General features: G+C 51.5%; 4 protein-coding genes across 5 annotated transcripts; 3 read left to right on the forward strand and 1 right to left on the reverse strand.

Moving 5' to 3' along the window:
• Positions 1–9570: 9570 nt before the first annotated feature.
• On the reverse strand, positions 9571–12542 carry LOC144276334 (C-C motif chemokine 1-like). Its single transcript, XM_077836312.1, has 3 exons — positions 12470–12542; positions 11158–11275; positions 9571–9819 (listed from the first exon to the last, which is right to left on the reverse strand). Exons 1-3 carry the CDS (start codon positions 12540–12542, stop codon positions 9675–9677), a joined length of 336 nt encoding a protein of 111 aa, XP_077692438.1. The 3' UTR covers positions 9571–9674.
• Positions 12543–21662: 9120 nt separating this feature from the next.
• LOC144276650 (C-C motif chemokine 1-like) lies at positions 21663–24919 on the forward strand. 2 transcript variants are annotated; one of them, XM_077836903.1, is made up of 3 exons: positions 21663–21977; positions 23172–23289; positions 24628–24919. In XM_077836903.1, the coding sequence occupies exons 1-3, from the start codon at positions 21905–21907 to the stop codon at positions 24770–24772; spliced, it is 336 nt and encodes a 111-aa protein (XP_077693029.1). In that variant the 5' UTR covers positions 21663–21904; the 3' UTR covers positions 24773–24919. The 2 variants fall into 2 exon arrangements, 1 of the variants encoding a protein (XP_077693029.1); XR_013348299.1 differs by lacking the exon at positions 23172–23289 and having other exon boundaries at positions 21889–21977; positions 24628–24756.
• A 9015-nt stretch (positions 24920–33934) lies between these two features.
• LOC144276361 (C-C motif chemokine 13-like) lies at positions 33935–36139 on the forward strand. Its single transcript, XM_077836357.1, has 3 exons — positions 33935–34007; positions 34953–35067; positions 36034–36139. The coding sequence occupies exons 1-3, from the start codon at positions 33935–33937 to the stop codon at positions 36137–36139; spliced, it is 294 nt and encodes a 97-aa protein (XP_077692483.1).
• A 6874-nt stretch (positions 36140–43013) lies between these two features.
• On the forward strand, positions 43014–45912 carry LOC144276558 (C-C motif chemokine 5-like). Its single transcript, XM_077836734.1, has 3 exons — positions 43014–43086; positions 44323–44440; positions 45801–45912. The coding sequence occupies exons 1-3, from the start codon at positions 43014–43016 to the stop codon at positions 45910–45912; spliced, it is 303 nt and encodes a 100-aa protein (XP_077692860.1).
• The last annotated feature ends 23623 nt before the right edge of the window (positions 45913–69535 follow it).

Below are 69535 nucleotides of genomic sequence, written 5' to 3' on the forward strand. Positions count from 1 at the left end.
TGCATTCTTCCAGCCAGAAGGCTGAGAGCATACCCCTGAAACCCAGCACTGAGAAAGGATCCTCAGAGACTCCCTGGGTGCACAGCTGTCCCTGGGGTGTGACAGCGAGCATAGCTTCCCCAGGGCTGTTGGCTGTTGGGGGATAGAGTGAACCACGGGTTGGAATGACCAGGGCGGGGCAGGCAGGGGGGTAGGATCCTGGAGCACCATTACGGCCTGGCCTTCCTCCCCGATGCTAGTGCTTTAAGGAGCATGCGGCACTGTGCCTGAAGGCAGCTTCTTCTTCTGCAGGGGCTGGGTGAGTTGGGGGGCCTGCGATCCCTCCAGAGGATCACATGGCTTCCCTGCAGCTCGCAGGCATGAAGCTCTGGAGAAAGCTTCTGGTGCCAGAAAATCTTCCTCGTAAACAGGGGCATTTAAGGCTTTGGTGCTGTGTGAGCCAAACAGGTGGGGAGAGTGAAGGGTTTAGGTGTCAAGACAGGTGGTTTCCCCCTGTGGGCTTGTTGACGTCATTCACGGCAATGATGGAGCCTCTCTAAGCTCTCTGAGAGCTCCCATCTCGCTGGCAAGGCCCAGTAGCCCTTGCCTCCCCTTAACCACTACTCCCAGACCAGCAAGATATTTCTCCCTAGGCTTATTGATGAACATAAGAACAGCCAGGCTGGGTCAGAGCAACGGTCCATCTAGCCCAGGGTCCTGTCTTCCGAATGGCTAACAGGCCAGATGCTTCAGAGGGAATGAACAGAACAAGCAATCATGGCGTGATCCATCCCCTGAGGTCTGCTCCCAGCTTCTGGCAAACAGAGGCTAGGGACACTCAGAGCATAACATCATAATGCTTCTGGGGGGCATTATGATATTTTCTGTCTTATTATCTATCCCTTTCCTAATGGTTCCTAATGTTCTGTTTGCTCTTTTGACAGCTGCTGCACACTGAGTGGCTGTTTTCAGAGAACTATCCATAGTGACTCCAAGAACTTTCTTGAGTGGTAACAGCTAATTTAGACCCCATCATTTTATATGTGTAGTTGGGATTATCTTTTCCAATGTGCATTACTTTGCATTTATCAACACTGAATTTCATCTGCCATTTTGTCGTCCAGTGACCCACTTTTGTGAGTTCCCTTTGTAACTCTTTATAACAGCTTTGGACCTAACTAGCTTGAGTAAATTTGTATTATCAGTAACATTGCCACCTGTCTGTTTGCCCCTTTTTCCAGATCATTTATGAATATGTTGAACAGCACAGGCCACGGTTCAGACCCTGGAGGACCCTGGTAGTAACCTGTCTCCATTGTGAAAACTGACCATTTATTCCTACCCTTTGTTTCCTGTCTTTTAACTAATTACTGATCCACGAAAGGACCTTCCCTTGTATCCCATGACAGCTTACTTTGCTTAAGAACCTTTGGGTTGGACCTTGTCAAAGGCTTTCCGTAAGTCTAAGTACACTATATCAACTGGATCACTCTTGCCCACGTGCTTGTTGTCCCCCTCAAAGAATTCTAATAGATTGGGTGAGGCATGATTTCCCTTTACAAAAGCCGTGTTGACTCTTCCCCAACAAATCGTGTTCATCTATGTGTTGGATACTTCTGGTCTTTACTATAGTTTCAACCAATTTTACTGGTACTGAAGTTAGGCTTACTGGCCAGTAATTGCCAGAATCACCTCTGGAGTCTTTTTCAAAAATCTGGGTTACGTTAGCTGTCCTCCAGTCGTCCAGTATGGAGGCTGATTTAAGCAATAGGTTACATACTACAGTTAGCAATTTTTCAGTTTCACATTTGAGTTCCTTAAGACCTTTTGTGTGAACACCAGCTGGACCTAGTGACTCATTACCGTTTAATTTATCAATTTGTTCCAAAACCTCCTCTAATGACACCCCAGTCAGGGACAGTTCCTGCGATTTGTCATCTGAAAAGAATGGCTCAGATGTGGAAATCTCCATCGCATCCTCTGCAGTGAAGATCAGTGCAAATAATTTGTTAAGCTTTTCCGCAGCAGCCTTTTCTTCTTTGAGTTCTCTGTTAGCACCTCAATAGTCCAGTGGTCCTCCTGACTGACAGACTTCCTGCTTCTGATGTGCTGAAAAAACATTGGTGTAAGTTTTTGTATATGTTGCTAGTTGCTTTCAAATTCTTTTTCAGCCTGGTTTGTCAGATTTTATGCTCCTTTCTAATTTCCTCACTAGGATTTGTCTTCCAATTTTTAAAAGAAGTCTTTTTTTCTCTAACTACCTCTTTGACTCTGTTATTTAGCCATGGTGAATTTTTTTTTTTTTTTTTTTTGGTCCTGTGTGCTGTTTTTTGGAGGTATATGTTTAGTTTGAGCCTCTAGTATGCTGTTTTTAAATACTTCCAAAGCAGTTTGCAGGCATGTCACTCCTGTGACTGTTCCTTTTAGTTTCCACTTAACTGGCCTCCTCGTTTTTGTGTAGTTCTCCTTTTTGAAGTTAAATGCTACTGGGGTGGGTTTCTTTGGTATTTTCCCCTGTACAATCATGTTAAATTTAATTACATTATGGTAGCCATTACCAAGAGGTCCAGTTATATTCACCCCGTGGACCAGATCCTGTTCTCCACTTTGGACTAAATCAAGAATTGCCCCTCCCCTTGTGGGTTCCAGGTCCCGCTGCTCCAAGAAGCAGTCGTTAATGGTGTCTAAAAATTTTATCTCTGCTTCCTGTCCTGAGGTGAAGTGTACCCAGTCAATGTGGGGATAATTGAAGTCCTCTATTATTACTGAATCTTCTGGTTTTGTAGCCTCTCTTGTCTCCCTGAGCATTTTACAATCACCGTCACCATCCTGGTCAGTATTTCCTTACTGCTATACTCTTTATTATTCAAGCATGCAATTTCTATCCATACAGATTCCATGATACCATTTGTTTCATTTAAGATTTTTACTATATTTGACTCTCTGCTTTCTTTCACGTATTGGGCCACCCCGCACCAGCGTGACCTACTCTGTCATTCTGATATATTTTGTACCTTCGTATTACTGTGTCCTGTTATCATCGTTCCACCAAGTTTCTGAGAGGCCTATTATATCAATATCCTCATTTAATATGAGGCACTCTAGTTCACCCATCTCATTATTTAGACTTCTAGCATTTATATATAAGCACTTTAAAAACTTGTCACTTTTTAGCGGTCTGCCATTACATGATGTAATTGAATGGAACTCTTTTTCATTTGACTGTTTCTCATCAGATCCTACCTGTATTTTATCATCTTCCATCCTCTCCTCCTTACTAGGACATAGAGAATCCCCATTAATAGATCCTCCCCTAAGGGATGCCTCTGTCTGAATTGTATGCTCCCCTGCACCTGTCGGCTGTCTCCCAGCCCTGATTTTAAAAACTCCTCTCTATACCTTTTTAATTTTACACACCAGCAATCTGGTTCTGTTTTGGGTTAGGTGGAGCCCATCCTTCCTCTAAAGATTCCTCTTTTCCCAGAAGGTACCCCAGTTCCTAATAACTCTAAACCCCTCTTCCCCACACCATGGTCTCATCCCCACATTGAGACCCTGCAGTTCTACCTCTCTAACCAGCTCTGCACATGGACCTGGAGGCATTTCAGAGAATGCCACCATGGAGGTCCTGGATCTCTTACCTAGCAGCCTAAATTCGGCCTCCAGGACCTCTCTCCTATCTTTCCCTATGTCACTTGTACCTACACATACCAGGACAATCAGCCCCTCCCCAGCACTGCACATAAGTCTATCTAGATGTCTTGAGAGGTCCACAACCTTGGCACCCGGCAGTCAAGTCACCATGCGGTTCTCCCAGTTATTACAAATCCAGCTATCTATATTTCTAATAATCAAATCCCCCATGTCTATTAACTGTCTTTTCCTAATTACTAGGGTCCCCTCCCCCTGGAAGGGTATCCTCAGGGCCAGAGGACACCATGACATCATCTGGAAGGAGGGTCCCACCTATGGGATTGTTTCCCTCCATTCCAGCGTGATGTTCTCCTTCCCTGAGACTTTCATCATCCTCAACAGCACAGAGGCTGTCAGACTGGGGTGGGATCTGCTCTACTTTGCCCTGGAAAGTCTCATCTATGTACCTGTCTGTCTCCCTTCGCCCCTCCTGTTCAGCCACCCTGGTCTCAACAGCCCATGCTCGATCTCTGAGGGCCAGGAGCTGCTTGCACCAAATGAACACATACAACTCCTGCCCACGAGGCAGGTAATCAGATATGCTGCATTCAGTGCGATAAACTGGACAGCCCCAACTCTGCTGCTGGACTTCTGCCTGCATTAGTTTTACTCTTGCAAGGTTTGTTTGTTTGGGGAGTGGGTGGCTATTGGCCTAAGTTTAGCATATCTTTATTAGGTGTATCTGGCTCTTCCTCTCCCTTGCAAAACTCCCCTGTTTACTGCTCCTGTTCATTACCCCCTCTGGTCACTTAGGAGCTGGCTTTTTAAATCCCTGTTCACCCCAAGATAGCCCCATCCCGTTGTCTAGCCCCCAATCCTAAAGGGATGAGGGATCCCAGGATGGCAGGCTAGACCCTCAGTAGGAAGACCTCAGCCTAGCCCAGCAGGCACTAGGCTCAGCACACAGCCCCCAACAGGGCCAGCCTTAGGGGTGGATGATGTGGGTGACCACCCAGGGCACCATGGTCAGGGGTCAGAGTAACAGCCGTGTTAGTCTGTATTTGCAAAAAGAAAAGGAGTACTTGTGGCACCTTAGAGACTAACCAATTTATTTGAGCATGAGCTTTCGTGAGCTACAGCTCACTTCATCGGATGCATACCGTGGAAACTGCAGCAGACTTTATATATACACAGAGAATATGAAACAATACCTCCTCCCACCCCACTGTCCTGCTGGTAATAGCTTATCTAAAGTAATCTTCAGGTTAGGCCATTTCCAGCACAAATCCAGGTGTCAGGGGGGCACCATCCCAGTGCCACAAGCTGGTGGGCCTGGACTGCCGGAGTGGGGGTGAGTGTGGGCGAGCCCAGGGCTGCAGCCTGGCCATTTATTCTAGTTCAAACAAGCAAGTGACTCATGCCCCAGGTTGCAGAGGAAGGCAAAAAAAAAACCCCTCAAGGTCTCTGCCAGTCTGACCTGGGGGGAAATTCCTTCCCAACCCCAAATATGGTGATCAGTTAGACCCTGAGCATGTGGGTGAGACTCACCAGCCAGACATCTGGGAAAGAGTCCTCTGTAGTAACTCAGAGCCCTCTCCATCTAGTGTCGCATCACCGGACATTGGAGATATTTGCTGGTAGCAGTCACGGATTGGCTACACGCCATTGTAGGACATCTCATCATCCCATCCCCTCCGTAAACTTATCATGCTCAGTCATTAGCACTTGACTCAGTATGCTGGTAGACTTCTATTGTAAGACACACACTACTCAATAGTCCTGGAAGGAGAGAAGTGTCTCCCATCTCCTGTCTCAAGACACGCTATCGTTGTGGGACCTGCCTCTAATGACAAGAACATAATTGGTGGCATATATACACAAGTCCTCACACATTTTCATAAGAACATAAGAATGGTCCTACTGGGTCAGACCAAAGGTCTATCTAGCCCAGTGTCCTGTCTTCTGACAGTGGCCAATGTCAGGTGCCCCAGAGGGAATGAAAAGAATAGGTCATCATCACGTGAGCCATTCCCTGTCACTCATTCCCAGCTTCTGGCAAATAGAGGCTAGGGACACCATTTCTGCCCATCCTGGCTAATAGCAATTGATGGATCTATCCACCATGAATTTATCTCAATCGTTTTTTAACCCTGTTTATGGTCTTGGCCTTCACAACATCCTAGGGTGACCAGATGTCCCGACTTTATTGGGACAGTCCCGATTTTGGGGTCTTTTTCTTATATGGGCTCCTATTACCCACCACCCCCGTCCCGATTTTTCACACTTGCTGTCTGGTCTCCCTACAACATCCTCTGGCAAGGAGTTCCACAGGTTGACTGTGCGTTGTGTGAAGAAGCTTTAACAAAGCTTTTGATACAGTCTCCCACAGTATTCTTGCCAGCAAGTTAAAGAAGTGTAGGCTGGATGAATGGACTATAAGGTGGATAGAAAGCTGGCTAGATTGTCGGGCTCAATGGGTAGTGATCAATGGCTCCATGTCTAGTTGACAGCCGGTATCAAGCGGAGTGCCCCAAGGGTCAATCCTGGGGCCAGTTTTGCTCAATATCTTCATTAATGATCTGGAGGATGGCATGGATTGCACCCTCAGCAAGTTTGCAGATGACACTAAACTGGGAGGAGAGGTAGATACGCTGGAGGGTAGGGATAGGATACAGAGGGACCTAGACAAATTGGAGGATTGGGTCAAAAGAAATCTGATGAGGTTCAACAAGGACAAGTGCAGAGTCCTGCACTTAGGACAGAAGAATCTCATGCACCGCTACAGACTAGGGACCGAGTGGCTAGGCAAAGTTCTGCAGAAAAGGACGTAGAGGTTACAGTGGACGAGAAGCTGGATAGGAGTCAACAGTGTGCCCTTGATGCCAAGAAGGCTAACAGCATTTTGGGCTGTATAAGTAGGAGCATTGCCAGCAGATCGAAGGACGTGATCATTCCCCTCTATTCGGCATTGGTGAGGCCTCATCTGGAGTACTGTGTCCAGTTTTGGGGCCCCCACTACAGAAGGGATGTGGACAAATTGGAAAGAGTCCAGTGGAGGGCAATGAAAATGATCAGGGGGCTGGAGCACATAACTTATGAGGAGAGGCTGAGGGAACTGGGATTGTTTAGTCTGCGGAAGAGAAGAATGAGGGGGGATTTGATAGCTGCTTTCAACTACCTGAAAGGGGGTTCCAAAGAGGATGGATCTAGACTGTTCTCAGTGTTGGCTGATGACAGAACGAGGAGTAGTGGTCTCAAGTTGCAGTGGGGGAGGTTCAGGTTGGATATTAGGAAAAACTTTTCACTAGGAGGGTGGTGAAGCACTGGAATGGGTTCCCTAGGGAGGTTGTGGAATCTCCTTCCTTAGAAGTTTTTAAGGTCAGGCTTGACAAAGCCCTGGCTGGGATGATTTAGTTGGGGTTGGTCCTGCTTTGAGCAGGGGGTTGGACTAGATGACCTCCTGAGGTCCCTTCCAACCCTGATATTCTATGATTCTATGAAGAAATACTTCCTTTTATTTGTTTTAAACCTGCTGCCTATTCATTTCATTGGGTGACCCCTAGTTCTTGTGTTATGAGAAGTAGTAAACAACACTTCCTTATCTACTTTCTCTGCACCAGTCATGGTTTTATAGACCTCAATCATATCTCCCCTTAGCCGTCTCTTATATCCGTGCATATATTTCACAATAATTATGGTTAAGACTAAGATTTTGTCATGGTTATTTTTAGCAAAAGTCAAGGACAGGTCACGGGCAATAAACAAAAATTCACAGGAGCCATGACCTGTCCATGACTTTTACTAAACATAATGCGGGGTGAGAGGGCTGCAGGGGGCAGGGGCAGGAATGAGAGCTGGAGCCTCATAGGTGGCACTGTCGGCCCCAGCCCAACCATCATGGGGGCAACAAAGCCCTAGCTCAAGCCCCTACTGCAGTCATGGGGGGGCGGGGGAGCGGGCACACAGCCCAGGCTCCAGCACCAGCAGAAGCCACGGGAGTGGGAGGGGAGGCGCACAGCCCAGGCTCTAGCTGCAGCCACAGAGAGCAAGGGGTCCTGGATCCGGCCCTGAGTGAAGCCGCAGGAGGAGTGGGAGGTGCACAGCCCCGACTCCAGCCACAGCCACAGGTTGGGGACGCACAGCCCCCGGCTCTGCCCCTGATGCTGACAGCTGAAGCCAAAGTCATGGAGGGCCAGTAAAGACTTCCATCACATCGGTGACTAAATGGTGCCCTTAATTATGGTCACGTGACACAGACGTTCATTAGAGACCTTATATGACAGTTCATTTTTTGGTGAGCCCCGGAGATCCCTGTGTCTATCTACATCCCTGAATTTTAAAAATTGAAAATTGATCAACATTCAAAAGTTATCGCAGTGCAGATGGCCAGACAAGGCGAGAAATACTCAGTGTTGGGTCTCGCTTTGCCACGCCAACAGAGAAGACATTTACCAGGCAATATGGAAGGACCCAGGGAAGCCCCGTAGACAAGAGAAGATCTTAGTGTGAAGAACAAGGGTGAGTGTGCGTTAGTGTGTGTGTAGGGGGCAGGGTGTGAACAGAGGAACAAGCTCAGGGAAATCTACAAGTCCAGAGGCTACGACAGTTTGTCCCATTGCTGGGAGTGGGGCGGGGCCCCTATGAGCTCCATGGATCCTGGGATGTTCCTGGGGCTGCGAATAGGGGTTCATGGATTTTTTCTAGTTGCCCTGGGAGGCCAGAGAAACAATCGCATGAGAGATCATAAAGGAGAGAGCTAAATGCTGAAGCTGCCCTGGCTAGGGGGAGGTGGGAGCTTGAGGGTCTGGAGGAGTTGGCTGGCAGGAATGGCATCAGAGAGTGAGAGCTTGGAGTGTTTAAGGGTCTGTCTACAGAGCAATCGGGAGGGGCGATCGCAGCACGTCTAGACGTACCTGAGCTAGCCTCGAATGAGCTGGCATGCCAAACGCCGCAGCCCTAGCTAGCCACGTACAATCCTGCTGGGGATCTTCGGTACTCCCTTGGGCGGCCAGCCCCTGCCACTGCTGGGGTATCTGTAGATCCACAGCACAGACCTCTACCTCTTCAGCTAATGGAGTGACTGGTAGCAGTAGAAGACTGTTATCTTCCATGGGGGCCTGGTGCTAGAGTGCGATGGAGACACACACTTTGCCAGAGGGTTTCACAGCTATTTGCTGAGTGCAGAGGGATGGTGTGATGCAGGACTTCTGGGTTCAATTACAGGTTCTGCAAAGGAGAGTCTGATTCTTCTGCTCCTGCCACACAGCCTGTCCCTGAAACTTTCTACTCTGATCCCTGTCACCCCAGCTTCTGCTCCTCTCCCCTCCTACCTATGGCATCTCACGGCAGGCCACTGAACCTCTGGCAGAGGGGAGCTGGGCTTGTTCACTGACAGATGGCACCAGACATTTCAGCCTTCCCAGTCCTGCCCCAGAGCCGCCTCCCAAATCTGAGATGTTCTTTTCCTTCCTCTGCCAGGGCCGCCTCTGGCAAGAGCAGGAAGGCTGGGTGCGGGGCTCAGAGCTGGGAAGGGAGAACTCACCCCACATCAGTTCTATGACTGGGATCCTATTCCAGCTTCAGCCAAACATAAGTGGGGGGAATTCTTTCTGGAGACACACCATGGTGGCATGGCCCATCCTTGGTCTCCATAGTTACACTATGGCAATATGTCCCATCCTTGGTCTCCACAGTGACACCATAGTCACCTGGCTCACCTGTGGGTCTCCATAGTGACACCAGGGCGACCTGGCCCATCTGTGGGTCTCCATAGTGACAACATACTGACATGGCCATTCCTTGTCCAGGAAATGGGGGCATTTCCTACTCACAGAAGCAGAAGCAATGGGTCACGTTGGAAAACACTGGACTTTATTGTATCGGCAAAGAATGACAGTGGTGTTGGCAGGGGGTCGCTTCCCCATCACACAGTCACTGGGGGACAAAGGACACAGAAGGGATGGAGAAGTGGGAGGGGTTCTCCTTAAATAAACAGGGCTAGAAAAATAGCTTCTCTAAACCGTGCACTGATGCACATCAGTCCATGTCAATAATGTGGAACATCACACGGAGTTCTTGTCCAGCTGCTTCTGTCTCAGTTGTGCAGCTTGGGTGTCTTTACGTGGTTTTTCTTGCTTTCCTTGACATGTGGCCAGCGATATCTTACTGGGATCAACACAGACTTCCTTCCCCTGTGTGAGTGTCACTCTGTGAGGAGAAAGAGAGAGAGAGAGAGATGAGCCCGGCTCCCTTACCAAATGCAAGGTGACGCCCAGACTGATGCCAGCTCCCACGGCAGGGCAGTGACTGGGAGAGCTCTGGGAACCAAGGCACTTGTCCCTGAAGCGGTCTGGTTCCGGAGTGAAATCGGTTCTCTTGAACGCAGGAGGCTGACAGAGCTGCCTGGGCCCAGGCCCGGTGCTGTGGGGCTGCTGCTGTGGGCACTTGCCTCCCCCAGCAACAACACAGCTCAGTCGGACCTGCAACAGCTTGTGCTGTTGCAATCGGTGCCCCCCACGCAGACCGGTCAATACACCGGGACCGTGGGCTGCCACCCTGCCCGCTTGGAATAGGAGCCCCACCAGCTTGGTCAACGCACTGCTGCCCTCGGCTGCCTATCCCCCGCCAGCCCAATTCCACCCCCCACCCCCAGCTCTGCCAACACCTTTCGCTCCTGAGCTACAGCCCCCACCCTGCTCCTGGAACCAGAGCCCCCACAGGCCTCGGCTTGTGCAGCTTGAGCCTGCTGAGCTGGGCTCCCAGCTAGCCCAGAGCGGGGGAAGCACACGCAGTCCTTCTAGTGCGTCTCTGACTCCTACAGCCCCCAACCTCAGTTAGCCAGGCTGTGTCATCTGCCAGCAGCGCTGCCTGGTGACACCCGCCCCTTAGCAACGGTGCGATTGCCCCTTTCCACTTTCCTTTTGTAACTGAGCCCCAGTGAGTCAGGCTGACGGCCCTGAGAACCCCCTGTTTGTTTACTTGATCATTTGCAACACAGGCCGTTCAGGCGCACCATAAAAAGACAAAGACATCCCGTCCCACAAGGCACTTTGTTCCTGTCGGGAGACAGTTGGTCACCTACAGTTCCTGACTCCATGTCTGTAAAAGTGCCACCGAATAGTGACAGGTTTCAGAGGAGCAGCCGCGTTAGTCTGTAGCCGCAAAAGGAACAGGAGGACTTGTGGCACCTTAGAGACTGACCAGACCAGTAGAGCACAAGCTCTCGTGTGCTACAGACCACTTCAGCGGATGTGATGAGGGTGCCACAAGGCCCACGAGTTGCCACAAGTCCTCCTTTTCTTCTTGCAGAATATATCGGACCGAGGTTTCAGCATTAGAGGACGTCGTTACAGCGGCTGAGACTGGATCTCGGCTACAGAGTAGCGAGGCGGTAAAGACCAGGGAGTGGGAGAGGAAATTACTGGGGTTGCATATCAAAGGTAAAAGCACGTGGCGGCATTTTATTTGCCTGTATTTGGCAGCACTACGGCCCCAGGATGAGACAAACACGGCGAGCCCGTGTGTGGGACGCCCCGGGGTACTCACATCACGGCCTGGCGGGAGCAGTTAGGACCTGTGGGTCTGCAACTTCTGATGTGTTTTGGAGAAATTCTTCTGGGAACAAAATTATCTTTCATGCAGCATGTGTTGCTCTGGCTGACGACTGGGCAGAAGAAGGGAAAGGGAATTAGTTCTCCTTCCCTCAGGAACAAGGAGTTATGAGGACAGGCTGAGGGAACTGGGATTGTTTAATCTGCAGAAGAGAAGAATGAGGGGGGATTTGATAGCTGCTTTCAACTACCTGAGAGGTGGTTCCAGAGAGGATGGTTCTAGACTATTCTCAGTGGTGGAAGAGGACAGGACAAGGAGTAATGGTCTCAAGTTGCAGTGGGGGAGGTTCAGGTTGGATATTAGGAAAAACTTTTTCACTAGGAGGGTGGTGAAACACTGGAATGCGTTGCCTAGGGAGGTGGTGGAATCTCCTTCCTTAGACATTTTTAAGGTCAGGCTTGACAAAGCCCTGGCTGGGATGATTTAATTGGGGATGGGTCCTGCTTTTGAGCAGGGGGTTGGACTAGATGACCTCCTGAGGTCCCTTCCAACCCTGATATTCTATGATTCTATGATTCTAAGGAAGCGCTGACTGGAGAGAATTTCTTACACTGACTAGTTCTGTTCTCATTAACAGCCACCCCCCCTTTCTGGAGGCAGGTGGGAATTCTTGGATGCTCCCCCGGCTCCCCCGCAATCGGGTTAATGGTTGTTGTTGTTCTGCCCTCCACTGGCACAAGAAACGGACGATTCTCCATTCTGCCACTGAGTGATCTGGGTTGTCCCTTTGCTGCTCTGTGCCTCGGTTTCCCTGCCAGCAGCATGGGGGTAAGGGTACTGACACTCCCACTGGGGGCTGGCGAGGGTTAATTCAGTGATGCTGGTGAATGCCTTTCAGAGCCTGGGATAAAGGGCTATCGATATCTGAGCTCTGGAGCAGGCAGCTCTCGGCCTCCAGATCACAAAGCCTTATCCCCATTTCACAGATGGAACCTGAGGCCCAGGAAGAGTCCGGCTCAGATTTCCAAAGCTTCCTAGGGGATTTTGGTGCAATTGCCGTGGGATTTCGGCAGCCAAACCCCTCAGGCAGCTTTGGAAATCCAGCCTCAGTGGCGGATACTGGACTCGTACCCACATCTCCTGAGTCCCAGCGCAGGGCCCACCCACACCCCTTCCTTCCTCTGCTTCACCCAAAGCCCTTCCAAAGCTCCCGGGCCCTAACGCCGGTGCTGGAAATGGCTGGGCTGGAGGCGTCTGGCAAGGCAGGGCTCTGTAGAGTAAGGACAGGGGTGGATCCGCTACTTACAGGAATCGCAGTGGGCTTCAGTCCAGAGAGCGGCAAGGAGCAGCGTTGTCAGGGCTAAGGAGGTGACCTTCATTTCCAGGCAGGTTCTCTCGGCTCCCGCTGCAGCAGAGGCAGGTTCCTCCACAGTGGGGTGGCCGAGAAGGGTCTGGCTTCCCCCTCGCCTGCCTCTGTATTTTATAGCCCTCAGCAGGGATTTCCATGGCTGCGGTGGCGAGTGCGTGGAGGTGGGGAAGGGGATGGAAGGGAATAGTTATTAATAAATGATAACGAAGGAATGGAATCTACCTCTCCCCCACGCATGTACCAGTGGCCAGAGGGGACAGAAGAGGAGCTGGAAAGTCTCTTGCTGATTTACAGATAAGGAGCCAGCCCTGCACATGCTCATGGGGGAGGGGTGGGCTGCGGATTTTAAGTTTAAATTTAGTCATTTGCAAACCACACAGGATGACACACGATTCTCTGCCCCTGTGTTTGCTGAAGTCCTGCACTGAGTCTCTTTCAAACCCAGCCAGTGACACCAGCTGGCGAGCCCTGGAAAGGAGACAAGATCAGGCCCATCTCGTGCAGATGGGACGGTGGGGTTGGATGGGCTTCAGTGGAGGTTAAACCCTCCCCGCACATTTTGTGTGCTTTGCTACGCAGGAATCAACGGTAATAGCAGAGTGCCCCAGTCCTGGGTGGGCCTCCTCCATGCGGCTCCCCTTGCAGATGGCAGCGCTGTCCTGCTTTCACACCTGGGGAACTGCAGCACCAGAGACCCTGGGGGACTTGTCCAAGCTCTGGTGGGAAGGCTTTGGCTGAGCTGGGAGTAGGATCTGACCCCTTGAGTCACACCCCAGTGCCTTCCCCCTTTGCCATCCTTTCCCCCCAAGCTGCTCCCCACTCATCATGCGCCCCAAGAGCTGGGCTTGTGATGCAGTTGAGCAACCCCCCTAAACCAACCCATTTCAGGGGGAATCCCACCCTGATGAGAAGGTTTCTCCATGTACCGTAGTACCCGGGTAGCAACGTGCCCATTGCACAGCGAGTGACATTCAAGGCCTTAGGGGCTGATTTCCAGCCTGTGGCCCATTAGCAGCAGGACTAGGATTAGTGGTGCAGGTAGGGATCATTGAATAATTTCACACATTGTAAGGCCAGAAGGGACCATATGATAATCTAGTCTGACCTCCTGTACAACACAGGCTGGAGAATTTCATCCATTTCCCCCTGTATGGAGCCTAACAGCTTGTGTTTGGCTAAAGCATCTCTGTCAGACAGGTCTCTGGGCTTGGTCTGAAAACACCCAGGGATGGAGATTCCATCACATCCCTTGGGATTTTGTTCTAATTGTTGATCACCCTCCCTGTGGAAAATGTGGCCCTGATTTCTTACTGGGATTTGTCTGGTTTCAGCCTGCAGCCGTTGGTCATCGTTCTGCCTTTCTCCACTGGTTTAAAGAGCACTTTATTGCCCGGTATATTCTCCCCACAAAGGTGCCGGTCCCCAAGTCACCCCTTGCTCTTCTCTCTGAGAAGCTAACTAGACTGAGTTCTTTCAGTCACTCTTTGAAAGGTATTTTTTCCAGCCCTTGACTGATTCTTGCGGCTCTTCCCTTCACGTGCTCCAGTTTTTCCCACATCCCTTTTGAAATGCAGATACCAGACCTGGGTGCATCTGTCAATACGTGGAAAACCTTAAGCAGAAGCCGGACCTGGGCAAGGCCTTCGAGTTGCCATGCAAGTGGGATGCCAGCAACCACTTCCTCCCCGGGGGCAGCTTCACCCGATCTGCCTACTGGAGGTTCATCCACAAGGCCCGGCTCAACTGCGTCCCGCTGAATGGAGCCATCCACACAGAATCAGGACAAGTGATGGAGGAAGTGCGGCTATGCCAGTGAGACACTACCCCACTTCCAGTGTAGCTGCAAACCCCATTCCAGAGTCTGGCAGCCGAGACACAATACCACAATACCACAATATCATCTAGTCCAACCCCCTGCTCAAAGCAGGACCAACACCAACTAAATCATCCCAGCCAGGGCTTTGTCAAGCCGGGCCTTAAAAACCTCTAAGGAAGGAGATTCCACCACCTCCCTAGGAACCCATTCCAGTGCTTCACCACCCTCCTAGTGAAATAGTGTTTCCTAATATCCAACCTAGACCTCCCCCACTGCAACTTGAGACCATTGCTCCTGGTTCTGTCATCTGCTACCCCTGAGAACAGCCGAGCTCCATCCTCTTTGGAATCCCTGCTTCAGGTAGTTGAAGGCTGCTATCAAATCCACCTCACTCTTCTTTTCTGCAGACTAAATAACCCCAGTTTCCTTAGCCTCTCCTCATAAGTCATATGCCCCAGCCCCTTAATAATTTTCATTGCCCTCCGCTGGACTCTCTCCAATTTGTCCACTTCCTTTCTGTAGTGGGCGGGGGGTGTGTGTGAACTGGACACAATACTCCAGATGTGGCCTCCCCAGTGCCGAATAGAGGTGAATAATCACTTCCCTCGATCTGCTGGCAATGCTCCTACTAATGCAGCCCAATATGCCGTTAGCCTTCTTGGAAACAAGGGCACACTGCTGACTCATATCACGTTTCTCATTCACTGTAATCCCCAGGTCCTTTTCTGCAGAACTGCCGCTTAGCGAGTCAGTCCCCAGCCTGTAGCAGTACATGGGATTCTTCCATCCTGAGTGCAGGATTCTGCACTTGTCCGTGTTGAATCTCATTAGATTTCTTTTGGCCCAAACCTCCAATTTGTCTAGGTCACTCTGGACCCCAACCCAACCCTCCAGTGTATCTACCTCTCCCCCAAGCTTAGTGTCATCCACGAACTTGCTGAAGGTGCAATTCATCCCATCATCCAGATCATTAATGAAGATGTTGAACAAAACTGGTCCCAGGACCGACCCCTGAGGGACTCCACTTGATACTGGCTGCCAACTAGACATGGAGCCATTGATCACTATCCGTTGAGCCCGATGATCTAGCCAGCTTTCTATCCACCTTATTATCCATTCATCCAGCCCATACTTCTTTAACTTGCTGGCAAGGTTCATCAATCTCAAAAGACCTGACAGATCTTGCCCAATAATCGCACTGATGCCAATTCTTTAGTAACTAAAACTAAAGATTTAATAATAAAAGGAAAAGAGAAGAGAGTTGCAAATGGTTAAAAGATCAATATACATACCAATGAGTTCCAGTGTTCATAATTCAGGATTGCAGCAGTGGTGGATTAAATTGCTGGCTTGTAAAAGTCTCTCTGGAATCATCCCAAGAGGTCAGAATCCAAAGGCAGCTTAAATCGAAAGTCTGTTAAAGTTTTTCCATGCCTTTTCCAGGTTACAGGCAGTCCTCGGACTTACGGCACAAGGGGTTCCTGGAAATCACGTCTTAAGTCAAAACATCATAACTCAGAACCGATTTTCCCATAGGAACCAATGTTATATCTGGGTGACTGGTTCCTGAACCAAGGCCCAATACACTATTTTCACCAAAATAACCCATATTTTTGTACTCAGTCAATTATAGAGGAATAATATAGCTACATTAATGTATTTATATTGTAAATAGCGATCATGTTGACATAAACAAATCACATAATAAGATAACGATACATGAAGAGCTATAGTCCTTCGGCTTAGGACACCTTCTTCTGAGTCATGGGTAGGTCTAATTGAGTGGGGTTTTCAGGGGTTTTTGAGGTGATTTGGAAGGACCTAAACAAAGTATGCAAGGAAGTTTGGACAGATGTTCTCCTCTTTTCCTTGTAAATTTCTCTGGAGCAGCTGTACATGTTGGATATGCCCCTATTCACAGATGCACGGCGTTCAATATTGGCGTCATGTTCCTCAAACAGGGACACGGCAGCTTCCATACGTTGAAATGCCTCAGCCAACACTTTTGTTGTCAAGACTTTACGAGGAGGAGTCTCTTCAACAGTTGGTGCATCTTCTTCTTCTTCTGCCCCTTTTTGCTGTTCCAAAGCAATGAGGTCCTCATTAGTTAATTCTTCAGAATGTGAGGCCAGCAACTCATCAACATCCTCTAGTGCAACATTTAAATTGAATTCTTTGCCCAATTCAACAACAGCTTTGGTCACCTCCTCAACAGTGTCTGTAAAGCCTTGGAAGTCAGACACAATATCAGGACACAATTCTCTCCAAACAGTATTCAAATTTGATTGTTTGACTTCATTCCGTGACTCACCAATATTCTTAACTGCATGGTAAATGTTGAAGACCTTCCAGAATTCCTTCAGGGTTGGTCCACCTTCCTTCTCGGTTGCCCTGATGGCCTGGGCAAACATGCTCCTAAGATAGTAGGCCTTGAAGGATGCAAATATCCCCGGTCCATGGGTTGCAACAGTGAGGTGGTATTGGGGGGCAGAAACACCACTTTGACGTCAGGACACATGTCGTCTAGGATGGTTGGATGACCAGGAGCATTGTCAAGGATTAACAATGCTTTAAATGCAAGACTATTTTTGCTGCAATAATCCCTGACACTTGGCACAAAATAATGATTAAACCAATCCTCAAAAATGTTCCTGTTGACCCGTGCCTTAGGACTGGATTCCATATCACTGGGAGAAATGCCTTGGAATATCTCTTGGAAGCCCTGGTGTTTTCTGAACAAGCAAAAGTTTAAGTTTAAAGTCACCTGCAGCATTTGCACCGAGCGAAAGAGTGAGCCTATCTTTAGCAGCTTTGTGCCCTGGCACGGATTTCTCCTCTTTGGGAATGTCAGTTCTTGACGGCATATTTTCCCCCAAAAGAGCCCAGTTTCATCAACATTCAAATCATGCTGAGCACAATCCCCTCCCACCCCCCACCCCCAATGATCTCAGCCAATGTCTCAGGAAAAACACGAGCTGCCTCTTCATCAGCACTGGCCGCTTCACCAGAAATCTTGATGTTATGCAAATTGGCCCTGGCTTTAAAATGCATCAACCAGCCCCTACTGGCATTAAAAGGCTCAGCATTGGAACTCTCCCCTGCGGTATGTTTAGATCATCATAAAGACTCCCGGCCTTCTCCTGAATTCTGCCTAAACTCACAGGAGCATGGTGTCGATTTTGATCCTCCAGCCAAACAATGAACAGTTTCTGAACCTGGGCAATAAGTCCAACACACTGATTAGTTTTCACAGTGGCTTGCATAGGAGCTGAGCCCTTAACATGTTCCTGAAGTCGTACCTTGCCTTTCAGGATGGTCACAATGGTCGTTTGGGGGATATCCAAAGCTCTACAGATTTCAGTCGGTGTCTAACCTTTTCCGGACCTCTTAATTATTTCCATTTTTGTTTCCATAGTCATTGTTCTACTTTTCTTAGAAAAGAAACATCACTTGCATCAGATTTATGCTTTTCTGCCGTTATTATTAAATTTTAAATCAATTTTAAAAACAGTTCGGAAGCACAAAGATTCAGCACGTAAAAATGGTGTTGGAACAGCAATTGAGATCTTGAGTCAGGGAGACGGGCGGCGCAGAATGTCGATGCGCACATCTGAACCTGTTCACTGGCGTGGCGTTGCGTCAGCTTGAGCACCGTAAAGTCGAAATCGACGTTGGAAAGTCAAAATGTCAATTTTGACTGGGTGTCAATTTATAAATGGTGTAAGTGCCGTTCGTCATAAGGCGAACGTCGTGAAGTCGAGGACTGCCTGTATTCCAAATAATTATTTGGAAGATCTCCATCTTATGACTTATACTTTCCTTGTTCAAAATTTAAGCAGACTAGAGATGAAAGGATCCGGCCCAAAGCTTTCCTTTATAATTCTTCTGGCCAGCTGACAAGCCTCCTCACAGAAATTGTCATAGCAGGGCTTTCCTGGGAAGATGAATAGGCAATGTGGACCTTTGCTTTGAAAGGTTTCAGAGTAACAGCCCTGTTAGTCTGTATTTGCAAAAAGAAAAGGAGTACTTGTGGCACCTTAGAGACTAACCAATTTATTTGAGCATAAGCTTTCGTGAGCTACAGCTCACTTCACTTTCATGCTTTGAAACTAATCTGTTTCCTCTGCATACACAGGTAGCTAGTTACACTCATTCACATAAGGCAATTAGACGATCCTCCATTATAACTGAGATAGTTAAGATGAAGACAATATAGATAACATTATTAGTTTCCTGCAGTATCTCACATCTTTGATCTTAAGGTTACTTGGACACAGTCACACACATAATTAAGTCAATTAACTAATGCAAGGGAATTAACAGCTACAAGCTAATCTGGTTACACTGTTAAACTTTTAACAAGATATAGGTAAACACAGACAAATACATTAAGCATCTACCCTTTGATTCTTATCAATACAGAGTAAATGAGTTGAGGATTGATAGCTTAATTAACATTTCTTTGACATCCATACATAAGTGAAAAGAAAAGGAGTACTTGTGGCACCTTAGAGACTAACCAATTTATTTGAGCATGAGCTTTCTGAGCTGTAGCTCACGAAAGCTCATGCTCAAATAAATTGGTTAGTCTCTAAGGTGCCACAAGTACTCCTTTTCTTTTTGCGAATACAGACTAACACGGCTGTTACTCTGAAACCATACATAAGTGAGTCATCTTGATTACAATTGTTATGCTTCCTGTTAAGGTACAATGGGTACACACTGGTTGGCTGATCTGTCAGTGTCACAGCATCATCTAACTCTTTGTTTTTTGATAACAGAAATATTGTTGTTTTCACTAGACAGTATATTGATCTGTCAGGCTTTTCAAACTGGGGATCACGACTCCTCAGTGGGTTATTACGTGGCCAGCCAGGCAGGGGATGGGTGATGCTGCCTGGAGCTGCAGGCAGCCGAATGTGCCCTTGCAGAGCCAGAAGGCCAGACCCTGCGTCCCCCCTTCCTGTGGGCATGGTGGCCAGGGGCTGTATGGCCAGAGGAATCCCAAAGGCTCAGAAACTCCCCCCGTGCAGCCTGACTTGGGTGGCCGGCGTGCGGAGTCAACAGTGTGCCCTTGTTTCCAAGAAGGCTAACGGCATATTGGGCTGCATTAGTAGGAGCACTGCCAGCAGATCGAGGGAAGTGATTATTCACCTCTATTCGGCACTGGGGAGGCCACATCTGGAGTATTGTGTCCAGTTCACCCCCCCCCCCCGCCCACTACAGAAAGGAAGTGGACAAATTGGAGAGAGTCCAGCGGAGGTCAATGAAAATTATTAAGGGGCTGGGGCACATGACTTACGAGGAGAGGCTAAGGAAACTGGGGTTATTTAGTCTGCAGAAGAGAAGAGTGAGGGGGGGATTTGATAGCAGCCTTCAACTACCTGAAGCAGGGATTCCAAAGAGGATGGAGCTCGGCTGTTCTCAGTGGTAGCAGATGAAAGAACCAGGAGTAATGGTCTCAAGTTGCAGTGGGGGAGGTCTAGGTTGGATATTAGGAAACACTGTTTCACTAGGAGGGTGGTGAAGCACTGGAATGGGTTCCTAGGGAGGTGGTGGAATCTCCTTCCTTAGAGGTTTTTAAGGCCCGGCTTGACAAAGCCCTGGCTGGGATGATTTAGTTGGTGTTGGTCCTGCTTTGAGCAGGGGGTTGGACTAGATGATATTGTGGTATTGTGGTATTGTGTCTCGGCTGCCAGACTCTGGAATGGGGTTTGCAGCTACACTGGAAGTGGGGTAGTGTCTCACTGGCATAGCCGCACTTCCTCCATCACTTGTCCTGATTCTGTGTGGATGGCTCCATTCAGCGGGACGCAGTTGAGCCGGGCCTTGTGGATGAACCTCCAGTAGGCAACTCGGGTGAAGCTGCCCCCGGGAGGAAGTGGTTGCTGGCATCCCACTTGCATGGCAACTCGAAGGCCTTGCCCAGGTCCGGCTTCCGCTTAAGGTTTTCCACGTATTGACAGATGCACCCAGGTCTGGTATCTGCATTTCAAAAGGGATGTGGGAAAAACTGGAGCACGTGAAGGGAAGAGCCGCAAGAATCAGTCAAGGGCTGGAAAAAATACCTTTCAAAGAGTGACTGAAAGAACTCAGTCTAGTTAGCTTCTCAGAGAGAAGAGCAAGGGGTGACTTGGGAACCGGGTACCAGCACCTTTGTGGGGAGAATATACCGGGCAATAAAGTGCTCTTTAAGCCAGTGGAGAAAGGCAGAACGATGACCAACGGCTGCAGGCTGAAACCAGACAAATCCCAGTAAGAAATCAGGGCCACATTTTCCACAGGGAGGGTGATCAACCATTAGAACAAAATCCCAAGGGACGTGATGGAATCTCCATCCCTGGGTGTTTTCAGACCAAGCCCAGAGACCTGTCTGACAGAGATGCTTTAGCCAAACACAAGCTGTTAGGCTCCATACAGGGGGAAATGGATGAAATTCTCCAGCCTGTGTAGTACAGGAGGTCAGACTAGATTATCATATGGTCCCTTCTGGCCTTACAATGTGTGAAATTATTCAATGATCCCTACCTGCACCACTAATCCTAGTCCTGCTGCTAATGGGCCACAGGCTGGAAATCAGCCCCTAAGGCCTTGAATGTCACTCGCTGTGCAATGGGCACGTTGCTACCCGGGTACTACGGTACATGGAGAAACCTTCTCATCAGGGTGGGATTCCCCCTGAAATGGGTTGGTTTAGGGGGGTTGCTCAACTGCATCACAAGCCCAGCTCTTGGGGCGCATGATGAGCGGGGAGCAGCTTGGGGGGAAAGGATGGCAAAGGGGGAAGGCACTGGGGTGTGACTCAAGGGGTCAGATCCTACTCCCAGCTCAGCCAAAGCCTCCCCACCAGAGCTTGGACAAGTCCCCCAGGGTCTCTGGTGCTGCAGTTCCCCAGGTGTGAAAGCAGGACAGCGCTGCCATCTGCAAGGGGAACCGCATGGAGGAGGCCCACCCAGGACTGGGGCACTCTGCTATTACCGTTGATTCCTGCGTAGCAAAGCACACAAAATGTGCGGGGAGGGTTTAACCTCCACTGAAGCCCATCCAACCCCACCGTCCCATCTGCACGAGATGGGCCTGATCTTGTCTCCTTTCCAGGGCTCGCCGGCTGGTGTCACTGGCTGGGTTTGAAAGAGACTCAGTGCAGGACTTCAGCAAACACAGGGGCAGAGAATCGTGTGTCATCCTGTGTGGTTTGCAAATGACTAAATTTAAACTTAAAATCCGCAGCCCACCCCTCCCCCATGAGCATGTGCAGGGCTGGCTCCTTATCTGTAAATCAGCAAGAGACTTTCCAGCTCCTGTTCTGTCCCCTCTGGCCACTGGTACATGCGTGGGGGAGAGGTAGATTCCATTCCTTCGTTATCATTTATTAATAACTATTCCCTTCCATCCCCTTCCCCACCTCCACGCACTCGCCACCGCAGCCATGGAAATCCCTGCTGAGGGCTATAAAATACAGAGGCAGGCGAGGGGGAAGCCAGACCCTTCTCGGCCACCCCACTGTGGAGCAACCTGCCTCTGCTGCAGCGGGAGCCGAGAGAACCTGCCTGGAAATGAAGGTCACCTCCTTAGCCCTGACAACGCTGCTCCTTGCCGCTCTCTGGACTGAAGCCCACTGCGATTCCTGTAAGTAGCGGATCCACCCCTGTCCTTACTCTACAGAGCCCTGCCTTGCCAGACGCCTCCAGCCCAGCCATTTCCAGCACCGGCGTTAGGGCCCGGAAGCTTTGGAAGGGCTTTGGGTGAAGCAGAGGAAGGAAGGGGTGTGGGTGGGCCCTGCGCTGGGACTCAGGAGATGTGGGTACGAGTCCAGTCTCCGTCACTGAGGCTGGATTTCCAAAGCTGCCTGAGGGGTTTGGCTGCCGAAATCCCACGGCAATTGCACCAAAATCCCCTAGGAAGCTTTGGAAATCTGAGCCGGACTCTTCCTGGGCCTCAGGTTCCATCTGTGAAATGGGGATAAGGCTTTGTGATCTGGAGGCCGAGAGCTGCCTGCTCCAGAGCTCAGATATCGATAGCCCTTTATCCCAGGCTCTGAAAGGCATTCACCAGCATCACTGAATTAACCCTCGCCAGCCCCCAGTGGGAGTGTCAGTACCCTTACCCCCATGCTGCTGGCAGAGAAACCGAGGCACAGAGCAGCAAAGGGACAACCCAGATCACTCAGTGGCAGAATGGAGAATCGTCCTTTTCTTGTGCCAGTGGAGGGCAGAACAACAACAACCATTAACCCGATTGCGGGGGAGCCGGGGGAGCATCCAAGAATTCCCACCTGCCTCCAGAAAGGGGGGGTGGCTGTTAATGAGAACAGAACTAGTCAGTGTAAGAAATTCTCTCCAGTCAGCGCTTTCTTAGAATCATAGAATCATAGAATATCAGGGTTGGAAGGGACCTCAGGAGGTCATCTAGTCCAACCCCCTGCTCAAAAGCAGGACCCATCCCCAATTAAATCATCCCAGCCAGGGCTTTGTCAAGCCTGACCTTAAAAATGTCTAAGGAAGGAGATTCCTCCACCTCCCTAGGCAACGCATTCCAGTGTTTCACCACCCTCCTAGTGAAAAAGTTTTTCCTAATATCCAACCTGAACCTCCCCCACTGCAACTTGAGACCATTGCTCCTTGTCCTGTCCTCTTCCACCACTGAGAATAGTCTAGAACCATCCTCTTTGGAACCCCTTTTCAGGTAGTTGAAAGCAGCTATCAAATCCCCCCTCATTCTTCTCTTCTGCAGACTAAACAATCCCAGTTCCCTCAGCCTGTCCTCATAACTCCTTGTTCCTGAGGGAAGGAGAACTAATTCCCTTTCCCTTCTTCTCCCCAGTCGTCAGCCAGAGCAACACATGCTGCATGAAAGATAATTTTGTTCCCAGAAGAATTTCTCCAAAACACATCAGAAGTTGCAGACCCACAGGTCCTAACTGCTCCCGCCAGGCCGTGATGTGAGTACCCCGGGGCGTCCCACACACGGGCACGCCGTGTTTGTCTCATCCTGGGGCCGTAGCGCTGCCAAATACAGGCAAATAAAATGCCGCCACGTGCTTTTACCTTTGATATGCAACCCCAGTAATTTCCTCTCCCACTCCCTGGTCTTTACCGCCTCGCTACTCTGTAGCCGAGATCCAGTCTCAGCCGCTGTAATGACGTCCTCTAATGCTGAAACCTCGGTCCGAAATATTCTGCAAGAAGAAAAGGAGGACTTGTGGCAACTCGTGGGCCTTGTGGCACCCCCATCACATCCGCTGAAGTGGTCTGTAGCACACGAGAGCTTGTGCTCTACTGGTCTGGTCAGTCTCTAAGGTGCCACAAGTCCTCCTGTTCCTTTTGCGGCTACAGACTAACGCGGCTGCTCCTCTGAAACCTGTCACTATTCGGTGGCACTTTTACAGACATGGAGTCAGGAACTGTAGGTGACCAACTGTCTCCCGACAGGAACAAAGTGCCTTGTGGGACGGGATGTCTTTGTCTTTTTATGGTGCGCCTGAACGGCCTGTGTTGCAAATGATCAAGTAAACAAACAGGGGGTTCTCAGGGCCGTCAGCCTGACTCACTGGGGCTCAGTTACAAAAGGAAAGTGGAAAGGGGCAATCGCACCGTTGCTAAGGGGCGGGTGTCACCAGGCAGCGCTGCTGGCAGATGACACAGCCTGGCTAACTGAGGTTGGGGGCTGTAGGAGTCAGAGACGCACTAGAAGGACTGCGTGTGCTTCCCCCGCTCTGGGCTAGCCGGGAGCCCAGCTCAGCAGGCTCAAGCTGCACAAGCCGAGGCCTGTGGGGGCTCTGGTTCCAGGAGCAGGGTGGGGGCTGTAGCTCAGGAGCGAAAGGTGTTGGCAGAGCTGGGGGTGGGGGGTGGAATTGGGCTGGCAGGGGATAGGCAGCCGAGGGCAGCAGTGCGTTGACCAAGCTGGTGGGGCTCCTATTCCAAGCTGGCAGCGCGGCAGCCCACGGTCCCGGTGTATTGACCGGTCTGCGTGGGGGGCACCGATTGCAACAGCACAAGCTGTTGCAGGTCCGACTGAGCTGTGTTGTTGCTGGGGGAGGCAAGTGCCCACAGCAGCAGCCCCACAGCACCGGGCCTGGGCCCAGGCAGCTCTGTCAGCCTCCTGCGTTCAAGAGAACTGATTTCACTCCGGAACCAGACCGCTTCAGGGACAAGTGCCTTGGTTCCCAGAGCTCTCCCAGTCACTGCCCTGCCGTGGGAGCTGGCATCAGTCTGGGCGTCACCTTGCATTTGGTAAGGGAGCCGGGCTCATCTCTCTCTCTCTCTCTTTCTTCTCACAGAGTGACGCTCACACAGGGGAAGGAAGTCTGTGTTGATCCCAGTAAGATATCGCTGGCCACATGTCAAGGAAAGCAAGAAAAACCACGTAAAGACACCCAAGCTGCACAGCTGAGACAGAAGCAGCTGGACAAGAACTCCGTGTGATGCTCCACATTATTGACATGGACTGATGTGCATCAGTGCACGGTTTAGAGAAGCTATTTTTCTAGCTCTGTTTATTTAAGGAGAACCCTTCCCACTCCTCCATCCCTTCTGTGTCCTTTGTCCCCCAGTGACTGTGTGATGGGGAAGCGACCCCCTGCCAACACCACTGTCATTCTTTGCAGATACAATAAAGTCCAGTGTTTTCCAACGTGACCCATTGCTTCTGCTTCTGTGAGTAGAAAATGTCCCCATTTCCTGGATAAGGAATGGCCATGTCAGTATGTTGTCACTATGGAGACCCACAGATGGGCCAGGTCGCCATGGTGTCACTATGGAGACCCACAGGTGAGCCAGGTGACTATGGTGTCACTGTGGAGACCAAGGATGGGACATATTGCCATAGTGTAACTATGGAGACCAAGGATGGGCCATGCCACCATGGTGTGTCTCCAGAAAGAATTCCCCCCACTTACGTTTGGCTGAAGCTGGAATAGGATCCCAGTCATAGAACTGATGTGGGGTGAGTTCTCCCTTCCCAGCTCTGAGCCCCGCACCCAGCCTTCCTGCTCTTGCCAGAGGCGGCCCTGGCAGAGGAAGGAAAAGAACATCTCAGATTTGGGAGGCGGCTCTGGGGCAGGACTGGGAAGGCTGAAATGTCTGGTGCCATCTGTCAGTGAACAAGCCCAGCTCCCCTCTGCCAGAGGTTCAGTGGCCTGCCGTGAGATGCTGTGACGAAGTGGGACTGTTCTTAATGTTTCCTCCGAATATTGTGGGGGTGCCTCAGTTTCCCCTATGCAGTTCTTAAGTATCTAGGGGGTGGGGTAAGGGTGTATGATCATTGCAGAGCCCTACAGGGCCGGTGTGTGCAGGGGTCTGGACACAGAGAATGGCCGACACCCTGTTTCCTGGCAACTGATGGCCTGGGCCCATCCCCCCTGCAAGGTGAGAGCTGAAGGGTTGGAGAACAAAGGAATCAGGTGACCTCCTGGCCAGCGAAAGGAACAAAGCCCAGAGGAGGAGGGGCTGGAGGGAGTTTCAGTTTGGGGCTGGCTGGGACATGTGCACCATCCCTCTGCACTCAGCAAATAGCTGTGAAACCCTCTGGCAAAGTGTGTGTCTCCATCCCACTCTAGCACCAGGCCCTCATGGAAGATAACAGTCTTCTACTGCTACCAGTCACTCCATTAGCTGAAGAGGTAGAGGTCTGTGCTGTGGATCTACAGATACCCCAGCAGTGGCAGGGGCTGGCCGCCCAAGGGAGTACCGAAGATCCCCAGCAGGATTGTACGTGGCTGGCTAGGGCTGCGGCGTTTGGCATGCCAGCTCATTCGAGGCTAGCTCAGGTACGTCTAGACGTGCTGCGATCGCCCCTCCCGATTGCTCTGTAGACAGACCCTTAAACACTCCAAGCTCTCACTCTCTGATGCCATTCCTGCCAGCCAACTCCTCCAGACCCTCAAGCTCCCACCTCCCCCTAGCCAGGGCAGCTTCAGCATTTAGCTCTCTCCTTTATGATCTCTCATGCGATTGTTTCTCTGGCCTCCCAGGGCAACTAGCAAAAATCCATGAACCGCCATTCGCAGCCCCAGGAACATCCCCCCAGGATCCATGGAGCTCATAGGGGCCCCGCCCCACTCCCAGCAATGGACAAATTGCGTAGCCCCTGGACTTCGGGATTTCCCTGAGCTTGTTCCTCTGTTCACACCCTGCCCCCTACACACACACTAATGCACACTCACCCTTGTTCTTCACACTAAGATCTTCTCTTGTCTACGGGGCTTCCCTGGGGTCCTTCCACGTTGCCTGGTAAATGTCTTCTCTGTTGGCGTAGCAAAGCGAGACCCAACACTGAGTATTTCTTACCTTGCCTGGCCGTCTGCACTGCGATAACTTTTGAACACTGATCAATTTCCAATTTCAAAATTCAGTGGAGAGTGATGAGCGGGTGGGGAGCCCAGTTCCTCCCGTTTACTCATCGGCCTGCTCCCCAGGGCCCCGGGCCCGGCTGGATTGAAAGTGCTGCTGCTGAGTCAGACAGTGGAGCTCTGCACGTGATCACAGATGGTTTGTTCCACAGGACCCTGCCTCATTCAGTGCACAGTTTGGACACACAGGGGACCTGTGTCCCAAGGTCCTCTGAAGGCCAAGTGGCAGAGGGCTCAGGGGTGTAGAGAGACACAGGGATCTGCTGGGTTCACCAGTCAGCTGAAATGCCATGTAAGGAAAGCCTGTCACATGACCATAATCATTGTGAAATGTATGTATGGAAAATGTGTGAGGAGTTGTATATATATGTCAGCAATTATATTCTTGTCGTTAGAGGCAGGCCTCACAACGATAGCGAGTCTTGAGACAGGAGACAGGAGACATTCTCTGGACTATTGAGTGGTGTGTGTCTTACAGTCGAAGTCTACTAGTGCTAATGGCTGAGCATGATAAGTTTATGGAAGGGATGCTATGTTGAGATTGCCTGCAATGGCATCTGGCCCATCTGCGACTGCTAGTAGCAAATTCTTCCAACAGGCAGAGATGGGACACTAGGTGGGGAGGGCTCTGAGTTACTACAGAGAATTATTTCCCAGGTGTCTGGCTGGTGGGACTCGCCCACATGATCGGGGTCTAACTGATCACCATATTTGGGGTTGGGAAGGAATTTTCCCCAGGTCAGATTGACAGAGACCTTGGCAGTTTTTTTCCTTCCTCTGCAGCACAGGACATGGGTCACTTGCTGGTTTAAACTAGTGAAAATGGTGGATTCCCTGTATCTTGTAGTCTTTAAATCACAATTTGAGGACTTCAGTAACTCAGCCAGAGGTTAGGGAGTGCGTGGGTGAGGTTCTGTGGCTTGTGATGTGCAGACGGTCAGACTAAATGATCATGATGGTCCCTTCTGGCCTTGAAATCTATGAGTGTATGAGTTTGTGGCGATTTCAAAAGGAAACTAACAGGAAGAGGTAAACAGTGGGGAGGTGAACCCTATTTTGAGATGAAAGAGAATGGGAACATTCCCATCCTTCCCGAACCAGAGCCAGCTCATTCCCCCTGCATGCCACCCTTTCCGTATGCAAACCAGTATCATCATGCAGCCCACCAGGAGGGCCTTTGGGGGCCCAACCCACTGGCCAGCTCCCTCAGGGCTCTCCGCATCTCCTTAGGGCCAGGGGCTGGCTGTGTCTGTGCCCTTCTGACGGCTTCATCCTGCTGCCAGGCCCTGGCTTGGGGTCTGTTCGGGGGCCCCCTGCCTTTCTCTCCCCTGGGCACAACCCTGGCTATGGGGGCTTGCTAGCTCCCAGTGGGTAGGGCATAGGGCTCTGTCGTGGGCACTGACTGAATGTGCCTGGTGGGACACGGAGCTCTCAGCACTCACTCAGCCAGCTCCCAGGGTTAAAGCACATGGACTTGAGTCTCCTTTGTGGGGGAGAGATTGATTGACAAGGGCACAGGCGAGAGGGGGCTCAGGCCCCGAAAACGAGACTCAGAGAGAGGGAGCAGAGCCGGGATGGAGACAGAGACATGGATGGGGAGGCAGCAAACCAGTACTAGACAGAGGGGGAAAGGGTTAATGAGGAGGACACAGGGAAGGAAATGATCCAAGCAGCTGGAGCCAGGCCCTGCCGATGCAGCTACACTGACAACTGGCTTCTTCCAAGCTTCAGTCATGTCCCCGATCTGAAACCCCCTGGACTTTCCGCTGCTCCTCCACGGCCTCACAGGCCAGGGAGGATGATGTATCAAACACAAGTTTGAGGGCATGCCACATCGTGGCAAAGCTGGTTTGATACATCAAAGGTGTTAACATGACCCAATCACTATCCAGCATGAAACAGTGCTAAACAAAGGTCAGGGCATGGTCTACAGAGACATCAGCCTGCTTAATACCATGGCAAACATGCCATTAAAAATCGTTTTAACCCTTTGTTAAGATACAGAAAAGAAGGAAAAACAATTAAAGCATTTGAAATGTAAAGTATTGAATAAGGTTTTTGTTTTAACAACATCCCCGGTCCCTTTCCCTTTCACTGGTGAGAGTGATTAGAAGGAAAACCTCCCTTATCTGACAGTCCCTTAGCTAGATCAAAGATGGTCATAACTGTTCTGTTGGGGGACATGAGAAGTTGGTTGAGCTGGGCTGCAGCTGTTGCCCCATTTCCTAAGAGAGAAAACGAGAAACACGCAAAAGAGGAAGAGGAAAGAACAGCAATGATAGAAACTGCGGCCTCTGTGTCTGGTTTAGCTGAAATCTCACTGCGGGAAAAGCACAGGCATGGTGATTGATCTTATCAGCCAGTCCAAGACCTGGCAAACCCGTACGAGCATCGGGCTGCTTAGGACATTGCTTTTATCTGCCTCGCTGCTCAGAGGCTTACAGCAGTGTTCAGAATATACTGTCTTGGCCGGCTAAGCCAGACTCATATTAGACAGGAGGAAAAAACGGGGAGGGATAGAGAAGAAAAGAAAAGATGGGGAAGAAAAAGGACCCCTGAAAGGGTGGTACGTAACAAAGCCTCATGTCCCAGTGGGTGTTCAGGATACAGCCGAAGCTGGTGGAGGTGGGGATGTCCTCTGCATCTCTCTTTCTGGCGCAGTCTGTTCAAGACATCTGTCAGTGTCAGGGCAACCAAGGCCCAATAGAGTTACCGTAAAACCCGGGGTCCCAGGAGATGGTGGGGGTGGCAGTCCTGATGGTGAATCATGCTCCTTCCCCTTCTTTCCATCAGCAATTGTTGTGTTCCTTTTCCCTGTTGATATATTACAGAGTCTGTTGTTTGAACACACTTTGGTTCATTATGGAATATAGCCAGAGTCAATCAGGTCTATGAGTATGGTACAGGAAGAAGGTTCTATATGATGCCAATCTCCGAAGAGCTGCCCATGCAGTGATGTTACAGTAACTTTACGCAGAAGTTGTGCTCCCCAAGTTACACATTTCAGCTGGGATTATTTATATGATCTCGCACATTACACATGACTTTACACATCATTCAAATCCAACCTATCAGTTTGTCCCAGGTCCCAAACTGGTTCCATTCCTGCATTATCTTTGTTCATCCTTGAGGGCTCTTCCCAAGCTTGTACTAAGACATAAAATGAATGTATCCTGATTTTGACAATTTCCTATCTGCTTGTGCCAAATGCTTGCTTCAGCAAATGCAGGGTGTTCTGGGATACTTGGCATAAGTGAATAGGATTATGGGCTAGGCCAGTTTACGCTATATCACTGTTATAATATTTATGTTTAAAGTTATTGGTGCTTAAGGCATATGAATATAATATATGGTGTGGATAATAGATATTATTAATATGATATAGATTTATATGCTAGCCAGCATATGTTAGTCAACACCCCTTAGCTAATTTTCCTCTTTAATTCTCTTTTATTAAGGACCCCAAAAGCAAGTGATGGGTGGAATAGCCCATCCCTCATTATTTTGTTCACCAGTTAGGCCTAATGTCTGACACACCAATTTTGGTTCATTGATTCCTTTTCCCACACTTCTCTTGTATATCAGGCATCATCTTAACACAGTCACTGAGCTCCATCAGGAGGCCTTTTATCTGGACTAATTCAATCTGTCTGTCTCCCTGTTCTACCTTTTCCCATCAGCGTTTGTTATTACAGGTTATTGTGCCATTTTCTGAACTTTTACTCCCTTTTTGCAGTTGAGCTCACAATTAGGGTAAATTTCTAGGCCCAGTTATCACAACAGCACTCATAGGTGATGCCCGAGTGCTAGACTCGTGCCTAGAATATGCTCTTAGCTTGGCAGGAGCTTTGCATGTCCCTTGCATTAAACCTTGAATAAGGGCTTGGTCCTTGCAGTTTTGCTAATATGGCACCCATCATGTCAGTTTGAGCCTCGCTGGGTTGACTATGGAACCAAAGAGGGTCTCTCCCCCGACCCCGACATACAGAACCCCCCCACCCCACCCTATCCAGACCCCACAAGCATGAACTGCAAAATCATTAGCAAAACCCCCCACAAAACTGAGACAAAGAAATTATGCAATTCACCATGTTTATATTGAAAGAGCTGATCAGGCATTTTCAAGGGTCCTGCTGAGGTCACAGAAATGTTCTAAGAATGGTTTTCTGACGGAAGAAAATGTCCATAAATGGACCAGGCACAGATTTGATCCAGATGGTTCATTCTGACGGAATGAGTTTGTCACTACAGCTGGTAAGGGAATGGAGTTCTGTTCTGTGATAAATGAAGGGGGAGGTAGCTCCCTTTTATGGACACCCAGCCAGCCAGTTAGCTATAGAGTCCCTCTTGGTGGCTGTTCTCTGCTTGCTTTACCTGGAAAGGGTTAAAAAAAGTCCCCCAAGTAAAGGAAAGGGAGTGGGCACCTGACCAAAAGATGCTAGAACTTTTTAAAATGGGGAAAAAAAGCTTTCCCTTTGTCTCTCTGTTGTTCTTTCTTGGCTGAAGAGACAGGGGCAGCAGGAATGCTGTGTAAAGTTTGGACCAGGCATGAAAAATCATCTTCCATACCTCGAAGGATTCACTGGGACAGAGACTGTTTAGATAGACACAATCAGGTTTAATTCTTTATTTTGGTTTGCGGATCTCCTCTGTGCTAAGCTCAGGTATTTTTGTTTCCTTTTGTACCGTTAAGCTGGACCCCAGGGAGCCATTCCTGGTTTAACCCCTTTCCAGTTGCTCTATAAAATCTAGCAATAGCCGGATTTTCCAGATGAGTTTCCTTCTTTTTTTTTAATAAAAAATTCTTTTTTAAGAATCTGATTGGTTTTGTGTCTCAGAAGGTCTGTGCGTATGTTTTTCAATTAGCTGGTGGCAACAGCTGTGTTTCCTTTTTGTTTGTTTTCTTTCTTAGCTTCTCTGAGGGAGGGGTGGAAAAGCCAAGGGGCCTCAGGGAAAACTTTCCAAGTGAGTTTTCCAGGATTTGCAAGAGGCAGTTTTTCACTTGGGTGGTGGCAGCGTTTACCAAGCCAAGGTCAGAGAAAAGCTGCAACCTCGGGAGTTTAATACAAGCCTGGAGTAGCCAGTTTTCATTTTTAGAATCCAGGGGGAGCTGGCCCTGGCCCTGGCTAGGCAGAGAAAGGAGGGTGTTTTATGGGAGCCAGCTAGTGCCAATCAATATCACCATCATGGCTGCTGCCACCATGGCCAGGCCCCAGAATTCACCATCACCGCCGCGGCCTTTCTTAGCCAGACACTGAGCAAACAAGAAATGGGAACCAGACCCATGGCTGAGCCATCAACTCCCGGAGTGTGAGCTTTCCAGTCCCGTCTTCTCTTGCCCCACAGGGCACGTCCTCCCCATTCCGTTCGCTCTCTTTCCTGACCTTCCGGGCTTCTGTCGGAACAATGCTGAAACCAGGGGCCCTCTGCACTGTGGAAATGCCCCCCCACACACACACACACCTTCTGTAAAGTAAAGAGCAAAGCACCCCTGCCCCCTATATGCCCCACCCAGACCCCTGAATGCCCCTCCCAGGTTACACGTACCCCTTCCCACGTGACCCCAGAATGCCCCTTTCTCCCCACCCCAGACCCAGACCCCCAAAGGCCCCTCCCACCCCACACATACCCCACCAACCCTCCACCAACCCCACTTGTCCTGACCAGCCCCCATGTACCCCAGCCGCCCTGACATAGAGCCCACTCGAGGCCACCCTCAACGCCTCAACCCCACTGGCCATAACCCCTCACCCCACTGCCCCCAAGTGCTCCCCACTCACCCCAGAGCCCACCACCAGCTCATCCCCAGGCCCCTCATGTGCCACTCTGGGACTTTCCTGGCCCTTCCCCCCTGGCTTATTGCTTTGGCCCCATCCTGGGCTAAAGCGACTCCTCCTGACCCCAGCCACCCAGCTCCACCGCCTGCGCACTCCCGTGGCCCCACGCCGCTCAGGTTTGGCGTAGCCACCCCTGACCTGCCCCTTGTCACGCCCCGGGGTGGCCGGCCAAACTGGAGCAAGGAGTGGTGCAGCACCGTGCAGTTGTCTGTTTTCCTGGTGGTTGGGGGCCCCCCGAGATGAGGGCCCTGTGCAAGTGCCCCAGTCGTGCCCTGGTTAACCCACGCCTGGCCCAAGCAGCCACCACAACACAGCATGGCGGGCTCAGAGGGCACGAGCAGCCCGGGCCCAGTGCTGCTGAGAGGCGGCTGGAAACCTCCAGGTGTCACCCGAGGCGCATCAGGTGGGCCAGAGTGGATCTGTCTGAGGCTGATCTGCCTTCACCTGAGATGTTCCTGCAGGTGAACAGCAAGAATCCGGCCCAGCTGGTGCAAGTCAAGGGCGTGGGGTCCTGAGACTCTTTACTGCCAGGGTCGGGGCTTCTCCTCACTCTTGGCCGTCCTTGAGCCCAGGCCTAGCCCTTGCTCACACTCCCGCTGGATCGAGGTCACAATCATCCACGTGGTAACAAGCGCTGCTACATGGACAGGTCCATGGTTCTCCACACTGCCCACGTGGCTCAGGGGGTTGTGACATTTACAGCTAGATGTGACAAGGCGTCAGAAGTCATAGAGGTGGGATCATTGTGTTTCTCTCGGTGTGCTTTGCTGCGGTGACTCAAGGGTTAATGAGTTGGGGAGCACAGGCACCTGTCCTAAGCTATGTGCCTTCCTTTTGCAGACATCCTGTGAGGTCCCTTCCGCCCAGGGGATCTGGAGAGGGCCTAAGCTACAAGGACGCTGCATAGAGATGCAGAGCCATTCTCCTGACTCACACTGACCATCAGACCAGTTGGATCCTCTTAGCTCAAAGTCCAGAGCACAAAATAGCATGAGGCTAGGGGAAGGGGCAGAGGGGGCCTGCAGGGAGAAACCCTAGGAACAGCGAAGCTCAGGCAGAGGATAAGGTTTGCGGTTACAGTTTAAGCTGACAATAACAAGGCGAGCTCCTGGCTGTGGGACAGTTTGGAGGGTCTCCAGCACTAAAAGCAGAGGGAACATATCACTTCCTCACTGGGATTATTTGGGAAAGAAAGAAAATCCGCATTTCTCTGTGGACTGAGAAATGGATATTGGCTGGTTCCTCCCCATCCACGCATGCAGCTGAAGCCAAATCCCTTCCTATCCGCCCACAGCAGACCACCCCGATAAAAGCTGCCCAGGGAGGCAGATCCAGCCAGAGGGGTCCTCTGGAGCTGAATCCTGCTCACCAGCCCCAGCAGGACCGTCCTCCATCTCACCATGGCAAAGGCAGCCGGGCTTGTCTGCGCGCTTCTCCTGCTGGCTTCCTTCTGCTGCCAGAGCCTGGCTCAGAGTGAGTACCGGTGACCCCTGCATGGAGAGACGGGAGTTGGGTCAGGGAGCACCACGGGATCTCAGTGCAGGGTCAAGATGGGGAGAGGTGTCAGGGCATGGCTGGGATATGGGGGCAGGACACAGGGGTCCCAGACTGCCCCTCGCCAGATGGTCCCACGCTCTGTACCCTGCACATGTAGAGTGACTCTGTGACACAGTGGGGAGCTGGGTCCCTCTTGGGGACTCCAGTTCAAACAGGCTCATTTGATGGGGACGAACTGCCCTGAGCTGCAGACTCTGCCTGGACTCTGCAAATGCAGGAGCTGCTGACAGCTGCCCCAGAGCGAGGACCCCGCCAGGAGAGCCGAGCTGGCAGGCGTGCGGCTGAGGCAGAGCAGAGCCCGCCGCAGTGCTCACTAGGGCAAACTTCTTCTGGCCGCTGGGGTCAATAGGGCAGGCGCTGATTTACATGGCTGGGAACGTGCTAACTCAGCAGGGGTATCTGCGGGTGAGCTGAGTGAGGGGAGAATCGGACCCAAGCTCCCGTGACCTAGGGCCACAACTAGCCAGCCAGGCAGGAACAGCTCGCGCGGATGCTCTAGGCCAAATCCAGGGACGACGTGAGCAGTGGTGCAAGTTATTCTGGGGTCTCATTCGGATCCCGCTGACCCCAGCCCGCTCCGCTGGCTTTGCTGGGGCTAGTCCGGATTTATGGTGACTCGGATCTTCGGTCCCAGCCCACAGGGCACGGGACAGGAACTACAGAGGGGTTGCTCCAGCCAGTGGCAGCACGGCCCTCCGTCCTCAGGGAGCTGCCCCCAGGAGGGACCCTCAGTGAGGGAACTCTTGGGGATTCTCGCCCATCCCCCACCCCCTGCTCCAGGGCTGGGGAGGCCCAGAGAGGGGATATGGGGTCCCATCTAACCAACTTCACCCTCATCTGGGCTGCTTTCTGCCCCCTTAGAGGCCCCTGGCGTGCCGGACAAGTGCTGCTTCACGTTCCAGACAAGCAGGATCAAGAAAGGCAACATCCTTGGCTGGTACCTCACCAGCCCCGAGTGCTCCTACCCAGCCGTGGTGTGAGTATCCCCACGCACATGGCTCCTGGGGATGAGAGACGTGCGGGAGGGGACTGAGAGAGGCCAGCTGGCCAGAAGGAGGAGGAGAGGGTGACAGTGAGGGGTGGGGGGAGAGAGGAGGGGATTAAGGTGGGGCGCTCCAGGGGAGGGGTCGATACCTTGAGCTAGCCCCGGAGCCAGATGATAAAGCTGCACAGACGAGGGTTTTTTGCAAATGCTGGCACTCCCTGTGGCCGAACGTTCCCGGCCTTTCCTGCTGCTCCCTGGGATGCCCCCGGCCACCTCTGCCCTGCACTCGGATTTAGCCCAGCCCCATGGCAGCGCCAGGTCTCAGCCCCTGAATGGACACCCAGCCCTACTGCCTTCTCTGGGGCAGAGGGAGACATTTGGGGTGCTTAGAATCCAGGTCCTGGCTTTCTGTGAGGCATCCCATGAGGACCCCGCAGTAGCCAGGCTGTGGCTCTAAGAGCAGTTAGAGGCCCTTGGCACCGGGCACTCTGCTCCCAGAGACACCTTCAACACGGCTGAGTCCAGAGACGGCCGCAAACAGCCATGGGGAAATGGATTCCCACTCCGGACATTCCTGCATCTATGCCAGGGCCTGACCCTGCTCTCATGCCCCGAGGTGTAAATCAGGAGCCACCCCATTGCTGTCAGGCTCAGGTATAAAACCCAGGCTTGGGGCCAGGTCACCACAGCTGGGGATGGGTTTTCGGGTGAGCTCAGCAGGCAATGTGCACCCAACGCGCCGAGCTCTTTGGCCAATCTGGCCCCCAGCTGTGGGGGCTGGGTGAGCGTTTCAAAGCCATATGGAGCGGGACCCCAACTCCCATTGATTTAGCCCCGAGGCACCTTTGAAAATCTCACCTGCGGAGCCCTTCTGAAAATTGGTGCCACCGTCATTCTAACAGTGACCAGTCTCGACACAGCCCCTTGCTAACCCAGCTCTTTCTCTTCCTCCTGCAGATTCAAGACTCGAATAGGCAAAGAGATCTGTGCCAACCCTGACAAGCGGTGGGTGCAGAAATACCAGGGGTTCTTCCAGCCGCATTCCCTGTCTGTCCCCAACTAGACAAGCTGTGAGGGGAGAATCCTGGAGACCAGCCCCCAGCTCTATAACCCACACACATAGCTGCAAACTTCTCTTGCTAGCTTGACTTTTGAGCCTTTAACAGAAACCTGCTTCTTTTGTCCTTCCCTGGAGCAGGATCTGACACTCCAGGGAAGCCGCTCCTGGCTCTTTGACACAGCCCATCTCAGGGGAGGCTCCAGACATGGGAAGAGGTGTCTGATGTTGCTGGCAGCTTTGCTGGGATCCAGTGGGTTTAGCAGCCCCGCAAGTGCACCTTCTCCCACGAGGTCCCCACGGGGTGTGTGTCTGTACCACAGCGGGGTCACCTCCTTGGGGGGACTTTGCAAAGCTGTCTAGGAGAGCAGATGTTCTGTTCTCATGGAAAACGGGGTGCCCAGATCCCTCAACATCTTTGAAATTCCCAGCCCTACCCTGCAGGCCCAGATTGATCCCTGTGTAGCCTGGTTAGACCAGGCTGTCCACCACCCCATGGCCCAGTAGGAGAGTTCCTTCCAGGGAGCTGGGACAACCTCCCAGTTTCCTCAGTAGCCACCAGCACAGGAAGGGCCCATCCCCGCAGGCAGGAGTTCAGGACCCCAAAGACCTTTGTCTGTTATGGCTGGCACAAGGGGCACAGGCAGTTCCTCTCCTGCTGCAGAGCCAGGAGAACAGAAACTCCCCTGAGCTCCCCACAGAGCCATGTCCCGGCATGCTTGTCCTTTCCCCCGGGGACGAGCTGCCCCCTTTGAGGCTCTTCTCCAGAGCCATGTCCTGGCATGCTTGTCCTTCCCCCCGGGGACGAGCCGCCCCCTTTGAGGCTCTTCTCCAGAGCCATGTCCTGGCATGCTTGTCCTTCCCCCTGGGGACGAGCCGCCCCCTTTGAGGCTCTTCTCCAGAGCTGTGTCCCACCTAGTCTGCAAAGCGCCATAGGTGACCCTGCCCCAGCCCAGTACAGTGGTGACCCTGCCCAGCCCTGAGCAGTGATGTAGACAGCAGGTGATGGCATCCAGCCGAGTAGAAGGAACGGGGAGCAGCTGTGTTTCCCCATCCTGTGCAGACTCAGACAAACACGTCCCCACCAAGCCAGTGAGGGAGACACCCGGCCAGACGCTGTTAGCTAAACAACGCTTCCTGTGCAGCTCCCACGTCCCCTGACTTTGGATTATCCTTCTGGGCTAAGAAATGTCAAACACAATACTTCGAGTTTAATGGATACCTGCGTGTGAGCATAGGGGTGCGTACATGGGCATTTGATTCCGGAAAGGCCTGGGAATACTGTTGTTGGCTTCCTCTTCTATGTATCGAAATATACAAATATATAAACTATGAAGTCAATTAAGTGTTTGTGCTACTTTGGGGGATCTGATGAGTCCGGTAGGTTTTGTGAAATCGCTGTGGCACTGAATGGGCCAGTGGCTATGGAGCCAGGCATCTGTCACCTCCCTCCCAGACCAGGGACAATGGAGAGTCATTTGCACTGATAGCTCCCTGTTAAATGGAAGTCTGGAGGCACGGCTGAAGCCTAGGGGAACCAGCTGGCCCAAGTTTGTCTGCAGGGATGGGGGTTGGTCCCCAGAAGGGGGAACTAGTATGTAAAATCTCAGAGGGGCCCACGATGGGACTGGGAGAGGAACAAAGCGACAGGCTTTTGGAGGGAGAGGGAACTGTTTGACTTTGAGAGGAGGCTAGAGGAAGCTGACTGGAGAGGCCAGTGAGGTTCGGGAGAGAAGCCTGACCTGGAGAAGTGGAGTCCCAGGATGGACCGGGACCCCCAAGAGGACACGGATTCAAATCCAGAAGAATGCTCTGAGTGATGAGGAATGGGAGGTGGGGATCCAAACACTGGTGTTTTGTATTTTGCCTAGATCTGTACATGTCTTGGGCTGTCTAAAGTAAAGTGTGATTGTGTTAGAAACCCCATGCAAGGTCTCTGCCTGCTTCAACTGTGGGGTGTCCCTGCAGGGGTTAACTGTACCCCAGAGTGCCTGCAGGATGGAGCTCTGGGAGGGGTTTGTCGAGGCTGCTGCGGGGGCTGGCACGAGTCTCAGGGCCTGAGCAGCTGGGCTGCAAAGCCCCAGCGCTCAGAAGAGGGTGCTAGATGGAGGATCGGCACCCTGGGAACGTGTCTCGAGACCCAAAGCCAGAGGCGGGTTCTGGCCTGTGCTCAAACTCAACATGCCCGAAGCACCCGCGTCCAGTGTTGGGACGCAAACACAGCAGCCTGGTGAGTGTCCAGAAGGGGGCGCTTGACCAGGGCTGGGACAGTGATCGCATACTATCGAGAGCTAAACACCTATCCAGGGTCTCGGTGTGCAATGGGGTTGTCAAGGTTCCTCCCCCACTCTGAACTCTAGGGTACAGATGTGGGGACCTGCATGAAAAACCTCCTAAGCTTATCTTTACCAGCTTAGGTCAAAACTTCCCCAAGGTACAAAATATTCCACCCGTTGTCCTTGGATTGGCCGCTACCACCACCAAACTAATACTGGTTACTGGGGAAGAGCTGTTTGGACGCGTCTTTCCCCCCAAAATACTTCCCAAAACCTTGCACCCCACTTCCTGGACAAGGTTTGGTAAAAAGCCTCACCAATTTGCCTAGGTGACTACAGACCCAGACCCTTGGATCTTAAGAACAATGAACAATCCTCCCAACACTTGCACCCCCCCTTTCCTGGGAAATGTTGGATAAAAAGCCTCACCAATTTGCATAGGTGACCACAGACCCAAACCCTTGGATCTGAGAACAATGAAAAAGCATTCAGTTTTCTTACAAGAAGACTTTTAATAAAAATAGAAGTAAATAGAAATAAAGAAATCCCCCCTGTAAAATCAGGATGGTAGATATCTTACAGGGTAATTAGATTCAAAAACATAGAGAACCCCTCTAGGCAAAACCTTAAGTTACAAAAAAGATACACAGACAGAAATAGTTATTCTATTCAGCACAATTCTTTTCTCAACCGTTTAAAGAAATCATAATCTAACACATACCTAGCTAGATTACTTACTAAAGTTCTAAGACTCCATTCCTGGTCTATCCCCGGCAAAGCAGCATATAGACAGACACACAGACCCTTTGTTTCTCTCCCTCCTCCCAGCTTTTGAAAGTATCTTGTCTCCTCATTGGTCATTTTGGTCAGGTGCCAGCGAGGTTACCTTTAGCTTCTTAACCCTTTACAGGTGAGAGGAGCTTTCCCCTGGCCAGGAGGGATTTCAAAGGGGTTTACCCTTCCCTTTATATTTATGACAGGGGTGCTGCTCCGGGGGGGTCTCTAGGTGTCACTGGGCTACAAATGATCATAACAGCCAATGTTCTCCTCCACTGGCCTCTTCACCCCAGGCTTCGTCTCGCTCTGAGAGCAGAGGGTCTTCCACCCTCCCTGAGCTGTCCCTTCCGCCAGGCGTATCCACTGAAACCAGTGGGCCTGCACAGTGTGTAAGGTACTGCTCTGTGTGCGAGTGTGGGATACGCACCCACAAACACACACGCACACACTGTGCTGAACACACACGCTACACTGTTGTAACAACCCGGCAAGGTACTAACAAACTTCAACAGGCCTTTATTCTTAAAGTGGAAACTTCTTTACCAAGCTGCTGCTGCACCCTCCGTAGCTCTCACTCCCCTCCTCAACTTCCCCCCCCTTTCCTGTTTCCTGTCCTTTCAGACTCCCAACAGCCAGAGCTCCCAGCTCTAATAATTACAAGCAGCATCTAAACACCACATACACACACCCACAAACACACCCACTGTGCTGTACACACACATCTACAACCACACACTCTGTGCTGTACACACACACTGTGTTGAACACCCACACCTATAAATATACACACCGTGCTGAATGCACACACTCTACACACATCCACAAACACACACACTGTGCTGTACACACACACCTACAACCACACACTCCATGCTGTACTCACACCACACCCACAAACACACACACTGAACTTTACACACACACACACACACACACTCTACACCCACACCCACAAACACACACACTGTGCTGAACACACACACCTACAACCACACACTCCATGCTGTACTCACACCCACACCCACAAACGCACACACAGAACTTTACACACACACACACACACACAGTCTACACCAAAACACACAAACACACACACTGTGCTGTACACACACATCGACAACCACACATTCTGCGCTGAACTCACACCCACAAACACACACACTGAACTTTACACATACACACACACAGAGTCTGCACCCACACCCACAAACACACACACTGTGCTGAACACACACACCTACAACCACACACTCTGTGCTGTACTCACACCCACAAACACACACACTGAACTTTACACACACACACACACAGAGTCTACACCCACAAACACACGCACTGTGCTGAACACACCCACCTACAAACATACACACTGTGCTGTACACATGCACACCCACTCCACACACACACGCACACTGTGCTGTACACACACCCCTACACACAGTGTGCTATACACACACACACTCTGTGCTCGCTCGGCACACATACACGGTACTGTATACACACCCTCTGTACTCTCGCTACACTCCCCTACAAACACACTCACCGTGCTCCCCCCTTGCTGGGTCTCAGAGCCTGGGCTCCGGCCTGCGCCCTGCACTGCTATGTTTAGCCCTGCAGCGTGAGCCCGACTCAGCTGACCCGGGCTCTGAGACTCACTGCAGTGGGTCTTGCTGCTTGGTGGATGTGCCCTGTGGATGCCCGCGTGCCCTGGGAGAGGGCAGTCCTTGCTGGCAGATGCTAGTGGGGTTCCCTCCTCTGGGTGCAGGCGGATTATGTCCAAGGAGGAGGCTGCAGCCCGTCCCCCTCCCGTTCCCAGCCCAGCATCACTGCACTGAGAACCCCTGTCCATGGTGCCAGGAGATCTGAGCCGAGCCCTGCTGCGGTGCTGGAAAGGGAGACAGCCACACCGGGCCCAGGGCTAGGGAGGGGTGAGGCAGGGGCTCAGCTTTTCTATCTGCGCAGAAGCCTGTTATCCCGGGACAGTGCTCAGTGCCTCGGCACCTCCTAGTCTCCACCAGACTCCGGGCAGGGCTCAGCACCAGTATCACCCTGCCCCAGCGTTTCCCTGGGAGCCAGATTCCCCGACAGGGACCGACCTGCCTCCGACGGAAAGGCAAACACATGTGGTGTCCCCACAGCCAGGCTAAAGAGCCCTGAGCTGGGGGAATGTGGCCCCTAGAGCTAACCCAGGCTGGGCCAGAACCCTGGATCTGACTGATCTAGGCAGAGCTGGAAATGCTGCCTAGCGTTAAGGTTGCCCGCCACTTTTCATTCGAAGGCCATGTTTTCATTTGCTTAAATTTCCCAGGCCAGGGTCTGCCTCAGACTGATTGTTTCTGGAGAGTTTCATTTAAAACAATTCCAGCCAGTTCTGACAAGAAGGTTAGGAAAACACAACCGTTTGTCAGTCACTGGTCCCTGGCGAAGCGATGGGGCTCAGAGCGGGGGATGGCGTTCGGCTGGGGGGGTGCCCTGGGGACAGAGAGAGGTGCCTTTTGTGAAAATCTGCCCCGGTTAGCTCAGTTACAATGCTCTTGAGAAATCACTGGCAGTTGTTAGAATTTCATCAGCTGGGCAAGACACTCTGTTTGCTCAAACCTTGTTACTGAAAACAATGGAGGCTTGCCAATCAAATTCAGCCTGAGGCAGACAACCGGCATGGGAAAATTCAGCCAAACCGGTTAACGGCCTGTCTGATTTCCAAATGCTTAAAGTGGTGCACGTGTCATGCGTGTCTGTCTGGTGTACCCAGGAATCTCATTCACTGGAGGCCATTTCGATGGCTACCTAGCGGATCTGTGAGTGCAGCTAGGTATTTAGTGGCCGGATTCTGCTTGCTGACACATGGGTGTAAATCTGGAGTCTCTCCATTGGAGTCCATGGCACTTCACTGCATTTACACCAGGAAACGACAGCAGGATTTTGCTCCTGGACATCCATACTTAACCTGCACCCCAAAAATATTGTGACTGTATAACCCTCCCAAGGGGGTGCGGCTTTCTCCTCCTCCGGCATCCTGGCTGCATAACAGGGAAATGAAGCTGATCCTTCCACCACTGTGGGGTTTCAGGCCAGGAGAGCGCGTCACAGAGACCTATGAGTGTAGTGGAACAGGTTCCTGGTTCAATCCCCTCTCTCGGTGGGCTACAACAGGGTGTGGACTGAGGAGACCTGGGCTCAGTTTCAGGCTCTGCCACAGTAATCCTTGGCAAGTCACTTAATCTACCCCTGCCCCAGTGTACTATGGGGCTGAGACTTCCCTGCCTCCCAGGGGGCTGAAGATGAAATTGGTTCGTGACCGTGAGGTGCTCAGGTTTCTATGGCCGTACGTAGACAGCTGCCCTGCAATATATCTTCGCGCCCCTGCCATCTAAACAAAATGGGCTGGATTATGCATCATTTCTAAGGCATGCTGGCCGGTGTCACAGGCCTTCAGCAAACACACGGGCAGCAAACACCTCATCCTGTGTGGTTTGCAAATGACTAAATTTAAACCTAGAACCCTCTGCCTGCCCCTCTCTATCCTCCCCCGTGAGCATGCGTAGGGCTGGCTCCTTATCTGTAAATCAGCAAGAGACTTTCCAGTGACACTGCTGTTCTGTCTCCCCTGGCCACAGGAGCGTGGGATGGAAAAGGGGAGACAGGTATTAATAGATGATAATGAACGAATAGAATAAGTATTCATCTCAAGCTATTCCCCACCTCCGTGGACATTCCAGCACCATCATGGGAATCCCTGCTGAGGGCTTTAAAATACAGAGGTCGGCCACCCCAACCTGCCAGATCTGCCTGCTGCTGGAGCCGGAGTTGAGACACCCCACCTGGAAATGAAGGTCACCTCCTTAGCCCTCGTAACACTGCTCTTTGCCGCTCTCTGGATGGAAGCCCACTCATTCAGCTGTAAGTAGAGGGTCAGCCCCGTTCTTTCTCCTAGAGACCCCAGCCTAGATAAGGTGATCTGGAAGGAAAGCTACCCATAGTGCAGAGGAAGGGTGGTCTCACAGGTGAGGGACTGGGCTGGGCCTTGGGAGAACTGGGTCTAGCCCCACCTCTGCCACGGACTCTGTGTGACAGAGCCGAGTCACTGAGGCTGGGGTGTCTTAGGAGTCTGAACAGCTCGTTCCCATTAAAAGGATGGAAAATAGGCACTGAAATCCCCAGGGCAGTTCTGAAAGCCTCAGCCTTCGTCTCGCCATGGCTTCGTTCCCCGTCTGGGAAATGGAGCTAGCGATCCTCCTTTTGTCTTGTCTGTTTAGATGACAAGAGCAGAGCTCGTGGCTCTGTGCAGCGCCCAGCACAATGGGGCCCCCATCTCTTTCGGGGCCTTTAGGCACAACTGAATCTGAATCTAGAATCATAGAAGACTAGGGCAGGAAGGGACCTCAGGACGTCATCTAGTCCAACCCCCTGCTCAAAGCAGGACCAACCCCAACTAAATCATCCCAGCCAGGGCTTTGTCAAGCCGGGCCTTATAAACCTCTCAAGATGGAGATTCCACCACCTCCCTAGGGAACCCATTCCCGGGCTTCTCCACCCTCCTAGTGAAATAGTGTTTCCTAATATCCTGGGCAACATGAGAGGACTCCCTGTTTCTGAAATCTAAGCTGGTTCTGTATTGAGAGAACTAATCAGAGAGATCCTGCAACTGCCAGGAGCATTCAAGCCATGTGCACGCAGACTGGCTTCCTGCCGCCTTCTGCAAATGGTGCTTCTCCCTCCAAGTTCCATGCAGGTTGCTACAATCAACATAAATTAATTAACCCTTGCAAGCCATCGCCCACGCCTCCGGGCAGGGATCTTAACATCCTTGTCCCCATGCTACCAGTGGGGAAAGTGAGACACAGAGAGGCAAACAGCTAAACAATGAGATCGAGAGTGACTCAGGGCAGAGCTGGGAATATTATAATTGCAATATTTTGGTGCCAGTGAAAGGCAGAAACCCTCCCATGCAAAACAGCAAAGAACCCGATCTGGGGGGTGTCAATGGGAGCATCAAATAATTCCCTCCTGACCCCCAGAGAGAGGTTTGGCCGCTTTCCAGCACAGTCACTATTACACATGATTAATCCTGTCTATCCAGTTCTTCATTATTATCCGGCATATGAGAACTCACTCATCTTCCTTTCTTCTTTCCAGTTGATAGGAAACGCAACACCTGCTGTTATGCAAACAATTTTGTCAGAAAACCGATCGCTCCAAAACTGATCCAGAGTGACAGACCCACAGACCGTAGATGCTCCCGCCAGGCCGTGATGTAAGTTTCACAGGGTGGCAGATGCACGGGCTTGGTGCTTTTCTTTGCTTTTTGTGTCTGTAACTCCATCTATTTCAGTAAACGCCCCAGAAAAGTCCTTTCCGAGAGCTGCTCATGTTGTGCCCCATTCAATTCCAGGTTTGCTAATCCGCCACCGGATGGGCCGTACGCAGAACGAGCTCTCGGATATACCCCCTTGCAGCAAGGGGTTAATCGTAGTTTCTATGCTAGGATTTCATTACTAAGGCTGGTCTACATGGAAAGTTCCACCCATTTCATTAAAGGTCTGATTTAAAAACCAGTTTTGTTAAACAGATGCCAGTGGCCTTGCTTATTTTTGTTTCCATCAAAATCTGTTCCTAATCAACCTGCAACACGACCCTTTAGTGGGAGCATCCACAGATACTGGCACTGGTTTCCCTAAATCATGCAAACTGCTGCAACTTTCTATGCAGCCCAGCCCTAAATACACTCGGGTAAATCATCTGTTACTGCCCGAAGAGTTACTGGGGATCAAAACTGACTGACACTGTAAACATAAAGGAGCAAAGCGCACCATGAGATGAGCTATCCTTGCTCTTTATATTGTGTGTGTGAACTGCCAATTTTGTTGCACATTAGTAGATAGCAACGGGGTCTCATAGTCAGTGTGAACTGATGAGATTCCTCTAGAAAAGGACATTGGAAAGGAGCAATAGCTTAACTGAAAAGTTAGAGGAAGGGTAGGTGTCACTGTTAGCAAATGTCTCTGCCTGGCACAATCAGTTCAGATGCTGTAGTGAGAGACGCTCTCAAATAGCTCTGCGTTTGCCCCAGCTCTGGACGCCTGCCCATCAGGATCAGGGTGTCTTGGCTGAAGGTCAGCGGCACTGATCTTAGATCTGAAGTGCACTGAGTCGTGTGGGAGCTCAGAATTGGACTGGCAGGGGATACCTCAGCCTAGGACAGCAGTGCATTGACAAAGCTGGAGGGGGCTGTGCTGGAGTAATTGGGAGTGCTGCAGGCCAAGATCATGGTGTATTGACCGGTCTGCGTGTGTGGGGGAGGGGGGCACAGATTGCAATAGCATAAGATGTTGCAGGTCCGGATTGAGGTGTGTTGTCAAAGCTGGGGGAGGTGCCCACAGCAGCAGCCTCACAGCACCGTGCCTGGGACCAGCAACTCTGTCAGCCTCCTGCGTTCAAGAGAACCAATTTCACTCCGGAACCAGACCGTTTCAGGGACAAGTGCCTTCGTTCCCAGCGCTCTCCCAGTCACTGCCCTGGCCCCTAGCCACGTGAGCCGTGATCAGAGTCTGTGTGCGTCTCTGCCCCATTCCTAAGGGAACCTGCCTCATGGCCCTTTCTCTTTCCTTTCACAGTGTGGTGTTGCGAAGGGGGAAGGAAGTCTGTGTCGATCCCAGTGCGGAATGGTTCAAGACGTACAAAGAAAACCAGAAAAACTCCTTAAAGAAACTTGGCCTGCGGGTCTGAGACAGCAGCAGCTGGACACGATCTCAGTTTAACACGCCATGTTATTTATATGCACTGATGTACCAGTGTAACGCTTTGCTAATTTATTTTTCTAGTCCTGTTAATTTATGTGAAAAAACCCTTCCATTCCCTCCACCCCTTTTGTGTCCTTTCCCCCCCCGAGCATGTGATGGGGCAGCTGGCCAAAGCCACTGTCACGTTCTGCAGACACAATAAAATCCAGTGGTTTCTAACATGTCCCAGTGCTGTCACTGATGTGAGTAGGAAATGTCCTCCCATTTCTGAACAAGGATGGGCCTTGTCACCATGGTGTCACTATGGAGAACCAAGGATGCTGTGGGATGCAATGGAGGGGGGAATCAGGTAGTGGACTGATCCTTGCTCACAGGACGGGCGTGGGGAAGAGGGGACAGGGCCACTCTGGGCTTCTGGGCTTGTTCTGCTCCATCCTTCCCCCTTCCCTCTTGTGCGAATGGTGCAGGCTGCTCCCCTCTCCCCCCTAAAAAACCCCTTTGGCTCTTGAGAGGCAAGGGGGGCAAGGCAGAGCTCTGGCTGCTTCCTGCAGCAGCCCTGATTGGCTGCTGCTCCCAGGAGGCAGGGCAGTGGCCCAGGCAGGACTGGTGTGCTTGGTCCCCTGGCCAGATTGGCTGCAGCCCTAGTAGTAGCCCATTGGTGCCAGCACTGGGATGGCAGTGACCACAGGGCTGACTCCGATCTTGCTCCCACCAGGCACTGGGCAGCTCCCTTCCCCTAAGTGCCAGAGTGAGGGAGACCAGAGTCAGGCTGGTGTCCGAGCTCAGGGGTTCCTTTACTGATTTACCTGCTGTCCCCTGCCCTTGGTACCTGGCAGAGGATAAGGCATGCCAGGGGGTTAAATGCAGTAGCCCGAGGTTCTCAGCCTGGGGGGCACCACACCAGAACAAATGCCAGGGCACTACCCCAGCCTACCCTTTCCGTATTGCTGTGGGGAGCAGGATCTCAGCTAGATGGGAAGGGGTTGCAGTGTGGAGAAGGTGGGGAACCCGCTGCACTAGCCTTTCTGTTCTGATAACCAAGGCCCAGATCCTCACTGGGGTTCAGAAAAGAAGCTGGGCCTCCCCCCAGCTTTGCTTGATCTGTTTGCTCTGAGTCCGCCTCAGTCTCTGCTCCAAGCTGTGGATCTAATGGATGGGAAGCTGATGGGCCCTCCGGCCTGGAGTTCCTGGGTTTCCCTGTTTGTGAAGGACTTAGGAGAAGGAAAGTTCTTGGATACAAATTCCCTGGTAGCTTGTCCCTGTCCCAGGCTGACAAGACACTGCCGGTAACGGACACGTGGTGGGGTGGGAGGCTGTCTGGACTGTTGGGTGCCACTAGAAGCTGCAAATGCGATTGCAGCTACTGGGGTCTTACTGTTTAAGCACCTGGTCCACCTCCCAGTGACGTTGATGGCTCTTTCCACTGACTCTAGTGGGAGCTGGACCTGCTCTCTATGGCTAAGAGTCCATAACTTTTGAAACTGCCTTTGGTTTTCTCATGTAGGAGGCCGGGGGGCTGAGGAGCAGGCAACACCCCTCCCCCCCACCTCCAATGGCAATCACCTCAAACAGACCCCCTTAAACTTCCCACAGGCCTAGGAAAAGCCCATCCCCCACTGATATTTGCTCCCAACCTGCTTTCATTCCATCTCCAAAACCCTCCTGCACCCCTAGGATCAGCCCCTCGCCATCCCCCCACAGGCCCAATGCACCCATGCACTCCCTCTTCTCCCTCCCCCCTTTCTGCTCCCCTTCCCCATGACAACACTGACAGTGCTGAGGGGCTAGGACATCACAGACTCCTTCCCTTTCCATGGCACCATTAATGCACAAACGGCCCCAGGGAACAAGCAGTTTGGTTTTGGTTTTTCCTAACAATATTTGGAGCATTTCTGCCTTTTCCCTTTGGCCTCCCCTGGTGCCGGGCAGCAGCTGAGGTACAAACCTGCATCTCCCTGTGATTCCTACATGGTTCCCTAAGGGTCTGACCTAGAGACCCTCCCTTAACAGGGAGTAGACTCAGGAGCTGCCTCGGCCTCCAGGCAGAGAGAGGGGGCACAGGCAGGATACATGCAGGCTGAATCTTGATTGCATGCTTTTATCTCTGCGTTTTGCTCTTGTTCTTCTTCTCATGACACAAACCTTCCCATGTGGTGGAAGACCCCTTCCACCAACACTTATGGCAGAAGACCCCTGGATAACGAACTCACGGAACTCCCCTGGGTTGGTGTAGGCCACAACATTACACGGGTTCACCTGGTGGCAATGGGGATTAAGATCAAACTAACACATACGATTTGGTAATCTTTGATTATGTTCTTGTTATTAAGGAAAATGAAATTACACATGAAGTTAATTATTAATTAAAGAATAAGAAACTAATTATGTGATAACCTGCAGGATATTGTAATATTGAATGTCACCTTGTATTCTGTTAGCAATACAGGAAATGATGGCTACTCTGGAAAAAGTTTATTTGATGTAATTTACCCCCTTTGGACTAAAGAATTCTGAAGTAACACCTCACTGGGGTGAGGGACTAGGTGAGAAAGACAATGTGTCTGGGACTACAGACCTGCTAGAGACTTCAATTAATTCTATTGCAGATGGAATTTATTTTGAAAACCTTTAAGTCAATTTTCTGTTAAGAGAGAAACTACTGGAGGAAACAAGTTGTGTAATCTTTTACCCAGCTAGCCTGTAACAGCCACTGACTTCTCCACTTCTCTTGTTTGCAAAGCAGAGCTGCGACATCCGCTGTCACCTGTCCACGTTTCTTATTAAGAATGGTGATGGATGCATGAAGGGAAGTTTAAAAACATCTACCATGAGTTATGTTCATGGTCAGCAGGCCCCTTTTCCTTTTGAGGTGGCCAGATGTTAGCACATGGCTGCTTAACCCTCAGGTCAGGCTGTGGAAACTTTCTCAGAACTGGCCTCGCCTTTCTTTTCGATATCTCTGACGTCCACAAAGCCACCCTGCACGTGGGTTGCAACAATGAATATTTTAAGAAAACTTCAGGGTTAAGCAGGACTCTTCCCAACTGACATTGGCCCAAAGGCTGCCTCCCTTCAACAGGGTTGGGCCGTGTTGGCCTTATCCCGGGCGTACTTTACACCTGATTTGCCCAGAGGCGGCACTATAAGGTGGGGTAAGCTCGAATCATCGCCATAAACGTTAAAGTACAGGCAGAAGTCCTTTGCCTTTCACACCAACACGCCGTCTAAGAGAGACTGACATTCCAGGGCCCCGAGACTGATTCCCTCTGGGGAAGGAAGTCATGCCTATTAACTGGGAGATGCCCTGGCCTTTCTATTAAGGGTGTGACAGTGTGGTTGAATGTGTGCATGTGTGTATGAGCACCTGTAATACCCACACAGAGAGGGTGCCATACAGAACAGTGCCCTAAATCTAAATCGCTCCAAAACTCTGCCCTGTGAAATCGTGTGTTGTGTTTTCTTCGTTCTGTGAAATGATTCAACAAAACTAAGCTGCCTGCTGTACAATTTTTCAGCGAGAGCTGTTGAACGTCTATTTATTAAAGTCTCAGTAAGGCCCGTAGCTGTGTTGGGGGCTGGGAGGGGAAGAGTAGTGCATAACATCTGTGATATCGTCATTGTCGGGTAAGGCGGGACTTCCAGTGACATTGAGAAGGGTGGGACTTCCTGTGACAGGTAGGTGGGACTTCCTGTCATATCATCCTCATCTGTCAATCTCCTTAACAGGCAGTAGGGTGTCCTTACGACCCAAGCCCACTGGAGCTATTGGGCAGAACAATCCCACTGAAATTCCAACAGGGTGAGGGAAATTAGTATGCGCTGAAAACCACAGCATCTAAATTCTGCCTGGACTCAGTAAGTCTGAGCTGCATTGAATTGTCTTCCGCTCCATGCTTCCCCGAGGCACAAGAGCGTGGGGCAGGGCTGAGTTCAGTGGAGTAAAACCCTGCCACTTTTCCCAGCAGTGAGCAGGTGCAGGATTCTCCCTGGGGCGAGTTGCTTTGCTGAATCTAGCTAGCAGAGTACCCCTCTGCCCACAGCTCAGTCGCTACACACTGGCTGACTCAACTGTAAGGGGGCACAAGGGCAAACCCCCTTACGGAGAATACAGTGCCCAGTCACTCCATGCAATCAGCACTCAGTGCACTGCAAAGGGCCTCGCCTGGGGGTGGCCAACTCCAAGCCAGGGGGCAGAAGCTAGCTTTGAGTTTCTAAGGCGCTGTGCACTGAGTGGGAGAGGAGTGAAGCGGGAGGATAAGGAGGATTCCTGAGAGATGCCAGCTGGGAGTGATAAATCAATGTGCTATTTCTATGCTTCCCCCCACCCCCAGCAGTGTTGTGGGGAAGGGGCTGGGATCTCCCTGATCTCACAGACCACCTGAGTTTTACCCCCTCTAATGGGGAGGCTGGGATGGGAAATGCAGAGGCTTTGCAGAGGGTCCGACTTGGAGGCTCTGGACATTTGTCCCAGTGCTGAGTTTGGTGCACAGAATAGAAAATGCCCCCTGTGCAGCACGGCCAACTTTGAGCCTCCAAACACCTGGAGCCGGATCCCCCAGAATAGTGAGATAGGCTTAGAAATCAACAGATTAAACACTTAACACGTGCCTTTGCTGTTCTTCTCCCTCCCAGCCTCCCAGGAGATCTGGGCAGGGGGCAAGCTCCCGAGCAGGGCCAGTGCTGGCTGAGTTCTCAGTGCGGAAGGTATCCATGTCCCAGCCAGTGCAATGTGAAGTCATGCTGAGCTCCGGGTCCCTTGGCTCAGCCTAGCCAGGGGTCACCAAAGGAGGAGGAGGAGGAAGAGGCCCCCAGACACTGGTGGATGGGGAAGCCAGGACCGGTGCCTGCTGGTGAGCCATGAAAGGCAATGCCCCTCCGGGTGCCGGGGACCCTACCCAGTTTCCTGGTCTCCCCGAGGCAATGTGAAGTTCCATGCCCCTCCCCAGGGTCGGCCTGGCTGGGGGATGGAGGCTGGGAACACTGCCAAGTGACCAGCCATCTGGTCTCCCTGTCATTTGGGGGCACCAGAGCCTGCAAGTGTTTGAGAGTTTCCCAAGGCCGCAGATTGGCGGAAAGTCCCAACAATATTTTCCCTGAGGGCTCTGAAGGATCATGACTGGGGGGGCGTGCGCTGGCTCAGGGGGCCCCCGGAGGCGGGGAATGGACGGCCGGGCTCTCCGGCTGAGCTCACCCACACTCTCAGAGGCCTCTCCCCGTGCAGGGCCACCCCCCGGCAGCAGGGCTGGAGAAGGGAGCAGGCCAGGAAGCCCTCTCAACCACCACCTGTTACAGCCCCAAACGTGGAAAGACCTGGGAATAGTCGGGCAGGCTTGACTATCAACACTTCTACTTGTTCCCCATATAATTAGAGAGAGAGAGAGAGAGAGCGCACCTGTGTTGTGGAAACTGTGAGGCCCATTGAAAGTCCCAACCCAGGGAGGTCTGGATTATTCACACCAGGGAAACCCAGGGCATGACTCTAGCAAACCTGCAATTCCTCGCTCTCCAGATTCTTACATTGGCCCTGCACTGCCCATGTGACACGTCATTCCCTGGATATCCTCAGCATGAGTAATCCAGAGCTCCCGGGCCATTATGTCAGGGAAGCAACAAAGCCAGGGGTGTCTCTGTGCCGAGATTGGCACCAGGTCAGGCAGGAAAGGGGTGATGACAATGCAGCATCCAGCTCCTCAGAGGCCTTTCATCCCCAACCCACCGACAGCATCTCACGGCAGGACAAATCTCTTCCACCGAGCTCTGGCAGAGGGAAGCTGGGCTTGTTAGCTGATGATGGACCCAGACATTCCAGCCTTTCTGGCCCTGCCCCAGAGCCCCCCTAAAGTCCCGAGCAGATGTTCTTTCCCATTCTCTGCCAGAGCAGCCCCTGCCCACAGCAGGAAAGATGGGTCCTCCTCTGCTCATAGCTGGGAAGGGCGAACTCAGTCTGTGGCTGGGGGAGAAAGGAACAAAATTATATTCCAGCTCCCACCCAATGTAATGGGGGAGGGGAATTGTCTGCATGGACATGCCATGGTGACTTGGTCCATCCTTGGTCTCCATAGTGACACCACAGTGATATGGTCCATCCTCGAGTCTGCATAGTTACACCACAGTGATACGGCCCACTCTTGGGTCTCCATAGTGACACCATGGTGACAAGGCCCATCCTTGCTCAGGAAATGAGGGGACATTTCCTACTCACATCAGTTGCAGCACTGGGACATGTTAGATAACACCAGACTTTATTGTGTCTGCAGAGAGAATGACAGTGGTGTTGGCAGAGAGTCGCTTCCCCATCACACAGTCACTAGGGGACAAAGGACACAGGAGGGATAGAGGGAATGGGAGGGGTTCTCCTTAATTAAACAGGCCAGAAAGATAGCTTCTCAGAACCATAAAATCTTTACCACAGGCTCCAAGCAACAGGGTTGACCAAATTTCAGGTCAGGATGTCTCCCAAAGACAAATGGCTGTTTCTTTTACCTTCTTAGGTGAAAAAGAAAGAGAGACAGATAGGGAGAGATACCTTGTGGTGTTTTTGCCCCTCACTTTTATAGCCCAGTCCTCTTTGAAATGCATTTTTCTGAGGGTTACCCCTAGGTAAAGTTCGTCCCTGCTGTGAGGATGGAGACAAAGAGTCTGATGGTGAAAGAGGTTCCATGCTGTTGTTTGTTAAAATGCAGATCTGTTTGTTCCTGTCCCACTTCCTTGCCAAAGAACAGCCACTGGATAGGTAATTGACCATCAACTTTCAGGATGCCTGGCTAGAGGCGTCAGTTTGTCTTTTATCTTTGAGAAACTGGTTTATCCACACTAATCTGGTAAACCCATTTCAGACCTAATTCCATTTTATGCTTATAACTTTACATATAATGTTGCTACCCATATTTCATCATGGCATTATTGGCCAGTGAGTTATCAGTAGGGCTGTCAAGTGATTAAAAAAATTAATTGTGATTAATCACGCAACTAAAAAAATTAATGGTGATTAATCGCTCTGTTAAACAATAATAGAATACTATTTATATAAATATTTTGGATGTTTTCCACATTTTCAAAAATATTCATTTCAATTACAACACAGAATACAAAATGTACAGCGCTCACTTTATTTTTTATTACAAATATTTGGACTGTAAAAATAAAAGAAATAGTATTTTCAATTCACTTCATACAAGTACTGTAGTGTAATCTCTTGAAAGTTGAACTTACAAATGTAGAATTATGTACAAAAAATAACTGCATTCAAAAATAAAACAATATAAAACTTTAGAGCCTACAAGTCCACTCAGTCCTACTTCTTGTTCAGCCAATCACTCAGACAAACAAGTTTGTTTATATTTGCAGGAGATAATGCTGCCTGGTTCTTGTTTACAATGTAACCTGAAAGTGAGAACAGGCATTCACATGGCACTGTTGTAGCCGGTGTTGCAAGATATTTATGTGCCAGAAGCATTAAAGATTCATATGTCCTATCATGCTTCAACCATCATTCCAGAAGAAATGCATCCATGCTGAAGATGGGTTCTGTTCGATAATGATCCAAAGCAGAGCAGACCAACGCATGTTCATTTTCATCATCTGAGTCAGATGCCACCAGCAGAAGGTTGATTTTCTTTTTTGGTGACTCAGGTTCTGTAGTTTCCACATTGGAATGTTGCTCTTTTAAGACCTCTGAAAGCATGTTCCACACCACATGCTGATCAGATTTTGGAAGGCACTTCAGATTCATAAACCTTGGGTCAAGTGCTGTAGCTATCTTTAGAAATTTCACATTTGTACGTTCTTTGCGTTTTGTCAAATCTGCAGTGAAAGTGTTCTTCCAAAGTATGTCCTTTGGAATGGTGGCCAAAGCATGAAGGGGCATATGAATGTTTAGCATATCTGGCACGTAAATACCTTGCAATGCTGGCTACAAAAGTGGCATGCAAACATCTGTTCTTACTTTCAGATGACATTGTAAATAAGAAGCAGACAGCATTATCTCATGTAAATGTAAAGAACTTGTTTCTCTTAGCGATTGGCTGAACAAGAAGTAGGACTGAGTGGACTTGTAGGCTCTAAAGTTTTACATTGTTTTGTTTTTTAGTGCAGTTAGGTAACAAAAAAATCTACATTTGTAAGTTTTGCTTTCACAATAAAAAGATCGCACTACAGTACTTGTATGAGGTGAATTGAAAAATACTATTTCTTTTGTTTATCATTTTTACAGTGCAAATATTTGTAATAAAAATAATATAAAGTGAGTACTTTACCCTTTGTATCCTGTGTTGTAATTGAAATCAATATATTTGAAAATGTAGTAAAACATCCAAAATATTTAATAAATTTCAATTGGTTTCTATTGTTTAACTGTGCGATTAAAACTGCGATTAATTTTTTCAATCGCCATTAATAGTTCTGAGTTAATTGCATGAGTTAACTGCGATTAATTGGCAGCCCTAGTTATTAGTTTTCAAATGATACCTCATGAGCCATGTTTTGTACAAAGATTACCACAATCATGGGTCAGGTCTGAATACAAGGGTGCATTCGATCACAAAGAGCCTCCCATGGGAAGCCACGTATCCAATGCAGAGTGCAAAACGCAACCTCCTGCCAATTGTGCCTTATTTTAGGGGATTCTCTACAATTTCTTCATTTTTCGGCCCAGGACCCCACCGCATAATCTGGGAACCTATAACCACGCTGGGTGCCTTTGTTAGGCAAATCCATACCCACTTGCAAGCACAGAGGTTTAAACAAACAAACTTTACGGAGGGGTTGGGGGGCAGAGAAAAGGGAAAGGCCAGGCTGACCTGAGTCAAAGAGTTACACTTTAACACCTTGCACCCCCAGTTACGTCACAGTGCACAAGTCACAGTCCCAGACAATTGGACCCTGAAGGGCTGGTGCAGTTTTCCGCCTCCCACTCTCAGTGCAGGGCTCCCCCAACTTCCTCACTCACAGTCCGTGGTTCCAAAGGTCCAGGAAAATCAGGGGGCCGGTTTCGTAGACAGCTGGAGCTCAACCTCCTGCCCTGCTATAATGATGGCAGCGGCTCGGACAGGGAGGCCTCAGCAGAGTCGCTGAGCTGATGTAGACGGTCGCTGTGAATTCCTCTGCTCCCACTGGAGCGCACCCCACTGCTCTCAGTGCCACGCCGTCTGCTGGGGGCCGCGGCCTGTGGCTGAATCCAGCTGTGCTTTACGCTGTCTGCTGGGGGCCGCGGCTGGGCCCAGGTGAGCTGAACTGCAGCTGAGCTATGGCCTCCATCCTGCTGGCTAGACAACTGGCTGCTCTGGGGAGCTCTGCCTGCACACAGCCGGGATGGCGCTTGGCTCAGCTCTTTCAGATAACAGAGGATCAGTGGCCTTGAGCACCCATCACAGTCCCTGTCAACCCCACCCCACCCCCCCGAGAGGTGTTCCCAGCACAAGTCAGGAATGGGCAGCCTCTCTCCCCTTCCCTATACTTCTCGCCCTCTTATTTTATCCCTTCCTTTCCCTTTCCCTCTTCTCCCATCTCTTCCACTCCGCTCTCCTTGTCTGAGTGCCTGTGTGCGAAACAGTTACAGGTGCTCCCGAAACCCCTCAGATCCCCTCCCTTCGGCCAGGGACTCGAGGGATCTATTTAGCTCACCGAAGAGAGGGTTAAGCGGCCACTTGATCGTGGTCTGTAAGTACCTACACAGGAAGAAGGTACCTGATCCTACCGGGGGGAACTTTTTAGTCTAGCAGACCAAGGCGGAATGAGATCCAATGGCTGAAGAAAGCTAATGTGGGGCCAATATTTAAGAAGAGTTAACAGGCTGACCCGGGTAATTATAGGCCTGTCAGTCTGACATCGATCCCAGGCAAGATAACAGAGCAGCTGATATGGGACTCAATTACTAAAGAATTAAAGCAGGGCAATATAATTAATACCAATCAACATGGGTTTATGGGAAATAGAGCCTGTCAAACTACCTTGATATCTTTTATTTTTATGAGATGACAAGTTTGGTTGCTAAAGGTAATAGTGTTGATGTAACATACTTAGACTTGGTACCATGTGAAATTTTGATTAAAACCACTGGCTCACTGATAGGTCTCAAAATGAAATTGTAAATGGGGGATTGTACAGGTGTGTTTCTAGTGGAGTTCCACAGAAATCGGTGCTTGGCCCTGTGCTATTTAACATTCTTTATTAATAAGCTGGAAGAAAACATGAAATCATCATGAATAACGTCTGCAGAGGACACAAAAATTGAGGGGGGTGTCCGAGAGGACAGGTCACTGATTCGAGCGATCTGGATCATTTGGTAAACTGGGCACAAGCAAACAGTATGAGTTTTAATACGGTTAAAGGTAAATGTGTCTATCTAGGAACAATGAATGTCGGCCAGACTTACAGGATGGGGTACTCTATCCTGGGAAGCAGGGACTCTGAAATAGACAGGGGAGGGGGATGAATAATCAGCTGAACATTAGCTCCCAAGGAGACATTTCAACTTCCAGCCATTTACCTTTCTCTGATAGACTGAAGAACCCATTAGTAAATATTTATTCCCCGTGTAGGTACTTACAGGCTGGGATTAAGCCACTCCTTGAGTCTCTCATGATACGGCATGTTTTCGAGTCCTTTAATCATTCTTGTAGCTCTCATTTGAACTCTCTGCAATTTATCAACATCCTTCTTGAATTGTGGACACCAGAACTGGAAACAGGATTCCAATGGCAGTTGCACCAGTGCCAAATAAAGAGATAAAATAACCTCTCTGATCCTATTCAAGATTCCACTCTTTATACACCCAAGGATTGTATTCGCCCTTTGGCCACAGTTAGAATAATTAACCATAGGAACAGTTTACCAAGAATTGTGTTGGATACCCCATCCCTGACCATTTTTAAATAAAGATGGGCGTTTTTTTTCTAAAAGATCTGCTCTAGAAAATATCTGGGGGCAGTTCTCTGGCCTGGGTTATGCAGATGGGTCAGACTAGATGATAGAATGGTCTCTCCTGGCCTGAAAATCTATGAACAGGACCCACATCTTCGATGGGGCCTCAAATGATAAAATAGAGAGATCGCACTTGCCCTTTTCCCCTTCATACCATTGTTCTCTTTTCCTCAGTGTAAAAACCTTCACCCAGCCAGGTATCAGAGTTTCACGTCCGTGGTAGAAACTACAAGAGTGAAACTCGAGTGGGTTGCTCATGTCACTGGAGCTAGGAGACGTCAGGGCAGCTGCTAGATGCATGCAGTGCAGGAGGTGCCTGTGGGGTAGCCATGAGAGTGCTGCAGAACCCAGATCGCTAGAGATGGAGGCAAACGCCCCACGTTTGTGCTTCCACCACTGTCACTCCCTGCCTGAAAGTCCTCGAGCATGCTGGGCATTCTCTGGGGACGGCTGCCAATCAGTGTCCAGCCTGAGACACGTGGGGCATCATGGGAGTCATATGACTGCAGTGCATCAAGGGAGATGTAGTCCAGCCAGGGAGCTGAGCCCATAGGGAAGAATGAGGGAATGACGCACCCAAATTACGACGCCTATGAGGTATGGTGGCAACTGGAGCAGATGCAGTTTTGTGTCGACCTGCCCCAAAGTGACACGTTTCAACATTTCCTGATAGGAGTGCTTTGGGGCTTTTTGTTCCATGAATAATTTCGATATTTTGATTTTCATCCTGATCTGGAACAGCAACAAAGGTCGAATATTGGGATTGCCCATGGGACAGAAATTCAGATTTCTCTCAGCTCTAGTCCTTACCCCAAGAATTCCATTACAATGTACTCTGCCCTGTTTAAGGCCATGTTCTGGGCCACATAGAGAGCTGGCCTAGGCCTTGTTTTTCACCACAACACTTGTGGCTGATCTGCACTGGCTAGACAGACTATACTGCAGCACCTTGCTAACAGGAACTGCCCTTAAAGCCAGTTCCCCTCACATGGTTTAATTTCTGGTGTGATGGGCTGAGGCATGCCTGGCCTCCTTGGTCTGGGGCCAGCAGGGAGAAGAAGCACAAAGGTCTCGATAGTTCTGCATGGTGCAGAAATGGGGTGGGAGAAGGGGGGAGATCTGGGAAGAACCCCCAGATCAAGACATGACAGCCAGAGAGCAGCCCTGGGCTCCTGTGTGCATCTCCCGGGGGGCGTGGGGTAGGAGGGCCACACAGGCAGGATGTGGTACGTTTCTGATCGCTCAAACTAACCGCAAGAGAGGATCCGAGAGCAGAATCGCTCTTTTGATCTTGGAAACCCACAAACAGAAAAGACACCGCAGTGAGACTCCCCCATCCCCATCCCCTCGGGTGCGAGGGGGGGAAGAGAAGGAGCTGGCTGATTCACTCTCTCTACCGCAGGTGACCTTAGGCAAGTCACATAGGACATGACAACTCTGCAAACCAATATGCACAGCTGGCCCCTGCCAGCTGACGTGGGCTCGTGGGGCTTGGGTTTAATTGCGGGGTCCTAGCCCCACATGTCTACACTGCAGTTAAACAGCCCCGTAGCCTGAGCCCCGTGAGCCCAAGTCAGCCGGCAGGGGCCAGTCACAGGTGTCTAACTGCAGAGTAGACATACCCTCAGCTGCTCTGTGCCTCAGTTTCCCATCTGTAAAGTGGAGATAATGGCACTGCCATGCTTCAGGAAGGGGGAAATTCATTAATGACAGAGAATTGCTGTGGTGATGGGGCCCATAGACGGAGATAAGAGGTTGCGCGGATAGTCTATACGGTTACAGGAACGGGGGCTGCTGCTCCATCTGGAGCTCAGAATCCCAGCACGTACGGCCAGTCCCTACTGCTGCTCAGAGACCCTGCAGTACACACCACAGCAAGGCCAGCGAAGGATGGGGAGTATTGTTACATATGTGCACACAAGGCTGGAAATGAGCACAGCCCTCTGCCAGACACAGCCCCTGCCCCAGAGCGCTCAGATTATAAAGTCCCAGGCCAGTTCCCAGGGACGTCAGTGGGCGTCTTGCCACTGACTCGACTGGGGTTAGAACGGGCTCTCCCAGAGCATCAGGCCTAGCAGCGTCATGTTTCCTCATTCCTAGGAGGGCAGGTTTGCCGGATCAGCACAGATCTGCTCTACGGCTAGTCTGGCATCCCAGCTCCTGCTATACACAACACCCCACTGGCTCATGCTGCCTTCTCCAACAGCACCGCAGGCTAGTGGTCTCACCAGCCCACTATTATCCCTCCTCAGACTCCAGATACAGCTGCAAGCCCCAGGGGAGATCGGGGCCCCATTGTGCCAGGTGCTACACATAGAATATCAGGGTTGGAAGGGACCTCAGGAGGTCATCTAGTCCAACCCCACTCAAAGCAGGACCAATCCCCAACTAAATCATCCCAGCCAGGGCTTTATCAAGCCTGACACATGGGGAGAGGCAGCCCCTGCTCTGGAGAGCTTCACTCTAAGTGGTCAGACAAGGAGTAAGGGAAAAGGACGTGTTGTTAATGCTGTTTCACAGCAGGGACCTGAGGCCCAGAGAGACTAAGGGACTGGCCCAAGGTCACACAGGGAGGCACTGGCAGAGCAGGGAATTCACCCACATCGCAGGGCTCCCTCTCCAGCTCCTGCTGTACCGGAATAGACAAAGGGCCCAGATAGGCCCATAACCCCCTGGTATAGACCTCGCTGATACTAGCCCAGATGCAGAAGAGATTGATCCTGCTTGTCTTGCGTCCACTGATCCAGAAACGCACAGGGGCCGACAGCCCCAGGAGTGTTACTCGGGCTATTGTGTTTTCATTCAGTTCAACACACAGGGGGGTGGGCTAAGAGATGCAGCACAGAGCTCACAGCCCAGGGGATGGGGAGGTGGGGAGGGGGGCTTTAAGCCACCTTTGCACCCTCCCCAGCCTCAGCTGCTTCACAGGCTGGAGTGGCCCTTGATGTAACAGCCAGCCCTGGGAGCCTGGCTAAGTTACAGCAGCCTCCTGGCGTGCCCTATGGGTCACAGCACTGCTCAGAATCTAACCCCTCCCCCAGCATACCCCCTACAGGCGTGCAACGAGTGTTGGCTGCCCCTGTGCCTTTGTAGGAGGAATCGGCTCCGGCTGGATGTGGGGCTTTTAGAGCCCCCTTCACACCGCTCCAGCTCTCTCATGCAATGGGAAGCGGCTACGTGGCGGGGGGGGAGAATCTCCCCCTTAATCCTTTTTTGAGAACTATCAGGCCCTTTGCCTCAATAATTGCCTGCAGCAGTGAGTTCCACAGGTTTGTTCTATGTTGTATACCAAAGTGCTTCCTCTTGTCTGGTTTAAATAAGTTGCCTTTTAATGTCCTTGGGCCCCCTCTTGTTCTCATAGTGTGGGAAAGGGGAAATTGGCCACCACTGCACCTACCCTGCAGCAGTTTGTACCCAGCCATCCCCTGACGCTTCTCCTTTCCAGACAAAACAGTCCTAGATCTTAACTCTCTTCTGTCAGGGGAGTTCCCCACCCTTACTGGAGCCATGATTCATTTCCCTCCCTCTTCTCTGACCCACTGACATCCTGGCAGCAGATGCACTTGTGCGGGAGTCTCCCTTTCAACTGCTGCTGTGACTCAGAACTCCTTTGCTTGCGACTGTGGTCAGAGCGGGTGGCGAGATCAGGGCGGCCAGCCCCCAGCGTTCCAAACTCAGGAGCCAGCCCCCCAGCATCATGAGATTACCCTATAAACACTGAGATCTTTTTAATTTATAAATGTTGATGTGAGGGTGTGTAGAGATGCCACCCTGAGCAGTAGGGGGTCAATGAAAGCCTGTCCCCCTATCAGCCCCACCCCATTACGCCTGTGCAAGGTGTCAAGTCTGTAGGGAAGGTTTAAAAGAAGGAAAGCCCAGTTCTGCTTCATATGGGGCCACTGGGCAGAGTCCCCTTACCAGCCCACCTATGATGGAGGCGTGAGAACCCCTGAGCCAAGGACTGGAAGGCCCACAAAGCCTGAAGCAGGGCCAGAGCTCCAGCGTGGTCCTGCCAGACTACGGGTGTGTTGGACTCAGTTACCCTGCATGGTAAAAAAGTGACCTGGCCAAAGAGCTGAGACACAGGAAGAGACAGATCACTGCAGGACAAGAGTGGCTGTTGGCCGAGGGCCCCAAGGGAGAAAAGATCGCTATGCCACTCCCAGCCAAGAACGGGTGCACCAGTGGTGAGGAGGCTCTTCCACAGTTGGGTTCTTTTTCTTTGCCTGCTGATTTCTGGGCATTTTTGGACACAATCAGCTCATGTTCTCGAGGCTGGAAACTTTGTCAGGGAAAGCCGAGGGTCTCAGGCAGTCACTTCATTCTAGCCGCTGGGGCTTTAATAACTGGACCAAAAATCACAAGACACACAATGAAGTGGCGACAACTGGCAACACTGAGTCATCTCCCAGCACAGCGTTATCTCATCACACAAAACTGCGTCATCGCCCAACACTGCATCATCTCCCAACACTGCTTTATCTCATCACCCAACATTGCCTCATCGCCCAACACTGCATCAGCATCCAACACTGCATCATTTCATCGCCCAACACTGCGTCATCTCATCACCCAACACTGCGTCATCTCATCACCCAACACTGCGTCATTGCCCAGTACTGCATCAGCATCCAACACTGTGTCATTTCATCGCCCAACACTGCGTCATCTCCCAACACTGTGTAATCTCATCGTCCAACATTGCATCATCGCCAAACACTGCGTCATCTCATCACCCAACATTGCATCGTCGCCCAACACTGCATCATTTCATTGCCCAACGCTGCGTCATCTCATCTCCCAACGCTGCGTCATCTCATCTCCCAACGCTGCGCATCGCCCATCGCCCAACACTGCATCATAGCCCAACTCTGCATCATTTCATCTCACAACTCTGTGTCATCTCATTGCCTGACACTGCATCACTCACTCGCTGTCCCCATGGGATATGAGCCCAGGTGAGCCACTAGTGCAGGGCAAAGTTCCCGTGTATTTACAACGAACGGCAGCAGCACTGCCAGGTGGCTGGGCGGAGCACTGCAGCGATGGGACAGGGACCCACCGAGATGGGGTTTGGGCCTCACCCCAAAGCAGTGCAATCCAATTAGTTTAGTCTGCAGAAGAGAAGAATGAGGGGGGATTTGATAGCTGCTTTCAACTACCTGAGAGGTGGTTCCAGAGAGGATGGTTCTAGACTATTCTCAGTGGTGGAAGAGGACAGGACAAGGAGTAATGGTCTCAAGTTGCAGTGGGGGAGGTTTAGGTTGGATATTAGGAAAAACTTTTTCACTAGGAGGGTGGTGAAACACTGGAATGCGTTGCCTAGGGAGGTGGTGGAATCTCCTTCCTTAGACATTTTTAAGGTCAGCCTTGACAAAGCCCTGGCTGGGATGATTTAATTGGGTATGGGTCCTGCTTTTGAGCAGGGGGTTGGATTAGATGACCTCCTGAGGTCCCTTCCAACTCAATATTCTATGATTCTATGATAATTAGGGGTGCTGGTTACACCAATCTGCACATGTTGCCCTAGCTACCTCCTTCCCCTGCCCCAGGGCGGGGGGTTGCATGAGGAGCAGCAGCCTGGGCTGCGTGCTGCTCCTGTTGGTATTTACCCGCCATGTACCAGCCACATACTCAGTGCAGTGAGTTGGGGCTGAATTCAGTGCAGAAGCCGAGAGGGGGTGTTTGCACTCCTGAGTTCCTGGGCCCAGCTTGCACCTGGCTGCCCAAGCCCTCCCTGGGCCTCCTGGTCTCTGGGGAATAGCTGGGACACAAGATCATCCTGGACCCTTGGACCTCCCACCCAAGGTTGTCTCCTCCAGCAGGGCCTCCTCGGAGTGGGAGGGGGTTCCGAGCCGGCAGAGTGTGGGGGCCTCCGGTGCTGGGGACTTTCCTGTTACTGGTCCACTCCCCCTGTGAGCTGCCACATCAAGCAAACCACACAACCACCATGAGCCTTGCCCCTGCCCCTGCCCTGTGGAGTTCACACAGCACGTCCAGATCACACTGATTCCCTCATGACACCCGGGGCGACCCCCAACTGGTGCCATCCCGGAGCAGCGCGGAGATCACCACTGTTACTGCACATGCCCCTTGCTGGGGCGGTTTGGCCATGAGGAGCAGGATTCAGAGCTGCAGACAAAGTGTCACCGTGACCAGCCAGCAGTGGGAAGTCCACAGAGGAGGGACAGGCTGTGGGGCAGGGTCCTTCTGAAGTCTGAGCAGTTCTTGGGGGAAGGCACATTGCAGGCAGAGGCTGTCTGGGCCTTGCGGGAAGCCTGCATTCAGCGCTGAGCCCTGCACTTTGGGAAGGACATAGGGTTGGTGAGCGTTAGAGAACAGCCTAAAACCTCTCAGGAAAGGACAAGGCCGGGATGTGGCCGGTCTGCAGCAGAGGGCCCAGGGGAATTGCAGGCCAGGGGAATTGCAGCCATCTGCAGTTCTGCAGGGAGGTATTGTGAAAAGGACAGGGGCTGATCCTGCCTCCTGGCCAACTTTTGTAGCAACCAGGCAAGGTACTAACAAACTTCAACAGGACTTTATTTTTAAAGTGGAAACCTCTTTACCAAGCTGCTGCTGCACCCTCGGTGGCTCTCACTTCCCTCCTCAACTTCCCCCCCCTTTCCTGTTTCCTGTCCTTTCAGACTCCCAACAGCCAGTGCTCCCAGTTCTAATAATTACAAGCAGCATCTAAACACCACACCAGCGAGCACAGGAACAGAGTCCAGGGACTGAAACAGGGAAAATGGAGGTTAAATATCAGGAAAACCTGCAGGACTCCAGGAGCAGAGCAGGGGGGCAGACGAGCACATGGGGGAGGCTGCAGATTCCTGTGCCCATTGCCCTGTGCCGTTGCTGGCATTGAGCTGCTTGGGACGAGTGGGGAAGCCAGTGGCTCACTTGACTCAATAATTTGTTGTCAGATATCAGCTCTTGTTAAAGATGATTGATGCAGACAAGAAAGTGGAAGTGGAAGTGGGGGGAAAGTGGAAGAATAGGCGTACTGTCTCTTTAAATCTATGGCAGGGTTCCAGGTATGCGGGGGGGGGCGCTGGGAAGAAACAGAGAAACAGAGCATCTGTAGGGTTAATCCTGCTCCCCTCACTCTAATAAAGTCCCTTGTTCAGCGTTAGAAGAAAGCGACACTTCTCCTCTGTCCCACAGGGCTGCGCCCGACGGGAAAGGCCTGTCACCAAACCAAGAGAGATGAGGAACGTCTCAGATCCCCGTGCTGAGATGAGAGCGTCATGTATGTAAATCACGAAAATACACTCAAATCCCACAGGAAGCTCCCCCGCGGCGACCGTCACTGCCAGAGCTCACTGAGTGCTTTCCACTGCCACCCGGGGCAGCTGCAGCCGGGCTGGCTCTGCTCCGTGGACTGTTTGTACAATGCCTGACGGGGGCCAGGCACCCGAGCCTCCCAGAGTGAAGTGCGGACAAACCCCACCCCAAAGATGACATCATAGATTGAAACCTTGGGAGCAAGACAGACAAGCATGGGTGGCGTGTGAACCTCCCCTTCAGGGATGCTAGATCCCCAGTCCCACCCCTTCTGCCTGAGGCCCCACTCCACCCTGCCTCTTCTACCCCACCTCACCCACCACAGCACTGAGACCCCACTCCCCACCAGTGCGACCAGAGAAGCCCTGGCCGAAGCACTCCAGCTGCCCCTGTCCACCAGCTGGCCCTGGCCACCCTGCACCAGCTGCCCCAAACCCCAACCTCCAGGCCACTGATCCGAGCTGAGCCCCCACCAGCTTATACCCGCCACCCATGCACAGAAATCTACCAGACAGACACACATGGCATCTGCTTTGTCAGGATGAGGACACTGCTCAGAGGCATCTAGAAATCTGGCAGGACACATCAGCTGATGGGTTTAAAAGACACCTTTGATTTTCACAACAGATGCAGGAATTGGCAAGGAGCAGAACCCTCCACCTGCCACGCGCAAGCTGGAACCTTTCCGCTGCAAATGCGCCTGGTGTACGCCAACACCTGAAGATATTCACTCAGTTCAGAGAGAACTAGGATTTTTATTGATCTGTCAAAATTACTCCCAAGCCTCTGAGATGTATGTGAGCCCCTGAGACGATTGCGGGACAAAGCTGCAGGCTAGACATGGGTGCTTCAGCATGATGCAGCCTGCAACGTATCAAGGAGCCGGTGACCAACTATCCTGCCCTGAAATACTAGGATGTGAATGGAGAGACAGCCTGACAGCGGAATGGGGCCTGGGGTCTCGCTTCTGCAACAGGGAGAGATGGTAGCTTTCACACCAAGGTCGCTGTTGCCAACAAAACAAGGAAATGCCCAGTGGAAAAGGAATGTCTTGCAATATGTAAGGGGGTGTCAAGGTTCCTCCCCCACTCTGAACTCTAGGGTACAGATGTGGGGACCTGCATGAAAAACCTCCTAAGCTTATCTTTACCAGCTTAGGTCAAAACTTCCCCAAGGTACAAAATATTCCACCTGTTGTCCTTGGACTGGCCGCTACCACCACCAAACTAATACTGGTTACTGGGGAAGAGCTGTTTGGACACGTCTTTCCCCCCAAAATACTTCCCAAAACCCTGCACCCCACTTCCTGGACAAGGTTTGGTAAAAAGCCTCACCAATTTGCCTAGGTGACTACAGACCCAGACCCTTGGATCTTAAAAACAATGAACAATCCTCCCAACACTTGCACCCCCCCTTTCCTGGGAAATGTTGGATAAAAAGCCTCACCAATTTGCATAGGTGACCACAGACCCAAACCCTTGGATCTGAGAACAATGAAAAAGCATTCAGTTTTCTTACAAGAAGACTTTTAATAAAAATAGAAGTAAATAGAAGTAAAGAAATCCCCCCTGTAAAATCAGGATGGTAGATATCTTACAGGGTAATTAGATTCAAAAACATAGAGAACCCCTCTAGGCAAAACCTTAAGTTACAAAAAAGATACACAGACAGGAATAGTCATTCTATTCAGCACAATTCTTTTCTCAGCCATTTAAAGAAATCAGAATCTAACACGTACCTAGCTAGATTACTTACTAAAAGTTCTAAGACTCCATTCCTGTTCTATCCCCGGCAGAAATCAGCATATAGACAGACACAGACCCTTTGTTTCTCTCCCCCCTCCCAGGTTTTGAAAGTATCTTGTCTCCTCATTGGTCATGGTCAGGTGCCAGCGAGGTTACCTTTAGCTTCTTAACCCTTTACAGGTGAGAGGAGCTTTCCCCTGGCCAGGAGGGATTTCAAAGGGGTTTACCCTTCCCTTTATATTTATGACAGGGGGGGACTGTTGCCCCCTTACTAACATTCAGAGGGGTGTTTTAGTTGCTAGCTCCCAGTAGTAAAAGGGGAAGAGTCTATGGGAAACCAAGACCCTGAGACTGACAGCCCCCAGGAACAATGGGGAGAGGCCAATGCTCCAGGTCAGCCTGAATGACAGGGCGGGCAGGCTAATCAGGGAGTCAGGAGGCCAGGGAGGTCCCGTCCTCCTCATGAGCTGGATTTGCCTGGGTCAGACAGAGTGGGGCCGAGCTAAGGAGAAAGCAGGGGCCCGAGCTGAGCTGGGGAGCAGAGCTGGGCCAGATCCAGAGGGGCCAGAAAAGCAGCCCAGAGAGAGCAGACCCTGTCCTGGGAGCAGAGCTGCAGCCCCAGAGCCAGAGGCACAGCCCAGGGAGAGCAGATCTGTCCTGGGAGCAGAGCTGCAGCGACCAGAGCCAGAGGGCCTAGAGAAGCTGCCCAGGGAGCTGGAGGCAGAGCAGCAGCCGTGCAGAGACCGAGTGGTGGAGCTGGGGCTGGAGCAGTCTGGAGCTGGGTGCGGTGAGCAGCTGGGGAGACCGAGGGGGACCCTGGGCAGTGGGCCCAGCCCAGGGAGACGCCTCAGCCAAGGGGCTCTGCAGGCCAGGCTTGGATCGTAACCCCGACAGGGCGGGGGCGACACTGGGCAGAAGGGTCCTACCACTTAGAGCCTGAGAGCGTGTGGCCACCACCAGAGCGAGTGTCCGACCCGCAGCATCCCTGCAGCACAGCCAGGGCCTGAGCAGGAGGCCTGGGACTTGCAAGGAGCAGACAGTGAACTGCCCTGACGTTGCAGAGACGCTGTTTGTGATGTTCCCTGCCACAGAGCGGGGTGATGTGTTTCCTTTCACCTTTCCCATTTTTCCTTATTCTTTTAAAATTAATTGTTGATTAAATAACTTGCATTTGCTTTAACTTGTATGTAATGATCAGGGGTCAGAGAGGTGCCCAGTGCAGAGAGAGTACCCCCGAGTGGGGACACCCTAGCCCCTGTCCTAGGTGACCACAGCAGGGTTGGGGGTCGAGCTCCCCACGAATCCTGGGCCCAGCCTTGTTGGGGTTACGAGGACTCTGCCAGACAGGAGGGTGCAAGGGGAGCCCTCAAGGGCAGGGAGGCCACTGGGTAAAGGAAGTGGGAGTGAGGACTCAGATCCTTTCACTAGCCCACTTCACCAGGGTAGTGCAGAAGCCAGGAAAGTTCCCCACAATAGCAGGACTATTCCCCCGCTTACAAATAGAATTCAAGGGTGAAACGTTGGACCAATATGTTCAAGATCAGGAAACTGTTTGAGTATGTCAGGTGGGGGTTGTCAGGCCTGGAGCAAAGGTCCCAGCAACACGCCTCCGTGCAAACCCCAACCCTCCCTTGTAGGAGGTCAGAGTTAACCCCTGGAATGACCACCACCCATAACAACAGCAACCCGGAGCAGACCCAGGCCAGGACCCCCAGTAGGGGTTACACAGCACAGCTTACAGCAAAGCAGCTGTCCCGTCCCCCTCCCTCCCCGCCCCCCCCGGGGCAAGCCTGGCTCGACACACACAGACTCTCTGCCCCGGGCCAATGCAACCCTCTCCCCCTTGGGTCAGCCCAGCCGGTCTGTGCTCTGGGTGGTGCTGGCAGGCTGGGTGAGCTCAGCGTGGTGGGTCGGTTACTGGTCTCAGCTCCTGTCTGCTGAAGGCTGAGAGTTTACACAAATTCCTTTTTGCCAGCAGCCGGCTCTCCTGCCAGCAGCTCCCGCCCTGCCCCAGCTCAGGGCTCCTGTCCTGCTGCTGCTTTGTTTTCTAGCCAAATTTCCCAGGCTGCCCCACACCATTCGTTCAACTCTCCCCCCAACACACCCCCCCCCCCCAAGGGCCAGAGTTAATTCTGTGTGTTTGAGTAGCACTCCCCCCAGCCAATCAGAGTAGCCTGGCGGGAGGGAGCTGTCTCCCAGCTTCACGCCGGAAAGTGACTACACACCAGAGCATTTCTAAAAGCCACAGCTGGTGGCCCCCAAGGGCCTGCAGCACATGGGGCTGAGACTGTGATGCTACAGCACTTAGCCATAAGAAAGGGCCTGGGATGTGCATCACCAGCTTCTTACCCAGAGCATTTACCCCGGCACTTTCTGCTCAGAATCACGTCCATTCCCTGCAGCCTGGCTGGGGGGAACAGCTGCACTGCACAGCTGGAATGGCGCCCCCTGGTGAGTGCCTGGGGCAAGGCCCCTCCAGCAAGAAGACCTGCCCTTCACCAGATGCAGCTGGGTTGGGATCCCCCCCACAGCTCTTCCCCACAGGAGTGTTAAGCAGGGGCCTTGGAGGGTCTCTGACTTACAACAGGGCTGGATGGGAACTGCAAGGAGAGAATCTCCCCAGAGGAAAAGATTCGCTATTAACGTCTCAGAGACTGGGGAGAACTTGGTGCCTCTGTCAGTGATGGGGCTGTCCGTGGGCCAGAGTGCCCAGGGCTGAGGAGCTCAGGGGCGCAGGGGGGGAGGGGCAGGTGCATCGGGGTGTGAGGACCCACTGGTGGACATCACACTTCTGACCAGGGGTTCAGGTCCCCTGGGACCTGAATTGGAGGTGGGGTTGGGTGCAGTTGGCAGTTACACGGCATTGGCTGGGGTGTGTCCCTTTTACCAGACGGCACCGAGCCTTGGCATGAGTTAAGCCTTGAGAGGCCTTTGCTGATTTGGTGTCTCTTTGGGGGACAGCTAGATCCTGGTGGGGGGTCTCAGAGGCCTCCAGGGGGAGGAAGAAAAGCAACCAGGAGCCACCATTAGACACTCCTGACCAGGTACACTTGCCCCCATCTCTTCCTTCCCACGTGGAGCTTGCAGCTCTATTTGTGGGGTCGGGGTGGGGTGAATGGTGGCACAGCAAGGAGGCCTGCCTGGGGCACGTGGGCAGAGGGGCATGGTGGTTTGGGGAATTAAAACTGGGGCTTTGGGAGGCGTCTCAAAGGAGCTCTGTGCTAGGGCTGGGCTGCCTACAGTGTGCTGGGTTGGGACTCACTGTCTGTCTATTTCTGTTTGTCTGTTTAGACTGGCAGCTCATCGGGGCAGGGACCGTCTCTCACTGTGGTGTGGGCAGCGCCCAGCAATGGCCCTGGTCCTGACTGGGCCAAATCAACAGTAATATGAATGGGCCTGCTCTTCAGTCTGTGCCAGCACAAAGCCAGAGGCTAATATGGCTCCACCCTCCCTGATCGGACCCCGGATGGGCCCGCCCGGGGCTCGTGCAGCATAGACCCAGCTGAGTGGTTTGGCTGGGACGTCATTAACTCGGCCCTCCCTGGACGGGACTCGAGGAGGGTCGGCGGGACCCAAGAGCAGGTCGCACGGAACCAAGCGTTATCATCCCAGCTGGCAACGGCCTCACCCAGCTCAGAACTTCTGATCTATTTGGATCCA

The sequence above is a fragment of the Eretmochelys imbricata genome, chromosome 17, assembly GCF_965152235.1.
Source record: "Eretmochelys imbricata isolate rEreImb1 chromosome 17, rEreImb1.hap1, whole genome shotgun sequence".
Taxonomy (NCBI): domain Eukaryota; kingdom Metazoa; phylum Chordata; order Testudines; family Cheloniidae; genus Eretmochelys; species Eretmochelys imbricata.

Excerpts from the sequence above, each read along its gene's own strand:
- LOC144276334 (XM_077836312.1), bottom strand. The coding sequence starts at position 12,542 with ATGAAGGTCACCTCCTTAGCCCTGACAACGCTGCTCCTTGCCGCTCTC. Across the intron at positions 11,276-12,469 it reads TGAAGCCCACTGCGATTCCT|TCGTCAGCCAGAGCAACACA; the intron begins GTAAGTAGCGGA and ends TCTTCTGCCCAG. Across the intron at positions 9,820-11,157 it reads TGCTCCCGCCAGGCCGTGAT|AGTGACACTCACACAGGGGA; the intron begins GTGAGTACCCCG and ends TTCTCCTCACAG.
- LOC144276650 (XM_077836903.1), top strand. The coding sequence starts at position 21,905 with ATGAAGGTCACCTCCTTAGCCCTGACAACGCTGCTCCTTGCCGCTCTC. Across the intron at positions 21,978-23,171 it reads TGAAGCCCACTGCGATTCCT|TCGTCAGCCAGAGCAACACA; the intron begins GTAAGTAGCGGA and ends TCTTCTCCCCAG. Across the intron at positions 23,290-24,627 it reads TGCTCCCGCCAGGCCGTGAT|AGTGACGCTCACACAGGGGA; the intron begins GTGAGTACCCCG and ends TTCTTCTCACAG.
- LOC144276361 (XM_077836357.1), top strand. The coding sequence starts at position 33,935 with ATGGCAAAGGCAGCCGGGCTTGTCTGCGCGCTTCTCCTGCTGGCTTCC. Across the intron at positions 34,008-34,952 it reads CTGCCAGAGCCTGGCTCAGA|AGGCCCCTGGCGTGCCGGAC; the intron begins GTGAGTACCGGT and ends CTGCCCCCTTAG. Across the intron at positions 35,068-36,033 it reads TGCTCCTACCCAGCCGTGGT|ATTCAAGACTCGAATAGGCA; the intron begins GTGAGTATCCCC and ends TTCCTCCTGCAG.
- LOC144276558 (XM_077836734.1), top strand. The coding sequence starts at position 43,014 with ATGAAGGTCACCTCCTTAGCCCTCGTAACACTGCTCTTTGCCGCTCTC. Across the intron at positions 43,087-44,322 it reads GGAAGCCCACTCATTCAGCT|TTGATAGGAAACGCAACACC; the intron begins GTAAGTAGAGGG and ends TCTTCTTTCCAG. Across the intron at positions 44,441-45,800 it reads TGCTCCCGCCAGGCCGTGAT|TGTGGTGTTGCGAAGGGGGA; the intron begins GTAAGTTTCACA and ends TTCCTTTCACAG.